At 44.9% G+C, this 71,622-nt stretch overlaps 2 protein-coding genes across 8 annotated transcripts; both read left to right on the forward strand.

Moving 5' to 3' along the window:
* The first annotated feature begins 819 nt into the window (after nucleotides 1–819).
* LOC118654128 (zinc finger protein 449-like) lies at nucleotides 820–18,204 on the forward strand. The gene is made up of 6 exons (XM_036305394.1): nucleotides 820–931; nucleotides 7,930–8,377; nucleotides 8,479–8,535; nucleotides 10,567–10,762; nucleotides 16,102–16,200; nucleotides 16,469–18,204. Exons 2-6 carry the CDS (start codon nucleotides 8,024–8,026, stop codon nucleotides 17,182–17,184), a joined length of 1,422 nt encoding a protein of 473 aa, XP_036161287.1. The 5' UTR covers nucleotides 820–931; nucleotides 7,930–8,023; the 3' UTR covers nucleotides 17,185–18,204.
* A 10,011-nt stretch (nucleotides 18,205–28,215) lies between these two features.
* On the forward strand, nucleotides 28,216–51,322 carry ZNF75D (zinc finger protein 75D). 7 transcript variants are annotated; one of them, XM_036305387.1, is made up of 6 exons: nucleotides 28,216–28,492; nucleotides 30,241–30,767; nucleotides 31,987–32,179; nucleotides 32,877–32,968; nucleotides 33,287–33,413; nucleotides 49,399–51,322. In XM_036305387.1, exons 2-6 carry the CDS (start codon nucleotides 30,321–30,323, stop codon nucleotides 50,106–50,108), a joined length of 1,569 nt encoding a protein of 522 aa, XP_036161280.1. In that variant the 5' UTR covers nucleotides 28,216–28,492; nucleotides 30,241–30,320; the 3' UTR covers nucleotides 50,109–51,322. The 7 variants fall into 7 exon arrangements, with proteins under 7 accessions (XP_036161280.1, XP_036161281.1, XP_036161282.1 ...); XM_036305388.1 differs by lacking the exon at nucleotides 31,987–32,179 and having other exon boundaries at nucleotides 32,822–32,968; XM_036305389.1 differs by lacking the exons at nucleotides 31,987–32,179; nucleotides 32,877–32,968.
* The last annotated feature ends 20,300 nt before the right edge of the window (nucleotides 51,323–71,622 follow it).

Consider the following 71,622-nt stretch of genomic DNA (forward strand, 5'->3'; position numbering starts at 1 on the left):
GATCAAACCAAGAACCTTCATTTCTCGGGTTGACGCTCTAACCTCTGAGCCAAACAAACTAGGGCTCTGGTTGGCTCTTATTAATAAAGTTGACATGCATATTTGTGGACGCTTGCTTGCGTGGGCATACTTTGAGCTGTCTTGGATATATATGTACTAGGGAGTGAAATTGCTGATTCACGTGGTCCCTACATTTTTAGAGACATTTAAACATCTAATAATTTAATAATTCTACCTGGTTCATTATTTCTTTCAAGTCTGAGGGCTCTCGTGTTTCATAAACTCCAAAAGGGTCAAAAGGCAAATTTTAGAGCAACAACGGGCGAGTCAAATCGCAGGAACACTTATTAAAATGCTCTTAATGCGAGTGTCAGGAGCTCAGGGTTTGGGGGTGCAGGTGAGAAATCTGAGTTTGTTCGTTTGTTTTTAAATATTTTTATTGATTTCAGAGAGGAAGGGAGAGGGAGAGAGAGACAGAAACATCAGTGATGAGAGAGAACCACTGATTGGCTGCCTCCTGCACGCCCCCTACTGGGTGGGGGTCGAGCCTGCAACTGAGGCCTGTGCCCTTGACCGGAATCGAACCCGGGACCCTTCGGTACTCGGGCCGACACTCTATGGACGGAGCGAAACCGGCCAGGACCGAAGCCTGCGTTCTGAACCAGCTCTCCAGGAGTCTCCTGCCACCGAGGGCACAGCCGGGGCCTCCGGACACCCAAGCGTTCCCACCCCCACCCGCTCCTGTCGCCTCGCACGCAGCCCGCCACTCACAGCTCTAAGACCCTGTTGGCCCCGCCCCCAGAGCCACTCGGAGGAAAACGCCGGTCTGCCCGCGGGTGGCACGCAGTCGGCCTGGCGGAGCCTAGGCTGACGGACGCCTAGGGCCCGGGACCGCAGCACCAGGACCAGCCCGCGAGCCCGCGGTCAGGAAGTGAGTCCCTAGGGACGGCGGTGGGGGGGAGGGGGGCTCCGGTGGGTGCGCGGAGCGGACTCCGGGACGCTCCTTCCGACGGCTCGCCCGCCGGGGCACCGTCCTGGCCCCGGGCCTGGGAGCGGGCGCGGCGCGGGCGGCTGCTCCTCACCGTGCGTGGGAATGTAAGTGGGGGCGCGTCCCGTCCCAACACGGGCGCGGGGATGGAAGGCGCGGAGGCGCCCGGTGCCGGTGCGGTCCCTCCACCGAAGGCCAGGAACGGCGGGGCCGGGCAGCGAGCAAATGGGCTTTGGTCCCTTTCACAGTCGGGGGCGTGTGGCGACAGTGGGGGCCACCCCACCCCCAACCGGGAGCAGGACGTGAAGGACGGTGGCGGCCAGGCTGAATAACCGTCCCTTCGCGGGCGGGGGGTGTGGAAAGAGGCGCGGCACATGTCCCGGACCCCAATCGGGGGCTGGAAATGAAGGGAGGGGTCCGGGGCACGGGGTTCCGGTCCGTTCACGGCGGGGGGAGTAGAAAGAGACGGCGACACGTCCCGGACCCTAAACGGGAGCTGGAAATGAAGGGGTTGGGGTCCGGGGCACGGGGCTCCGGTCTGTTCACGGCGGGGGGCGGGGGAAGAGGGGCGGCACACGACCAGGACTCTTAATGGGAGCTGGAAATGATGGGGGGCGCGTCCGGGGCACTGGGCTCTGGTCCCTTCATGGTCGGGGGTGTGGGTACAGTGGCGGGCCCACGCCCACGCCCACCCCCGACCCCAAACAGAAGAAGGACATGAAGGGGGCGCCATCGCTTCCTAGGCGGGGGATTTGGCCACTGTGGCGGGCAACCCCTCCCCACCCCAACCGGGAGCCAGACGGGAAGGAGGGTGGGCAGCGAGGCCGAGTTACCATCCCTTTGCGGACGGGGGTGGGAGGGGCGGCTGGGGAAGAGACGGGCACACCCCCCAGACCACACCCAGGAGCCTTTCAGGAAGGATGGGCGAGCACCAGACCCCTTGCGGCCCACCAAAGAGAAAATGGCAGGGGGGCAGGCCCAGGCCCCAGACCTAAACTGGAGCGCGACGGGGTCGGAGGCACCGGGCTCAGGTCCCTTCCCGGGCAGGCGCGGGGATGGGGAGACAGTGGCGGACACCCCTCCCCTCCCAGCTTAACCCGGAGCGGGAAGTGGGGCACCAGGCCCCCTTCCTGCCGATCAGAGACAAAATGGAAGAAGCGCGCTTCCTTCGCACCCAGAAGCCCATGTGGTACTAGGGCGGCAAGTCCTGAAACTGCCCCAACCAGCGGGGCTGGGGGCGCCCTCTTGGAAGCGAGGTGTCTTCGCTGCGAGAGCACTGCGTCTGGGCGCTCGCCACAGGCGTCCGACTTTGTTATTTTATTTTAAAAACACCTTTATTAATGTTTAGAGGGAGGAAGGGAGGGGGATAGAGAGAGATCAATGTGAGAGCTCGCCATGGATCCATCGATCAATCGATCGGCTGCCTCCCGCACGCCCCCTACTGGGGAATTGAGCCCGCAAAGGGCCAGAACGAAACCGGCAGCCATTTGGTCAAGGAAGGTCACCCAAGCAACTGAGCTTCACCGCCAGCAGCTGGCCTCGGATTTTAAACCGGCTTTCAGAATGTTTGGGTTTCGTCCCCCTATCCTTTCCCCTCGGGTCCTCTTTTCGCGACTCCCAGTGCCTCTTTCCGCACACGTCCCTAACCACTGAACGGTGAGCAAGAGTTCATTCTAGAGGGTTTGGAGAGAAGGTATCAGGCCTGTAGGGAAGAAGTTTTCATCCAGAAGGGCCAACAGAGGGAAATCCGGAGGGTCAATTCCGTGGGAGAGGTGGGATAAGGTTTGGGTCAGTAAAGAAGAGCTTCCCAGCTGTGAGGCTGGAGTACATGAAATGTGGGTCCCCAGACTGAACAGTTAGGGCTCCTGAATGCCTTCCAGAGACCCTTAGGTGCCTAGACGGGGGTGTAGGATGGGGGGGGGGCGTAATAATACAGAGCTTTTTCTGTGCCAGGCATACTGCTGTTCACTTAACATGCAATTGGATCACCCCCCCCCCCCCAAAGGCCATTATAAAAGCAGATGTTACAGAGAGGCACTGGGTGTCATTTAAGAATCTAGCCCAAGGATGAGTTGAGAACAGGGTAAAGTTTTCCTTTTAAACTTTATTATTGAAAATATTACAAACTAGAGGCCCGGTGCATGAATTTGTGCATGGGTGGGGTCCTTTGACCTGGCCAGCGACCAAGGCCTATTGGGGGACCTGCTGGCCGGTGGGAGGGATCCCGGGAGGTTGGCCAGCCTGTCCCCGATAGGGGCCTATCGGGGGGATGATAAGCAGGGGGTAGGGACTGCGGGAGGTAGGCCTGCTGGGGGGAGAGACCATGGGAGGTTGGCCGGCCAGCCAGGGGGAGGGGCTATGGGAGTTTGGCTGGCCAGCCGCCCCCAATTGGGGCCAATGGGGGGGCGGGCAGGTGGGGAGGGGAGCAGGACCACAGGAAGTTGGCTGTTGGAGCATATTGACCACCAGGGGGCAGCTCCTACATTGAATGTCTGCCCCCTGGTGGTCAGTGCATGTCATAGCGACTGGTCAACCAGTCATTCTGGTCGTTCCAGTCGTTTGGTCATAACGATTGCTTAGGCTTTTATATATAGAAATCCCTCCTTTTTTACCCATTAATTCCTTCTACTCCTCTTCTGCCCCATCCCCAGGCTTCCCTGCAACGTTGATTGTCCATAGGCTATGAATATCCTATCTAATAAAAGAGTAATATGCAAATTAACCATCACTCCAACACAAAGATGGCAGCACCCATAGCCACAAGATGGCAGCACCCAGTCCTCTCAGCCCTGCTGGAGTCCTCCAGTCCTGGGGGGTGACCACTGAGAGCAGGGCCTTCTTGGCTGTCCCGCGGGAGCGGCCAAGCAGGCCCCACAGACAGTAGAGAACCACAGGGAACAGGCCTAAGCCATCAGTAGGACATCCCCTGAGGGCTCCTGGATTGGAGAGGGTGCAGGAAGGGCTGAGGGACCCCCTCCCCTGCCCCCCGTGTATGAATTTCATGCACCAGGCCTCTAGTCTATAATAATAAAAATGTAATATGCTAATTAGGTTAGATGTCCTTCTGGACGTCCTCCCGGGCGACCTTCTGGATGAAGCTAGGGCTGCAAGGGCCCGGGTGCCTGTTGGCGGCTGGAGGGAAGCCCAGGTCCTGGGTGCCAGAGGGAAGCTTGTGCTGGGAGCTGGGGGAAGGAAGGCCTACTCTTGCATGAATTTTGTGCATCAGGCCTCTAGTCTATATAATAAAAGCGTAAGTAACCATTACGGTGGAATGACCAGAACCACCAGTTGCTATGATGTGCACTGAACAGCAGGGGGCAGACGCTCAATGCAGGAGCTGCCCTCTGGTGGTCAGTGTGCTCCCACAGGGGAAGCACGGCTCAGCCAGAAGCCGGGCTCACAGCTGGAGAGCACAGCAGCAGAGGTGGGAGCTTCTCCTGCCTCCCCAGCAGCGCTAAGGAGCAGTGAGCAGGTGGGTGGTAAGGAGTGAGGGGTCCTGGACTGCTAGAGGGTGCAGGCTGGGCTGAGGAACCCCCTGTGCATGAATTTCATGCACTGGGCCTCTAGTATACATATAAATTCTTTGTTTAATCTCTTCCCATCTCCCCTTCTGAAATACGTTAGTCTGTTGCATGTTTCAATGTCTCTGAATCTGTTTTGTTCATCATTTTATTTTCTTCATTAGATTCCACATATAAGTGAAATCATGTGATACTTGTCTTTCTCTAACTTGTCTTTCTCTTTCACTTAGCATAATGCTCTCCAGGTCCCTCCATGCTGTCTCAAAGGGTAAGAGTGAAGTTTTTAGATTATTGGACAGGAAGATAGTCCTGAGTACTTTTTTTCTTGATCCTGAGTTGAGTGGGCAAATGCAGAGAGAGAGGACCCATAGCACATGAGCATTTACATTTTTAACATACCTTAATTTTCCTTTTTACAGTTTACATTCAACATAGTTTTGTATTACTTTCCATTGCAGAGCATAGTAATTAGACAATCATATACTTTAGAAAATGTCCCTCCCCCAAATTTCCAGTACCCACTTAGCACCATACATAATTATTGCAATATTACTGACTATATTTCTTATGCTGTAGTTCACATCTCTGTGATTATTTTGTAACTACCACCTGTACTTCTCAATCCCTTCACATTTTTTACCCAGCCCCACAAACTGCCTCCTGTCTGGAAAACATGAGTTTATTGTCTGTTTCTATGAGTTTGTATTTTGTTTGTTTATACTGTTCTTTTGATGTCACCTTTAAGTGAAATCATATGGAATTTGTCTTTCTCTTACTCACTTATTTCACTTAGCATAAGAGCCTCTAGGTCTTATGGCGAACCTTTTGAGCTCGGCATGTCAGCATTTGAAAAACCCTAACAACTCTGGTGCCGTGTCACATATAGAAATTTTTTGATATTTGCAACCATAGTAAAACAAAGGTTTATATTTTTGATATTTATTTTATATATTTAAATGCCATTTAACAAAGAAAAATCAACCAAAAAAATGAGTTCGCGTGTCACCTCTGACACGCGTGTCATAGGTTTGCCATCACTGCTCTAGGTCCATCCATGTTGTGGAAAATGGTAACATTCCCTTATTTTTTATGGCTGAATAATATTCCATTACATATGTACCAGCACTTTTTAAAAAAGAATAGTTCATTGATTTTTTTAAAAATGAATTTTATTGATTTTTCACAGAGAGGAAGGGAGAGGGATAGAGAGTTAGAAACATCGATGAGAGAGAAACATTGATCAGCCGCCTCCTGCACACTCCCCACTGGGGATGTGCCCGCAACAAGGTACATGCCCTTGACCAGAATCGAACCTGGGACCCTTGAGTCCACAGGCCGATGCTCTATCCACTGAGCCAAACTGGCCAGGGCTTGATTTTTTTTTGAGAGAGAGAGAGAGAAAGAGAGAGAGAGGAAGGGAAAAGATAGGAACATGGATGTGAGCGTCCAACATTGATCAGCTGCCCTCTTCACTCCCACTAACTAGGATCAAGCCCACATCCCTGGCATGTGCCCTCATGTGGAATTGAACAAGCAACCTTTTGGTACACAGAATGACGCCCTACCAACTGAGCAACACCAGCCAGGGTGAACCACCAATTTCGGTATCCATGATGTGCACTTGGGTGCCTTCCATATCTTGACAATTCCAAATAATGCTGCAATGAACATAGGGGTGCATACAGTCTTTCAAATGAGCGTTTTGGATTTCTTCGGATATCTATAATAATAAAAGCATAATATGCTAATTAGACTGGACATCCTTCTGGACAACCTTCCGGATGAAACCAGGGCTCTGAGGGAAGCCCGGGTCCCAGGTACCTGCCAGTGGCCAGAGGGAAGTCTGGGTCCCACTGAGTATGATGTTGGCTGTGGGTTTGTCATATAAGGCTTTTATTATGTTGAGGTATGATCCTTCTATTCCTACCTTGCTGAGAGTTTTTATCAAGAAATGGTGCTGGATTTTGTCAAATGCTTTTTCTGCATCAAGTGCTATGACTATGTAATTTTTATCTCTCAATTTTTTTATGTGACGTATCACATTTATTGATTTGTGGATATTGTACCATCCTAGCATTCCCAGGATAAATCCTACTTGGTCATGGTGTATGATCTTTCTGATATGATGCTGGATCCAATTTGCTAGAATTTTGTTGAGGATTTTGGCATCTATGTTCATGAGGGATATTGCCCTGTAATTCTCTTTCATTGTGTTGTCTTTATCTGGTTTTGGTATTAGGGTGATGCTGGCTTCATAGAATGAGCTTGGAAGTATTCCTTCCTCTTGACTTTTTTGGAATAGTCTGAGGAGGATAGGTTTTAGTTCTTCCTTAAATGTTTGGTAAAACTCCTTTGTGAAGCCCTCTGGACCGGGCTTTTTTTTTTTGCTGGGAGCTTTTTGATGACTGCTTCAATTTTTTCCATAGTTATTGGCCTATTGAGATTTTTGAATCTTCCTGATTGATTTTTGGAAGGTTCTATTTTTCTAGGAATATGTCCATTTCCTCCAGGTTGTCTAGTTTGTTAGAATAGAGTTGTCCATAGTATTTTTTTTTAACAATCCTTTGTATTTCTGTGGGGTCTGTTGTTATTTCACCTCTTTCAGGGGTGTTAGTGAGGGACTACCAAAGAACTGAACAAGTAGGCTGTGTGGGGCAACCAGGCCGGTGGGGGGGCCATGAAGGGCGACCATGTGGGGGGAGCAGTTAGGGGCAACCAGGCCGGCATAGGTGGGCAGTTGGGTGACCAGGTCAGCAAGGGGGGCAGTAAGGGGTGACCAGGTCGGTGGGGGGAGGGCAGTTAGGAGAGACCAGGCCAGCAGGGGGGGGCAGTTTGGGCTGACCTGGATGGCAGCAGGGGGAAGTTAGGGGTGACCAGCAGGGGGGCAGTTAGGGGTGATCAGGCCAGCATGCAGAGGCAGTGAGGGGTGATCAGGCTGGCAGGGTGGGGCAGTTAGGGGCGACCAGGCAGGCAGGCAGGTGAGCGATTAGGAGCCAGTGGTCCAGGATTGTGAGAGGGATGTCCGAGGGGTCCCAGATTGGAGAGGATACAGGCTGGGTTGAGGGGACCCCCCACATGCACGAATTTTGTGCAATGGGCCTCTACTGTGTGTGTGTGTGTGTGTGTGTGTGTGTGTGTGTGTGTGTGTATCCTATGTCTTCTGGTTGGAGCATTGAAGCCATTTACATTTAAAGTGATTATTGACAGGTATGCATTTATTGCTGTTTTAATCTTTATAACTGTTTTACACTTTTTTTCTTCTTCTTCTTAAAGAACACACTTTAACATTTTTATCAGATTATAAAAATTCCCCTAAAGATTATCTGCTACATTAGAACTTTGCTGAAAAGCAAGCAGTTAAGGGACATTAGAATTCCCTCTGGTAACCACTGCTGTTTCTCTCATTTGCCCTTTCCTCAGCAGTAGGTGTCTCCCCCCAGGAAATACACAAAGAAACACATTGGAACCTGAGACTTCAGACACCAGATAAAGTATACACTGCTGGAAGGGATCAATGGCTACCACCCTGGGTTCTGTAACCCAGGCCTCCTTGAATCTGGGCACAGTGTTTCAAGAGTATGATAAAGACACTGAATTCTTCCGTCAGCGCTTCAGGCAGTACCGGTCCAATGAAGCAGCCAGGCCTCGTGATGTTTTCAACAAGCTCCTGGAGCTTTGCTCTGAATGGCTGAAGCCAAAGATGCGTTCTAAGGAACAAATGGTGAAGCTTCTAACTTTGGAACAATACCTAACAATTATGCCCCAGGAGCTAGAGACCTGGGTGACAGAACAATGCCCGGAGAGTAGAGAAAGAATTCTGTCACTCTTAGAAGAAATACAGATGAAACCTGAGACAACAGAGACAAAGGTGAGAAAAGAGTTTGGGATCTGGGGAACTAGACCAAAAGGGTATCAGAGGCAGGTGGGATTGGATCTGACATTTGTCTCTGTGTCATTCTCATTCTTCAGCCCGAAATTTCTGCACAGTCCTTTTCACATTTCTCTTCTACTGGAGAAAACATATGGGTGAGTGGTTTCCAACCTCATCTTAGCCAATTCTCCTCTGTAACAAATATATTCTAATGTCCCAGTAAATATACTTAAATACAATTCATAGATAACATAATCTACCTACAGTCATTCATCAAAAAACACTGGTATTATCTGGCCAGTGTGCTTCAGTGGTTGAGCATTGACCTATGAACCAGGAAGTCAAAGTTTGATTCCAGATGAGGGCACATGCCCTGGTTGCAGGCTTGATCCCTAGTATGGGGCGAACAAGAGGCAGTGGATCAATGATTCTTTTTCATTGTTGATGTTTCTATCTCCCTCTCCCTCTCCTTCACTCTCTGAAATCAATAAAAATAAAAATTTTAAAAAGCACCTGTATTATGCATTAGGGTCTGCAGGCCAGATCCATTGACAGCTGTTTTGTATACCTCTCAGCTAATAATGGATTTGACCTGTTAAAGCATTGTTCAAAAGAAGAGGAAGAAGGAGAATAAATGACAGACAGAATGTGGCACACTGAGCCTAAAATATTTATTATATGACTTTTTGCAAACAAAGCTGGCCAAGTCTGAGTCAAGTGGTTTCCAGAAGAAATATAAAGGAATAAGAAGGTAGTTTATTATGAACTAAAAAACCTTTCAGTGTGCACATGTCTGGGCTTGAGTGCACCAGAAGATATCATGAAGTTGTCGGATGCTTGCCTCTGTGCACAGATTCACTGTGAAAGTGACAGGCAGTAATTCAGAATGATACAGCTCAAACACTATGAACAGCGTTGCTGCTGATCATGTGATTTTCTAAACAGGCAAACAACTCTTGATAAATCTGACTAATTTGTAGTATAGTCTTTCTTTAAAGACATTTTCAATTTTTTCTTTTTTTTAAATAAAATTTATTATGTGAGACTGGTCAACAGGGTCATATAGGTTTCAAGTGTACATTTCTATAATACGTGCATAATCTGTATATTGCATTGTTCAAATCTTACATTCAATATTATCTTGTATTAATTTTAGTATATGTGTACAGCATAGTGGTTAGATAATCATGTACTTTACAAGGTATTCCCCCTGATATTTCCAGTACCTACATAGCACCGTACAGTTATTACAATATTATTGACCACATTTCCTTTGCTGTACTTTACATCACCATGACACTGATTTCCAAAGGAGTGCTTTCCCAGAAAATTCAAGTCATGCTAACATTTGCAAAAATATTTTGTGATTATATGACCAGCAGTGTGAGGTTCTTGACAGATTCTTTTTACCTACATGAATATTTGAAGGTAGGTGGGGCACAGGAGCAATTCTGCACTGTGCATTATCTATACTTGTGTCTCTGCCCACTAATTCTGATAGCCACCACCTGCCATCATTTCCAAAACACGCCCTGGGAACGGTGACCCTGTCCTCTGAACAGAACCACCCAGTAAAACGTTTTTGGGACATATGATAGCTGAGCACAGGGCAGCATTTTGGAGATGGGAGGGAGTACTTCTTGTTGGGCATTAGGGGCAAAGGAGTCTTGGGTATAGATGGGGCTCTGCAGTTAGCCTGTATGAAGGATTCTTCCAAAGTTTCCTGCCTCCAGGCTGGAATGCATTTATGGTTTCCCTTCCTTTCTGTGTCTCCTTGTTTGGCTTTCTACAAGAGACTATTTTCTTCCTGTGGTCTAATCCTGCATTATTAGTATGGTAGGCACCAGCCAAAGATGGGTCTTGAGTACTAGAAGTGTGGCGAGTCCAAATTGGGATATTGTATAAGTATAAAATACACACCCCATTCAGAAGACTTAGGGTGAACAATAAAGTAGGTAAAATACCTCATTAATAATTCTTTATACTGATTACATTATGAAATTATGATATTTTAGATATACTGGTTTAAATAATGCATATTAATAAGATTGACTTTATCTATTTACTTTATTTTTCATATGACCACAGGAAAATTTTTAATGATTTGGGTGGCTTGCATTATATTGCTACTGGGCACTGCTGGTCTAGATAGATTTTAGAGTGATGGGTTCTGGAATTTCCTCCAGATTGATAGCCAGGAAAAGCTCTTGGAAGATCCAGCAGTAGTCGGAATAGCAGACATGATACCAAATATCCACCTGGAGTTACCCCCATTCCAAGCAATGGGAACTGTCCCCAAGGCCCAACCGGAAGATGTGTGGATCCCACAGGAGCCATGCTATGGTGCTGCTTGGGAAGACCTGTCCTTTCTGGAAACTCCTGGTAAGGCAAAGATTTTACTTCTTTTCCTTGATTTCTCTTCTGAGAGTTCAGGAGCTCTCCAGGGGTGGGGTTGGTTAGAAACACTGAATAATGGATGAAAATGGATAGCTTTTATAAATAGGGGGAGGAAACATCCCTTGGGGAATAGCTGCCCACGAAGCCCATTATTAGATCGAACAGGATTCAAAATCTCTTAAGATAATGAGCCTACTCAGCAAGGAGTCTTTGACCAAGAATATTATAAAGGAAAATTGAGGGGAGTATGTGTAATATGAATAAAGATTAGTTTTCCCAGCCAATTTTTATCAGTGGAATCTGTGGTGTTGTGGGTCCCACGGGCCTTGGTTGTTCTTATGGCAGAAGAGTCACGTTCAAACATGACACTTTATTAATATACTCACTTCAGATCCTTTAAGAGTGTTTAATTGCTTGCTGCAGTAAATGAATATGTATCCTATCTAATAATAGACAAACATGGTAATTGACCATATGCCTCCCATAGGCTAATCAGTGTGATATGCAAATTAACCGCCAACAAAGATGTCGGTTAATTTGCATACCTAGGCTCCAATTGGTGGAGCGAGGCCTGACGTTTCTGGGCCAGCAGAGCAGCAAGGCCTCATGGCTCCAGGGCTGGTGGAGCAGCGAAGCCTGACATTTCTGGGGCAGGCTCCAGCCAGAACTCAGCCAGAGCGAAGGCCTGGGCCCCCGGGTGCTGGAGACAAACCGGTGCCAGCAGCCAGGGGAAAGGAAGGCCTATTGCACGAATCTCTTCATGCAACAGGCCTCTAGTCTTACCCATAAAAACCTAGACCAGTGTTTCTCCAGGAAAGGTAAGTGGATTCTCCATATCTGGATCACCTGCGGTGCATTTTTAACAGGATCTCCAGGTGAGTGCTGTACATACTACCTTTTGAGAACCACTGCTCCAGACAATACAGGAGTTAGTTCAGGGTGAGAAAGTCCAGGGGAAGAAAGGCTCATAGAAGTTCATGGATATCTCGAGGGTGGTCGAGAACTTTCCAAGGTTTTACAGAGTGATAAAGCACAAGGTTCTCTGGGCAGACCTTGAGAGATACCATATTAGAAAAGATCGCTATGTATGAATTCGAAAAACTGTTAAATTTTTGGGTATCTTGCCTGGGTTCCTTGCTTTCCCATATCCTAAGTACATGAGAATGGATATCCTTGACACTTGGACCCATTTTCTCTTGAAGGCAATAGAAATTCTAGCTGTGGTGTTTATCAATGGTTTTCTCTCTTGTGATTTCCATTCCAAGTGCCATCTCTCTTCTCTGAGTGTCTGGCAGACAATGGGGAAGGGTACATGTGAGACTCCACCCTGTCCTTGGAAAGGATGGCTTGGTCCATTCCAGGCCTAAGAGTAGAACCATATGTGATGTGTGCATTGCCACCACCAGCATAGAATTCAAGTTATAACATCACAGTGTGGTTGTTTGGTCATGAATTTGTCTCATTTTCTGCACCTATTCAATTTGTCCAGGTTCCAAATTTTGTAGCTTGTTCTAGTAAGTGCTGGTGATGTAGAGACATGGAATCTGTCTTGTTTTCCATAGAGGTGACCAGGAGGAAAAAACCCAAAGGACATATGTATATCCATTAAGGTTAAAGCCAAACTATATAAAGTATTGTCAATTATATTCCAGTCTTAACCTTACCTACATCTCTGATATGTTGACAAGTTTTAAAACATCTGTATTTCTGTGTGTATGCCTGCAAGAAGTGGCAGGGCCTAGCAAGTGGTGTTGAATTATACATCTTTCTGCATATGAGTTACCAGTACATGTGTGAATTCTCTTCTCTTAGCAACAGTGCCAGATACGGAGATCACATATGATACTGAGCAGCACTATTGCTCTTTATTTGAATACTTCAGTCTCTAAAGTACAGGAAATTCCAGTATATCAAACAAGGGAGAGAGAAAATGATATAACAAGTAAAATATAACCATTAGGAAGAAAGGAAAGTACCCTTTCTCATCACTGTTTAAAGTGATAGAATATGCTTTGTCCTATGGACTGGGAGGTCTCCATTTCTACTTCCTGGTCACCAAAGTCTCATCCTCAACCCTTATACAGGGTCCAAGGGATCTGGGAGCTGATTTAGGAAGATGATATGACCAGGAGGTGGCAGTAGCACACACAAGCTTTGTTGGGCAACTCTGTCAAGTGTTCTTGTGATGGAAGTCAGGGGCCAGAGGAGAGGAAAACAAGGTAACTCCCCAGGGAGTAAGGGCTCAGAGGGCTGGCTTACCTGTCTTGGTGAGGTCATAGCCCAGAAGCACCCTGGGAGTTTATAGGTCAGAGAATTCCAAAGGGCAGCAGCAGTTGGGGGTCCCATAACCATAAGGCTCCCATCTTTGCAGTGGCTAGCAATTCTGGGGTGATATTTTCTGAGCTGTGCATAGGAGGCTGGCTCTAAGTGGCTAAAAATCTGTTTATGGGGGCTAATTTTAAAATAATTGAATGTATGAGAATTTTAGTTTGACACCTGCACGCTTTTGAGTACCTAGTCCCAGGTGGGAGTGAAGAAATGAACAACCTAGGGCCCAAAGCATATAGTGCTTGTTCATGCCCTTTGTCTCATTTCCAGCACAACTTCTGGGGTGGTTTCTGTGGCCTTTGAGGGTAGAGAAGAGCCATGCCAGCAGAAGTAGGCATCAAGGCATGACTTCTGACTGATTTTCACTCTTGACCAAAATGCCCTGGGGACAAGCTCTAAAGCACACATCATCTTTCCATGGCCATGTGTCAGCAGAACAAATATCTAGATTACGAATGATTGATTAGGAGGCATATCCATCTAAAACTTTAATAGACATAGTCGAATGTCCTCCAAAGTTATTATACCAATTTACCCTCCGACCACAGCATAGGAATAGTAATGTCTGCTTGCCTTCACTCACAAGCTTGCTTTGTGATGAGCACCGTGGCTGTTTCCTTATGTTGGCATACAGAAGGAGGGCTGATATCCGTGAAAGTCTTTTGAATCAGTGTCTCATTCATTCAGCATTTGTGACAGTATTTTATTGAATGTATGAGTAAAGATGGGAACTGAGGTCGGAAGGGTGTGAGATGTGTGAAAGGGGGATGGTTAGTGCCCTTAGCTGGCATGGGCTGTGAGCATAGGTTGGGGAATGTAAACTAGTGATAGTGTTGGGAGCAGGGCTTTGAGAGTCCAGACAGTGGAGGTTGAGGGCACCTGGTCCTCAAAGATGTGAGTGTTAGAGAGGAGGGATGTGGGTGGGGTGAGGTTGGCAGACAGTGAAAAAGTGCATGAGGTTAACAACTACCAAGGAGCTCAATTTGGGCCAGCCTCTTTGAAAACTGTCTCCTGGGAGTACTATACTGGGGAGAGGAAGTAAGGTAGCAGCTCTCAGTCCTTTTTGGTTGGGTGCTGCACAGAAAGGGGCAGCAGGACTAATGGTAAGTCCATGAGACACAGCTGCCTGGTGATATAATACTCCTGGCCTTGTTCTCATGGGTGCTAGAGTCTGCCTCCAGGGCTGCTTTAGCCCTTGACTAGTCTCGTCTTTGACTGCCTTTCACCTGAGGGACAGGTGTCTGAGTTGGTTTCATGGTCACCTGTGATGAAATCTATAGCCTCAAGAGTATCAACTCTATGCTCTATGTACAGGATGGGAACCACCATGTGAACACATCCTGCCATCCTGAACTGGTTTTCAAGTCTCTCTTACTGGGTATATTCTGGGCCAACAAGTTTCTGGCACCCTAGGCTCTGCTTCTGTCCACCCCCCACTTTTGAGATCCCTCACACTTTCACTTGACAGCAGTTCTCCTCTGATACACGACCTCCAGTTTTATTTGACCTGTGCTCCTACCCCCTCATCCCAACATTATCTTTGAGACACAGCATAAACAAAATAAAGAGTTGTATTTTAAATTATCTTTGTTTGAAATATATGGCCTTTTCATTGTGGAAGTAGAAATAAGGTATTTTAGTCGATGTCCTGAAAGTTAAATTTTCCTTCACATTGACATCAGCCAAACTAACTTGCTCATGTCGTGTTACAAACCCTAATATTGAAATACTAGAGGCCCTGTACATGAAATTTTTGCACTCGGTGGGAGAGGGGTTACTCAGCCCAGCCTGTGCCCACTCACAGTCTGGGAGCCCTCAGGGGATGTCCGATTGTCAGCTTAGGCCCGCTGCCCTATATGCACCCCTATGTTCATTGCAGCATTATTTGTAGTTGTCACTGAGAACAGGCCTAAGGGAGCAGTCACTAAGGAGGCGGGAGAGGCTCCCACCACTGCTGCTGCACTCCCCAGCCTTGAGCCCAGCTCAGGGTTTCTGGCTGAGCGACGCTGCCCCTGTGGGAGCACACTGACCACGAGGGGTCAGACTCTGTGTTGAGCGTCTGCCACCTGGTGGTCAGTGTGCGCCATAGTGACAGGTTGTTCCTCTGTTTGGTCAATTTGTATATTAGCCTTTTGTTATATAGCATTTCCTTGTATTTCAATCTGAAATGAACCATTTCCAACCCACACTTTACTACAGATCAGTAAACTTGAACAGAGCTGAGGAAGGTGTGTGGAAAGAGGCAGGAGCAACAGCGACTCTCACTGAGGGGGCAGTGGTAAGACCTAGGAGGAGAGTGAGTGTAGAAACAACTTCTGGTTGTCCTTAGATTGACAGTGAGAACCACTTTTTCATGATTATTTTTGTTAGTTTCCAGAGAATCAACTTCTAGACTTCTGCTGAAGCAGACATATACAGATTATTATTGCTGTTGCTGACCTACCTCAGTTGCTATCTTAATTTGAATATCTCTTACTAAACTTATTCCAGTAACCATTCCTAACCCCCATACTTTGGCACCTCTCTCTCTCTCTCTCTCTCTCTCTCTCTCTCTCTCTCTCTCACTGCTTGGCAGTCAATGAGACAATGTTTGTCAGTTTTAATAGGGTAACACTTTAGGAAGATTGAATTCATGTTCTGGCCCTCACCTACATAATTCCATTCTCAAAACAGATGTGGAACTCATTCAGTGCATTGACTTCACACCAGAATTGATTCACTTCCCTTCCGTAGACTGGAGGAAAATATCTTTGAACTGAGCAGAGTAGAAGATCTCGCCCCCAACACACCTACCCCCACCCCGCCATTTGGGTCTTGTTCTTATCCTAAAAAACAAACAAGCACAACACAAAGGGCTTGTCAGAGGCTCCTGGTGAAGCAATGCTGAGAAGGTAGTAGGGTGATCTTGAGAGGCCATGTGTCCAAGAAGAGACCTGGACTCTGGAAAAACCTGTGTTGACTCAAACTATCCTTCCTCCCATCTCTCCTATGGCCAGAATACCCATCACCAAAGCTTGCAGCTGAAGAGCCTTGCGGGCAGGAATTACAGAAATGCAAGGAACTAGAAGAACTGGACTTTTTTGACTTCAACCTAGGTAAGTGAGGGTTCATGGAATGCTTGGGAAGATAGGAGAGAAAATTAATCTTTACTCCCAGGGTAACAAGGTTTGGGATGGCACTTGGAAGAAGTTTGTATCTTCCCAGTAGCATTGAGTATAACTCTTCTGTCACTAGCTCTCCATTCCTCTTGGAACATGGTGACATCTGTAATTTCTGTTCCCAGTCTTCATTTTGCTATTGGGAGAGAAAATGTGTCAAAGCAGAAAAAACTGGAGAGTATGTATCTATTTTCTGTTTCTTTAGATGAAAATGTACTTCTTGATACCAATTTTAAAGATGACTTCGAAGAGCTAAGCTACCTATTGGGAAAGTCCGCAGAGCAGCTACTCAGAGACCACACACTGCCACTCTATGATCAGAATCCTTCTTCAGGAGAAAGCGCTGAGAGCTTCAACCAGGAAGAACCTCTCAACCCCATGGGCTATGCACAAAACAGTGCCCCAAAGAAGCTACACCAATGTATTCAGTGTGGGAAAGATTTTCTTTCCATAAAGGTCTTTAAGGGGCACCTGAAAATTCATTCAGGAAAGCTCCCTCATGGGTGCCCTGAGTGTGGGAAAAGATTCCTTCGTAGGTCAAACCTGCAAAGGCATCTTCGAGTTCACACAAGGGAGGCACCCTATAAATGCAGCGTGTGTGAGAAGCGATTCACTCAGTTGTCACACCTCACAGAACACCAGAAAACCTCTTCTAGTCAAGGAGTGTCCACTTGCCCTGAGTGTAAGTCGCGATTTTGTAATAGAAAACAATTTATGCAACACCTAAAAATCCACACAGGTGGAAGACCCCACAAATGCCAGAGTTGTGAAAAAACATTTAGACGCCAAAGAGACCTTAATTTGCACTATGCATCACACACTGCACAGAGACCATTTACATGTGAGTATTGTGGGAAAAGCTATAGGCAGAGATCCAGCCTTGTTTTTCATTCAAGAAACCATTCAGTGGAGAAGCCATAGAACTATATCAACTGTTCTACAAGTGTCCTTAAGAAAGCCCACTTTAATATGCACTTTAGAGAAGAACTCTTTGAAAATTTGTTGAGGGAAAATGTTTCTAAACAAAGTGACAATAAGCTACCAAAGCTTTAACTTGCACTAGGCTGTCTTGGAAAAACAGTTTTGTTTGAGCTTATGCATTAGAACAGCTTTGTATTTTGCTGTGTTTAAAACTTATCTTCCAAGGCACATAAATTCTAGATTATTCACTGATTCTTGCCACTGTTCTAGACATGATTTTTTTCAGTTTACGCAAGTCTTTTTTAATCTTTACGATGAAATGTCTTTGTGCTAAGCCAACCACAATATCGGTATGAGTAGGGAACATGTAAATGCTGGCATTCCTTTTCGATCTAGGGTCAGTATTCCAATAGATGGGTATGTGCCCAATTGACCTGTATCTGTGCAATAGTTTAGTCATGTGGAAATGGCTATGCTGTTTCTTTATGATTGCCACTGACTAGTACTTGGAGCACCATGCGGATGCTTCCCTGACAGTGCCAACAAGCACTTCCCTTGACTCCCACTTACACCACATGTCAGAATCTCCTGTGCACCCACTGCTATGTTTATGCATCATTTGAGCCTTGAACACAGTCCATTTCTGAAATATGGAGCACTTTCAAAGGATAGGGGAAGGAAAGATGTCCAACTCATACAGTACTGGGAAGGGCAGAGAACCGTACCCACCACACAAGTACTAGGAATATTGAGCGGCTTATAGAAGGGTGGAGACCCTACCTGGAACGAACTACCTGTAAATTCTGTGTTTTCTTTCTTTGCTCTTTGGAATGATGAGAGCATTGAATGCTACAAACTTTAAGCCTAGCTAGGATCACATGCCACAAAACTTGTTTAATGTTCTGTTTGTGATTTTACAATTATTTGTTATTACAGTTTTCATTTTATTTCCTTTCTGTCCCAAGAGTTAAACATTGTTAATTTCCTGTGAATTTTTGGTTACAATGCAAGTTATTAATAAACGTGGTTCATTCTACTTCTGTTTTAAAGTTTATTAGGTTTTCTTGAAGATGCGTGTCTTATGACTGCAGAGATTAAGGGCTCCATTTGTAGGGTACTTCCTAGGAGAGGAATGGTTGTGCCATCGGTTTATAGCTATTCACCTTCTCTAAATACTGCCAAAATGTACGACACATATCCCTTCCCACTCCTTGGCTTCTGGTTTCACTCACCTACTGGTGTCCCTTGATGAAGACACTAGCCCAAGTGTTACATAGTTCAACTTAATGTTTTGCCCCTTTATTATTAGTGCTGTTTGAATTCTGGTGAAGAAACCTTTTGTCTACCCCAAGATCAGGAACCTATTTCTACATTTTCATTTTGAAGTTGTATTTGTTTACCTTACACATTGAGATTGCATTTTACCTGGAGTTAGTTTCTTTTACAAATGTTGTGAGGTAAGGTTCAAGATAACTTCAGAATGGAAGGTCCTTACCACTTGAGATTTTGTCCTCGGCCTTTGGGCCTTAGCAAAAATTGAGATGCTAAGAGAATGCTTTTACCAGCCTGTACATGGATTTGAGCAAGTGTGTTATGAACAGCATTCCAGGTGAAGGGATGTCTCATACAAAGACCTGACGAGAAGAGCACAGAGTGGCTGGAGGGAAAGCTAGAGTGTTAGGCAGAGGCCAGGTAATGGAGGGTCTAGTAATCTACCTGATGCATTTGGAACCTCATCAGGCAGTCCAGAAAAAATCATGGACTCCAGTTGAGAAGTACTGGTAACATGCGCATTTTAGAAAGCTCACTCTGGCTCCTGGATGGGGAGTAGGAGAGACAAGATAGGAGACAGAAAGACTAGTGAGGAGGCTACTGCAGATGAGAAAGTGGGCTGAGCTGAGGGCAGTGGTGTGCAGATGAAACAGAAGGTAAGAATTCCGGAGGAATTAAGAGGCTGAATCCACAGTCTCTGATGATTGACGGTATATGGGGTGGGGAGGTGCGTGACAGCCAGCTCTGTGTCCTGAATATCTGGAGTTGGGAGACTGGAGGAACAGCTCAGGAAAAGGGAATGAGGGCCCTCTTAGCCTATAAGCCCAAGGGCACCCATTTAAACTCATAGACGCTTCAATCCTGTCACCCTGTTTGCTCTCTTGGAGACTGTCTCCTGCCCACCGTGTTTCATTCCTTTAACAGTCTTTGGGTGCCCATTATGTTCTAGATAACATCATAGGTACTGAGGATGGCAGGGTATCAGGCTTCAGGAAAGTCACAGGTTAGGAAGACAAGACTAAAAGTTAAGCAGAAAATTCTTCATCAAGGTAGTAAGTCCAGTGATAAACTAATATGTATAAGTTAATATTGGAAGAAGGTACAAATGTCCAGTTGTAAGATAGCTAAGTACTAGGGAGGTAATGTACTACATGATGGCCATAGTTAACACTGTTGTGTGATGTATAGGAAAGTTGTTGAAAGAGTATATCCTCAGAGTTGTCATCGCAACAATAACCTTTTTCTTTTCCTTATCTTCTTTCTTTTTATTGTATCTAATAGTGACCTGGTGCATGAAATTCGTGTACATTAAAAGGGAATTAGTTAGAGGAAATATTTTAAAATTGCTATTTGCCTTTTCTCTATAATAGAAGTGTCAGAGATGAAAGAAAATTAATAACATGTACATGAAAATCTTCCTCCTGTCAGAGTCTGGGGTGCACCCTGGGAACCATAGTCAAGTCCCCGCCACCCACATACACCTCAAAATCGCATGAGACCCAGACCTGGCTGGCCCCACTCCTAATGGGCTAGATCCAGACCCGGCCAGCCCCACCCCCATCAAGCCCACAGGAGCATGGCTTCCAGTTGCCTGGCCCAGCACCAGGGTGGGGGGCACGCCTTGAGGTCCCCTCACCTGGGCTGGGGGCATGGCCTGAGGTTCCCCATCCATCCCCATCAGGAGGGGGCCCAGCATCAGTACCCCGGCCTGGCACTGGGGTTGGGGGCATGGCCTAAAGTCCCCAGCCCAGGCTGGGCGGGGGGCATGCCTTGAGGTCCCCCTTCAAGCCCTGTGGGCAGTGGGCTCAGCCTAAGGTACCCCAGCCTGGCACCGTGGTGGGGGTGCACCCTGAGGTCTCCCATCAAGCCCCGTTGGGTGGAGGGCATGGCCTGAGGTCCCCTGTCAAGCCCCGCTGGACAGGGGGTGGTGTGGCCTCAGGTCCCACGACTCGGTGCCAGGGTGTGTGGCTCGGTATCAGGTCCCCTGGTCCAGTGCCAGGACAGGGGGCATGGCCTGAGGGTCCTTTCCTGGTGCTGGGGCAGGGGTTGTGGCCTGAGGTCCCCCATCCAGCCCTACGTCGCGGGGTGTGCAGCCTGAGGTCCTCCGTCAAGCTCTGTTGGGTGGAGGACACGGCCTGGGCTCCCCCATCAAGTCCTGCTGGGCTGGGGGGCATGGCCTGAGGTCTCCTGTCAAGCTCTGCTGGGCAGGGGATGTGGCCTGAGGTCCTCCGTCAAGTCCTGCTGGGCTGGGGGGCATAGACTGAGGTCCCCCTGCCTGGCGCCAGGGAGGGGGATGTGGCCTGAGGTCCCCTGTCAAGGCTCACCGGGCGGGAGGCACAGCCTCAGGGCCCCTGCCCTGGCCCAGCGCCACACAGCCTCAGGTCTCTGTTGATTGCTCCTTAGGCTTGTTATGGGAACTTGGCCTCCACTGTGGGCGCAACTACCTTGTGTAATGGAATCCCTGCCTTTGCTGTGGGTGCAGCCATCTTGTTATGGTGTGATGGTCAATTTGCATATTCCATCTTTATTAGCTAGGATATGAGAGAATGGATGTTAGCTGAACCTATTTTGATAATCATTTCACAAAATATGTAAATTATCATGCTGTACACCTTAAACTTAGTGACGTATGTCAATTATTTCTCAATAAAACTGGAAAATAGAAAGCAAGAGAAACTTTAAATGTTTTAAATTACTCATTGCCCTGTGATACAGGAATCCCCCCTCTAACTAGTTATCCAGAAGAATTGAAATCAGCATCTCCTCCAGATATTAGCACCACAATGTTCATAGCAGCATGATTCGCAAGAAGCGAGATGTGGAAACCACCAGTTGAGAAGTACTGGTGAGATGTGCATTTTAGAAAGCTCAACGATGAATGAATAAAGAAAACGCAGGGTGTTCTTTCAATGGGATAGTATTCAGCCTTAAAAGACAAGGAAATTCAGCAAATGCAGCAGCATAAATGAACCTTGAAGGCATAATACTAAGTGAAATATGTCAGTCACAGAAGGACAAATACTGCATCTTTCCACTTATATGAGGAATCAAAAATAGTCACACTGTTTAGAATCAGGGTAGAATGGTGGTTACTAAGGGAAGGGGAAATGGGAACTTGCTACTCTGTGGGATTAAAGTTTCAATTATACAAGTACAATAAGTTCTGGAGATCTGCTCTACACACTGGGCCCTATCTGAACAATACTGCATGCTGCACTTAAAATTTTTAGGAGGGTAGCCCTAGCCAGTTTGGCTCAGTGGATAGAGTGTTGGCCTACGAATTGAAGGGTCCCAGGATCGATTCTGGTCAAGGGCACATGCCTGGGTGGTGGGCATGACCCCAAGTAGGGGGCATGCAAGAGGTAGCCAATCAATGATTCTCTCTCACCATTGATATTTCTATCAGTCTCTCCCTCTCCCTTCCTCTCTGAAATCAATAGAAATATATTTATAAAATTTTTAGGAGGGTAGATCATGTTCAGTGTTCCAACCATAATATCATAACTTTTTGTTAATCTTCACCTGAGATTATTATTTCCATTGATTTTAGGGAGAGTGAAATGGAGAGAGAGGGACATTTGTATGAGAGAGAAACATTGATTGGTTGCCTCTGCACGTGTCCATACTGGTGTGGGGGATCAAACCTGCAACACAGGCCTATCCCCTTGACCTGGAATCGAACCTTCTGTGAGCAACAGCAGCCAGGGCAATCATACTTTTTAAAAAATAGAAAAGATAAACTCCCTTTGCCTTTTTTTTTTTTTTTTTTTTGTCTGCAAAGCTCCTGATTTCCCCTTCAATTTTGACTGATAGTTTTACTGGACAGAGTATTCTTGGATTCAGTCCTTTGCTTTGCATCACTTTGTATACCTCCAGCACAACCAACAGACACAAGAGACTGGGGGCGGGGGGACGAGAGCAAGTGCTTGGGCGTAGGGGAGGCCGGGGGGAGGTCAGTGGGAAAAAACAAAAGAGATATATGTACTACTATTTGTAATACCGTAAACAATAAATTTTTTTAAAAAAATAAATAAATAGAAAAGAAAATTACCAAGACTCACATTTACTGAAATAAAATGACATCAAACACACAATCATACTATAAAATAACATGTCAAACTGTGTTTAAGGAGGGTGGTCGATTGGTTTTTTAAATTTTTTCATTCTTAATGTGTAATTTTTAAGAATGTCATTCTTCATGGGTAATCAGAACTTCAATTAACCTTAAGGCACCCAAGAAAGGTTGCTGTTATTCTGAACACAAGCTACAGTAAAAAGTGTCTTGTCAGATCACTGAGGAGAAAGCAGTCTGCTATATGCCAGACGCTATGTCAGGTGGGTGAAAGAGATGTTACATAGATGCGTGAGAGGTATTCCCTTCCCTCTGGCTGGCTGCAGGGGACATGAAGGGCTGTGGCAAGACTTGATGGGTGGGAACAGGTTTTATCCTTCTGGAGCCTCGAGACATGGAGTCTAAGGCCCATCCTGACATCAAGATCGCCACACTGCTATAACAACTGGCACGGAAGTCTGTCTTGCTCTCTACACTTGAAGATCAAACCCTGGCGCAGGGCCTGACATATATGGACATATGTTAAATTGTGTGGCCAATGAAAATACATTGAATAATCACACTCAATAATCACACTCTGTTTCTGTAACACACAAACTTTCCCACAATTTGAGACTATCTCTCAAAATTATGACTATAACAGTTAATGTTTTAATTACACAGATTTGTGTATCCATTAATTCAAAAATTAATAGGAAACACTGACAAGCAGGCCAGGCCTCTTATTTCTCTGGGAAAATAAACACCACTGGACAGGAGCTCCAGTGAACCCCCTGGCACCTGTCCTGGCTTTCCCTGCCTTTCCTCCTAAAACAATAGAGGGACATCCAAGCCCTCAGCCAAGGCACACACCTCTGCTGGGCACATGGTACCATTCCCATGAGGACTTTGCTCCTACAGTATTGTTCCTCTTCCTCCTACATCAACAATTTATTTCTTTCTTTCTCTCTCTCTCTCTCTCTCTCTCTCTCTCTCTCTCTCTCTCCAAAAACAAGCACACACCCTGACCTCCCATCTTCTGAAAAAACAACTAGATTAATAAATCACCCTTGACCTAACTCCCCTTTTTTCTCATTTCTTTGATACCACAACAGGAAAAAATATTGAAAGAATAACCTACATTCACTTTCTTTATTTTTTTTAAGTATATTTTATTGATTTTTTACAGAGAGGAAGGAAAAGAGATAGAGAGCTAGAAACATCGATGAGAGAGAAACATCGATCAGCTGCCTCTTGCACATCTCCTACTGGGGATGTGCCCGCAACCCAGGTACATGCCCTTGACTGGAATCGAACCCGGGACCCTTCAGTCCGCAGGCCGACGCTCTATCCACTGAGCCAAACCGGTTTTGGCAACATTCACTTTCTTATCTGTCATTCTATCCTCAACCTTCTCTGCTCAGGCTTTTAACCACAACATCCTCCCGAAATGGCTTTCAGGATTACTCTTAACCACCAGGTCACCAGATACACTGGGCAATTGTCTATGCTCTCGCCACCCAACCTCTTAGCACTCGACCCACTTTAATTGCTCCATGTTTCTTGACATACTTCCTTGCTTGTCCTCTGTGTTGCCATGTTCTCCTGGAAAGGCTCCTCAGCCTGCTGTGCCAGAGATTCCCCATTGGCTACACACCAGAGTGCTCCCTGGCTCAGTCCCTAAACTTCTTCTCTACTGACACATCAGTCCTGAGTCTGTACAATTCATATAAATGCTAATGACTCCCATTTTGATAAATAGAATGAGCTACACACAAGGATGTCCCATAGGTATCCCGAGCCTAACATTTCTAAAATTTAACATGTCCTGAATTTTCTGCAAACATCTGCTCACTCCCCCAATCTTCTCCATCTCAGGAAATTGCAACTTTGTTCATCCGATGGCTCAACACAAAACCCCTGTCAGAATGCTTAACTCCCTAATTTTCTACCACATCTTTCATCCAGTCCTTCAGAAAATCTTATCAGTACCTTCAAAACACCCCTGCAATCCCATCATGTCTCACTATCTCCAGTCCCACCACTGCAGCCCAAACCACTTTCATTTAATACCTTCAATATTACAAAAGTGGTGTAGCTCGCCTGGTTCCTTCCCTCTTTGCTCACCAGCATCCATTCTCCAAATAGCAGTCATTTTTTAAAGTACATGCCATTTGTCTCTCTCTTGCTTAAAACCTAACGTTTTTTTCTCGGCACCTCAGAGAGATCCAAACGCCTTGCCCTAGTCTACAAGGCTATTAAACAAAATGTCTTCCTCTGTGCCTTCATCATCTGCTACTCTTCTTGTGTCTCTCCAAGCTCCCACATCTCAGATTTCTTTGTCCCTCAAACACACATTCTCCTTGAGACATCCTAAAATCTAACTCTGATGTCAAAACTACACCCTACCTGGATCCAAGAGCACTTCCTACCGTGAGACACTCAGACACAGGGAAGACACCATCCATAAGCACTGAGAAGCAGCAGACCTCTGGGTAGGCAGCTGCAGTGGGATAAACACAGGGAAAGCCTGGGGTAAATTTTCACATTTCTTTTTGTTGCTGTTTGTCAATCCTCTTGGGAGGATATTGTTTGCCTCGATATTTAAAGAGAGTGGAAGGGCTGGAGGGAGGGAGAGAGAGAGAAACATTTATGTGAGAGGGACACATCCATAGGTTTCCTCCCACTTGGTCCACAACTGGGACCGGGGTTTGAACCTGGAACCCAGGTACATGCCCTTGACCAGGACTGGAACCCTTGATACTTTGTTATGCAGTCCAATGTCCTAACCACTGAAAAAAACCAAACAGGACAACATTCAGTTAAAAAAATCTTTATTGTTGAAATTATTACATATTTCCCTTTCCCTGTATATTGCCCTCACCAACCCCCTTTACCCCCCAAACCTTCACCACCCTATTGTCTGTGTCTATGGGTTATGCATATATGCATATGAGTTCATTGGTTGATCTCTCTTCCTCCCCTCAACCCTCCCCTGCATTCCCTCTGAGGTCTGATGGCCTGTTCGATGTTTCTCTGTCTCTGGATCTATTTTAGTTCATCAGTTTATGTTTTTCATTATATTCCACAAATGAGTGAGATAATGTGAAATTTATCTTTCTCTGACTGGCTTATTTCGCTTAGCATAATGCTCTCCAGGTCCATCTATGCTGTTGCAAGCGGTAAAAGTTCCTTCTTTTTTATAGTGTAGTATTCCATTGTGTTGATGTACTACAGTTTTTTAATCCACTCATCTGCTGATGGGCACTTAGGCTGTTTCCAAATCTTAGCTATTGTAAATTGTGCTGCTATAATCTTTGTCTTTTTAAGCAATATTATCCTCTATGCTTTTGGCTTGTGAAATTCCCACAGCAAATTTGTGCTAAATAAATTGCTGGGGTTTTAGAAGAATTTTTAGGTTATTGAGAGTTGCTGCCCAAACTGAAATTCTCGAATAGTCCTCACACACTCTCACTATTTACAATTTAAATGTCCCATTTCTATAGTCACTTCTCCACATGTTCTTACTGATGATCCCCCAGCAGGGCCTCTCAGCTGCTGGGCTGCTGACTGCTTCTCAGTGATATCCAACATTACTTACTTCATGCTTTAGGAAAGCAGCTTTCTTTCTTTGTCTTAAACAAGTAGATTTAAACTAGTTCAAGTCATAAACAAGTGAGTTAGAAATCATACTAAACCTATACACAACAATATGAACAATTTTTGACCAAATGGCTCAACACTAGGTAAACACTGATAATTTGGAGACACTGACAACTGGAGGTACTCAAATTCTTAGAAAGATAACTTATCCAGAGGATTATGCTAAACATTACAGGAAATATAAGATGAAAGAAGGGCCTTGTCCTCCAGGGAAGCATAATGTAATAGAAACACAGCACAGGATATGACATCAGGAGACCTAAATTCCTGTCTAAAACCTGCTACTAGTACCCTAGCCAGTTTGACTCAGTAGATAAAGCATTGGCCCGAGGACTGAAGGGTCTTGACTTTGATTCCGGTCAAGGCAACATACCTTGGTTACAGGCTCCTGGGGCATGTACAGGAGGCGACACATCAATGTTTCTCTCTCTGTCTCTCTCCTTTCCTTCCACTCTATCTAAAATTCAATGGAAACATATCCTTGGGTGAGAATTAACAACAACAACAACATTTGCCACTGGTAATCTATGTGACCCTCAGGAAGTCACGTCTTACATCTCATACATATTCTTTACATGCCAAAGAGAAATATAAATGGAACTTATATCATGAGGTTAAAACCTACCTAACAATAATAAAAGTAATAATAGTTGAGAAGAACGTGCCAGTGAACCAGAAAAGGTTTTTAAAAACATAATGGACAAAAAACAAACAAACAAAAAACCCCATAAAGGACTGTGGTTCCTAATCTAGGGAGGAGCCTGACCAGAACCAAACTGCCTCTTACTAAAGGAGGCTCTGGACAAGCCTAGTGACAATTTTTGGGGTGGTGGCCCTCACTGGGGGAGGTTCCCTGTAGAAAGGGCAGCCAGCAGCTGGAAAGCAATGTAGGAATAATCTGGACTAGCAACACTTCACTCAAGTCATGGAGAGATTGAGCCCTGGACAGTAGTTAAAGCATTAGCCTGTGCACTGGGTCTCAGGTTCATTCCCGGGAAAGGGCATGTACCTGGGTTGCAGGTTGATCCAGGCCCCAGACCAGGGCTGCATTTGGGAGGCAACCAATTGATGTCCCCCCCCCTCTCCCCCTCCCTCTCGCTCCCCCATCCTCCCTTCAACTCTTTTTATAATCAATGGACTAGTGCAGCCATTATGGAAAACAGTATGGAGTTTCTTCACAAAATTAAATATGACCCAGTGATCCCACTCCTAGGAATATATCCTAAGAAACCCAAAACACCAATCAGAAAGAATGTATGCACCCCTATGTTCATAGCAATACAAGTTACAACAGCTAAGATCTGGAAACAGCCCAAGTGCCCATCAGTAGATGAGTGGATTAAAAAACTGTGGTACATTTATACCATGGTATACTATGCAGCAGTAAAAAAGGAACTCTCACCCTTTGAGACAGCATGGAGGGACCTGGAGAGTATTATGTTAAGTGAAATAAGCCAGGAAGAGAAAGACAAATACCATATGATCTCACTCATATGTGGAATCTAATGAACAAAATAAACTGATGAACAAAACAGATCCAGAGACATGGAAGCATGGAACAGACTGTTGAATCTCAGAGGGAAGGCAGGGGGGTGGGGTGAGAAGAGATCAACCAAAGAACTTGTATGCATATATACATAACCTATGGACACAGACAATAGGGTGGTGGTGGGGGGTGTTGCGGGCTAAAAGGGGTCAATGGGGGGGGGGGGGAAAGGACATATGTAATACTTTCAACAATAAAAATTTAAAATAAAATAAAATGCATTAAAAATGAAAAAAATATTCTTGGGAGGGGGAGAGAGAGAGAGAGGGGGAGATATTGCGGCACCCTTTGTCAGCTGGTCTGGAGACTCGATGGCATTAACTTGTTTTTGCATCAGGGGCTGAACGGGAACAGAAAGGCCATCCCTCAAGGTTGGAGGTTGGAAAGGATCCCAGGGATTGTTCCTAGCAGGCTGGGTTGAGATTGCACAGGTGAAGGAAGGAAGATAGATGGCTGGGCGTGGTTGTCACAAAGCCACCGGAAACGAGTCTTCCTTTTCCGGTTGGGGCCCGGTCCACATACCGCGATCTTAAAATGGCGAGTCGGGGTACAGTCTCCGGGAGATAGAGGCATCGGATGGGAGACTGATCTTCCAAGTTCCCTGCGCTTCTGAGTCTTGGCGCTCCTCTCGCCAGGCGGCACACGCTCCCGACCCGGCCTCTGCAGTGGCGCAGGCGCGGAGAGCTTTCTTCCCAGAGTAGCCCGGAGGCGTGGCGACTTCTGAGTCTAGTGAGGAAGAGGGAAGTGGCGTCCGCGGAGGCCAGAGCCGCGTGAAGGTAATCGAGAAGCCCGATTTTCCCTTTGTATTTGGTCTAGACAGCTCGAGAGATAAGGGCCGCACGTGCCAGTTGCAGCCTGCATGGTGGTGAGGGGGTGGGGGGTGCGGAGTGGTGAGGTGGGGGATGGGGGATGTAGCCGTCCCCAGTTCGTGGTGGCATCTTTGCCAAGCGGCGATCAGCCTGAGTTCAGGCGGGACCTTTTCTCTGTGAAGCCGATATTCAGGCTCCTATTTCCACATCTAACCTCCGGAAGCGATCTCTTTGTACTTTATGTGCAAATATCACCCCGGGGTGCTGCTGGAGCACACGCGGAGGCTGCCCACGTGCACAGGGCTTATTGTCACCCTAGTGGTCAACGCGGAAGGTGTAGTGAATTAGTGGTGGGGGATGGGGCAGTGATGTCTACCACTGCATCCAGCGAAACTTTCAGGTTTCTGCTGGCTTATGGTCATATCCCTGGAGGAAGGGTCATTACAGCTTCTGCTGCTAAAAAATATAGGAGGTTGCCAGAAGGGGGAAGGGGGGGGCGGGAGAGGGGTCCTATTATAAGGTGACAGGAGATTTGACTTTGGGTGGTGGGCACATGGTCCTATATACAGATTTTGTAACTTAGTAATTGACACATGAAACCTATATGTTCATGTTGACTAATGTCACCCCAATAAAATTTAATACATACATACATAAATGTAAAAACAAACCCAAAAAATCCACAAACAAATGAAATATATAGGAGGTGTCCCTGTACCTCCTCAGCCTGTATAGGCAGCAAAGACCCAACCATTTCTTTGAATACCAGTGGTATCCTTGAAATAAATTTGTTGCTCTTTTTGCTGGATCACGTCAGGGAAAATCAGACTTTCCAGGCTATCCTCAGCCTTTTTTTAAAGATCTGTAATGACCCTAAGGAAATGGAAAGTCAGGAGAAGGGGTACCGTTACTAGACCCTTCCTGTCTCAAGAAATTTAACCATCACCATTTCTTTCCTTCTTTAACATCTGCCATTTAGATATCTTATAAACAAATGGAAGTTTTTCCAGTAAGTAAACAAGATATTGAATGCACAGGTACACAATTTGCACAGAGTCCTTTATAAGTTTTCCCCAAAAGTACCCACAAAAAATGTTGTGGGCATCTGGTTGCTTAGTCGGGGGATATTTGCTGAGAGGAATAAGGTTACTTTTTTCCTGAATACTTTCTTATCTTCCTGTCTCAGTTCTCCTGCCAGTGTTAATGTAATGGAAAGAAGACTATCAAATGTTTCATGAAGTAAAGGTTTCAGTGTTCATAAGAGAATGAAGGGGCATAGAAGTTATTTTCCCCCTGACTAAAGACAAAAGATTGGAATGGTCTGTTAAAATTTAGAAAAACTCAAATATGCCCTATTTGTGAAGATGGTATAGGAAGCACACATATTAAATATCCAATAGTCTTAAAGCTCCTTTTAGCAAGTGGGTGCCAGTTTTATTCACCTACCAATTTGTTCCTTTGAGCAAAAGGTTTTCAATTGACATCTGTATCCTCTGAGCTGTTCTTTGTTTCAAAGTTGAGTAACAGAAAAGGACAGAAACATGTTACTCTGAAGTAATCTGCCATCATGAGTGTCCTCATTCTTGGCAGTTGATTTTAAGGAGGAAGCAGGACAGAACTTTTCTGTTCATTCTTCTCAGATAATTATAAATAGCAAATAAATATATATCATGTGGCTTTTATCTTGACTTCCACTTTTTCCTCTCCTCCCTCAGTGTCCTTGGGGAGAAGATCCATTCATTGGTTTTGTACCAAACCTGACAAGGCCTCAGTTGTCAAAGGTGGCACCAGGAGGATGTCACAAATAGGAGAAAAACTGTTCCAAGAGCAAATGATGATGAGACATCTGAAGGTGAACGCACGCTCATACCCACACATGGAGTCTTTGTGGGAGACTAAGGAGTCTGTGAAAGAGAGCTCCAGTCAGAGTAAGAAATTCAGTCCACACATGGACAGTCTTGGTCTTGAGAGTGCTCGCCAGCAATTCCGGAGTTTCTGTTACCATAAAGCACCTGGACCCCTCGAGGCTGTCAACCAACTTCAGGAATTATGCCATCAGTGGCTAAAGCCAGAGATCCACTCAAAAGAACAGATCTTGGAACTACTGGTGCTAGAGCAGTTCCTAATCATTCTGCCCAGGGATATTCAGAACTGGGTACAGAAGTATCATCCACAGAGCATCAAAGAGGCTGTGGCCCTAGTGGAACGCTTTCAGAGAGAACCTGGTGGAATAAGTAATGAGGTGAGAAAAAAGATTCCTCACACATACAATGAAATAGGATAAGAGTGGGTATGTTTATGGGTTGGGAGATTAATGGGGGAATGATTTTGGTTAGGTCACTCTTCCGTTGTTCCTTTAGCACAATTAGGTGAGATCTGAAATCACATATATGCAGCAATAGTCTACAGGTTTCAGAGCTCCTGGCAGTCTTTGCTGGCCTTAGCAAAAAGAAATGCATTTTGCCCTATTTAGGGCCAGTGCAAATTGAGTGTGGTGAGCCTAGTCTGGCATGGCGAAGGAGATAGGACTTGATTTCCTAGAAACAGAAATAAAAGGCAAGAACAAATTGGGAAAGGGGAGAAAATCGGGGGGCGGGGGAGGAGCAGACAGAACTTACAGATCAAAGGAGAGCGAGGGTAGCAAACAGAAGTATAAATCAAACAACTCTAGGGAGACTGCAGAGGAGGAGAAAAAAGTAGAATAAATGGGAAGCAAGGACATGGAAAGAAGAAAAATGCCAAAAGAGGAATGGAGAGAATCAAGATGCTGAGGGGTAGGCCCTCTGTAGTGGGAATACACATCTCTGGGCTAGGAAAAGAGCCTCCGGTACCCTGCCTTAGTGATCTAGCCTTGGCTTTGCTGGTGAGTGGAGGACCAAGGTATGCCCTGGGGAGATGGCAGCACACTTCCTTTCCTCAGGAGCCCACCTTGAGGAACACAGGGCAGGATATATTATTGTGTCTTACCACAACTGAATCCTGAAGAGGGAGGTTAGAGTTGAACTTTCCCCAGTTTCCCCCCCATTCCATCCCCTTTCTCCACGAAATCCTTTCCTAGCCATGAGGGGATTCGAAAATCTGACAAAGAGGAAAACCTTTTTTATTTAATGCCTTAGATAAGACTAAAATATAGAAATCCACTCAGGCAAGGGTTTAAGTCTAGGAAACAAGCCAGTGAAGGCAGCATGAGAACAGGCAGCCTGCATCCAGTCTGCTAGTAGCCTGAGCTGTGGCTGTATGTGGAGGGGTGGAGGTTAGCAGCAGTCACAGCTTTTTTTATTTCCCAGGTGATATATATAGTTCTTTGTGAGAAAAGGGTAACACAACCCCTTTACAGTTTTTTAGTACGTCCTTTAATGTCACACACTCCCTAAATCTGGGCTCTATTCTTGTTCATCCCTCCACCACACCCTAAAACTGCAAGTAAGTTCTGTGCTAATGAGGATGGGGATTATTTCTAGGTCACAGTCCATGACCTGGGAAAGGAGGCAGTGCTCTTGGGAGGAACAGCAGAGGTCCCAGGCTTTAAGTGGAAGCCAGCAGAGCCCCAAGCAATGGGTGTGTTCCAGAAAGAATGTTGGAATGCATACCAGGTACTACAAGAACAGCTGGGCTCGAAAACTCCCACAGAAACACAGCCTGTATATGAAAGAGGTGAGGAGCTTCATAAAAATTCTCTTCTGGGAGCTGTGATAGTAATCGATTCAGCTAGAATATCATGGGAATTTTCCAGATGCCCAGCCATGCTAGCAGTTAGGATGTCTCTCATATGGGACTATAATAGGTCAATGGTGGGTGAAGGTGAGGAGCAGTCTGAGGTACAGTAATATCCAAACCATGGAACCCTGGTATTCATATCATGGGCCTTGTTCCTGAGAAATTTGAGAGAATATGGAATAGGGATCGGTGGGGTCATCTGACCCTTGTTAAATTAGAGGAGAAATTAGATCAGAAATGAGCAAAAGAGGAAGAGAATTGTGCACGAGGAAAAAATACTAATAGACAAAAACATTTCACATTTCCTGCCATACACTGGAGGACTTGAGTCCTTCATTTTCAAACACCTCTAATTCTTGCCCGGCCCAATGAACAAACTATTTTATGACAGGAAAAAATAGTGAATTTCCTTTAATAATTTGTCTCGTGAAATCTGGGGAACCGGTTCTATGGAGTGGTGGATATTTGTTTCTTATTTACCATGAAAAGGCCACTTTTGGCATGACACACACACTCATACACATGAAGGTGAACTATCTTTACTGAAGGTGTCCTGATATTCTATATTTTACAAATCAGCTCAGGATATTCATAAACAGAAAAGAGAAATTTTCTGGCTCCTTTCCACCCACAGCCGTGCCTGCTCAACAGATTCTAGCCTTTTCTGAGCAGAAAAGCACCCCAAACTGGAAGATGGCAACTGAGCTCGTCTTGTCTGAATCCCAGGTGAGCTGTACATTCCAGATTTTTCAGGCAGCCTGAATGTGACCTTATCTATGCTTTTCTCTGTTGCCCAAGACCCACAGTGCCCAGCAGGTACCCTGAGCCTAGTTAGCCTCAGATGTCCTTTACACAGCTAGGCTTGGGACAGTGGGAATTGGGCACCTCCCAAGCTTGTTTACTGATCTCTTTTCTTTCTTTTCTGCCACTCACTTTTCCTCCCTAAATTTTATACACTTAATTTCAGTGACTGAATTCAGAAATAAGTGAGAGTACAACTTCTGTAGTTGCAAATACTGAACTAAAACCCATTCTCTTCTTTAGAGTTTGTTGACATTTGAAGATGTGGCTGTGCATTTTTCTGAAGAAGAATGGAAATTACTGGCCCCTACTCAGAAGGCCCTCTACAATGAAGTAATGCAGGAAAATTATGAGACTGTCATCTCTCTAGGTAAAAATTCTTCCTTTCCTTTGTATAGAAGTTGAATAATCTGTTATGTCCTCAGTTTATGGAAAATGCATTCCTATGAGAGAGTCCCTGTGTTCCAATAGATGGTTGGTTCTCAATTTGGTGATGTGGGGAAAAAGAAAGGCATATCCAAATCACCTAGAGCAGCAGTTTTCAATCTTTTTCATCTCATGGCACACATAAACTAATTAATTACTAAAATTCTTCGGTACACCAAAAATATCTATTATATTTTTTGCCAATCTGACCAAAAAAAATAGGTTTAAGTTTGATTCACTCACACCGGACAGCTATTGTTGTGTTGGCTGTTGTATTTTTTTTTTTTTATTTGAAAATCTAAGGGAAAAGAGGTCAGTGCTCCTGACTACATAGTCAGGTACTGAATGTTTTAAAAAATTTTTGTGGCATACTAGTATGCCTCCTGTGGCACACCTGTTGAATATCGCTGACCTAGAGAACTTTTTACAAATACAGATCCCACTTCTTTATTCTAAATAGAAATCTTAACCCATCATATCATACTTCCGCCCCACTCTGCAAATCTGTTACTCTCATATCTTTTCCATGTCAGGAAAGGGCATCATATATTTGACCCCCTTTACCTTTTACTACCCACCCCACCCTCTTCCCTCTGGTAACCTGTTGTCTGTGAGTTTCAGTTTTATATCAACATATGAGTGAAATCATATGGTTCTTAGCTTTCTCTGACTTACATATTTCACTTAGTATGATATTCTCAACCCTATTCCACTCTTATCATCCTAGTGTAAGCCACCATCATCTCTAACCAAGTCTACTTCAATAGCACTGAGTTCTCATTCCCCATATTGTTTTGATCGAACCTCCTTAGGTTTAGTTCTTAGCTTCCTCATTGCATATTCATCCTTAACCACAGTAGAGTATAAAGAAGATATTGAATTTAAGATTCTGCCCATTTAAACATCTGGAGTACATGAAAGTATAAAAGAATCCTTCACTCTTCCTGACAGTAATCTAGAATTAGGATGGTAGTTCGTGTTCTCAAGGTTTTATTTTCAGAACATTATTGCATTCTAAATTTAAAGTGACCTGTTAGAACAAGTGGAAGAACCATAGATCTAAGGTCCCCATAGTTCAAGGACAGTTTTCTACAGATAACTATATACATGGGAAAAGGAGAAATGTTCCTTGATAGGAGCCTTTACAGGGATTTTTAAGATTATGCTCCTGTATTTTTTATTGAACTTTTTACTGAGATTATTATAGATTCACATGCAGATTTAGAATGTAATACAGAGGATATCCATATACACTTTTCCCAGTTTCCCTCAGTGATACCTTTTGCAAAAGTATCATATCACAACTAGAATATTGATGCTGATATAATTCACTGACCTTATTCATATTTCCTGTTTTACTTGTATTTGTTTATGTGTGTGTATATTTAGTTCTTCAGAGGTTTATTATATGTGTAGGTTTGTGTATTTACTACCACAGTCAAGATACTAAACAGTTGTATTAACACAAGGATTCCTCCTGTTACCCCTTTATAACCACACACACGTCCCTCCCACACCCCACCCCATCACCAACCCACGGCAACCACTAACCTGTTCTACATTTCTAAAATTTTGCAATTTCAATAATATATGAATGGAATGCAAACTATGTAAACTTTTGGGATTCACTTTTTCATTCAGAATTATTCTATTCAGAATTATTTTCTGGAAGTTCATCAAGTTGTTGCATGTTTCAACAGTTTACTACTTTTTACTGCTGAGTTATATTCCATAACATTGATATACTAGTCAGTGGTCGGCAAACTCATTAGTCAACAGAGCCAAATATCAACAGTACAACAATTGAAATTTCTTTTGAGAGCCAAATTTTTTTAACTTAAACTATATAGGTAGGTACACTGTTATTAACTTAATTAGGGTACTCCTAAGGCTTAGGAAGAGCCATACTCAAGGGGCCAAAGAGCCGCATGTGGCTCGCGAGCCACAGTTTGCCGACCATAGTACTAGGTGAATGCTTTGTTTAACCATTCACCTACTGAAAGATATCTTTGCTGTCTTCAGTTTTTGGCTATTGGAAATAAAGCTGCCATGAACATTTATGTATGTGATTTTATGTAGAGATAAATTTTCTTTTCTCTGGGATAAATGCCCTAAGAGTGCATTTGCTGGTTCATTTGGTAATTGCATGTTTAATTTTATAAGAACTTACCAAATTGTTTTTCATAGTGGCTGTAAAATTTTACCTTCTCACCAGCAATGGGTGAGTGATTCAGCTTCCCCACATCCTTGCCAGTGTTTAGTATTGACATCTTTTTAATTTATTTTTTGCCATTCTGTTAGGCATGTAGTGTTATCTCCTTGTGGTTTGGATTTGCATTTCCCTAATGGCTAATGATGTTTTATCTTTTTCATGTGCTGATTTGCCATCTCTATATTTTCTTTAGTGAAATGTCTTTTGCCCATATTTTAACTTAATTGTTTTCAACTGTTGAGTTTTGAGAGTTCTTTATATGTTATAGATTCTAGTGCTTTGTCAGATAATATGGTTGGTAAATGGTTTCTTCACGTCTCTATATTGTCTTCATCCTCTTCCCATGGGCTTCCACAGAGTGAAACTTTTTAATTTTGATGAGAACCAATTGTTTTTCATTTTCATTTGTTTAAGGTAGCCATGGTCTTTAATAGAAGCCAGGTAAAGGGACAGAGATGCTGGGGTCGTGCAGGGGGCAATGTGTGGTCCAGACTTGCATCACTGGCGGCTAGCATAGGAAGTTCTTGTGGGATACAGCTGGAAGAGCTTGGCCTCCTGCGTGGGCTCGAAGCTGTGCTTCTCCAGACACTTGGTATTGTCCCTAAAGTCCTTCTCGTGGTGGCCACCACCTCATGAAAGAGCTGCTCTGCCAGCTGTCAGGGGCCTGTGAGTGCCCAGTGCCCACTGGGGTGAGGTAGTTCACATAGGGCTTGAGCTTGAAGCTGGCCAGCTCGGGCACTTTCTCCTTGACCAGCTGGTGCTCTTTGCACGTGGCTCTTGTAGAAGGTGTGCAGGGCCCCACTTGCTAGTCCACTTTTTAAAAAAATATATATTTTATTGATTTTTTTACAGAGAGGAAGAGATAGGGATAGAGAGCCAGAAACATCGATGAGAGAGAAACATTGATCAGCTGCCTCCTGCACACCCCCTACTGGGTATGTGCCTGCAACCAAGGTACATGCCCTTGACTGGAATCAAACTTGGGACCCTTTTGTCCGCAGGCCGACGCTCTATCCACTGAGCCAAACCAGTTAGGGCACTAGTTCACTTGTTCATCGGGTTGGCACCGTGGACCACGCAGCACACTCCATAACTAGGAGCCCCATGTTGCCGCTGCCAGACCTCATGCGGGGCCCGGGCCCTGGGCCCTCTGCAGCCTGCTCCCATTTTTCCTTTAATACAGTGGTTCTCAACCTTCCTAATGCCGTGACCCTTTAATACAGTTCCTCATGTTGTGGTGACCCCCAATTTCATTGCTACAAATTGAACATAATTAAAGCATAGTGATTAATCACAAAAACAATATGTAATTATATATGTGTTTTCCAATGGTCCTAGGCGACCCCTGTGAAAGGGTCGTTTGACCCACAAAGGGGTTGCGACCCACAGGTTGAGAACCGCTACTTTAATAGATTGTGTTTTTGGTATCAAGGCTAGAACTCTGAATAACCCTAGATCCCTAAAATTTTCTCTTATGTTTTCTCTTAAAAGTTTTATGATTTTTAGACTCAAGACCATGATCCATTTTTAGTTACTATATAAAGTGTGACTTTTAGGTCAAGGCTCATTTTTTTTCCTTTGGTGGTCTAATTGATGCAGCCCCATTTGTTGAAAAGGCTATCCTTTACCATTGAATTGATTTTGTACTTTTGGCAAAGATCAGTTGGGCTTATTTTTATGCATCTGTTCTGTTCCATTGAGCTATGTGAATTTTCATGCACTGGGCCTCTAGGAGCTATCCTATCTAATAATAGAGAAACATGGTAATTAACCATAACTTCGCTACCCTTCCCATTGGCTAATCAGCGAGATATGCAAATTAACTGCCGGCCAAGATGGCGGCCGGCAGCCAGGCAGCTGAAGCGAACATGACCATGAGGCTTGCTTACTCCAGTGATGGAGGAAGCCAACGTTCCCCGCCTGCCGCAGCTCAGCTCTAAGCTCCGGATGAAACAATGTTGCAATTATAGAACCTAAACAAACCCCAGAAACCTGCTTTCAGCCAGCAAGGCCTCAGAGCTTAGAGGGGCCAGTAATGGCAACAGAGTTTCAATTATAGAATCTAAACAAACCCAGGTACCTGCTTTCAGCCGGCAACGGCCTCAGAGCTGGAGCGGACTCTCAGCTCCAGTGACAGCTATAGAAGGTAAATAAATCCCAGAATAAAAAAGAAAAAAGAAAAAAGGAGAGGCTGGGAGCTTCAGTCGCCCACCAGCCTGAAAACAGCCCTCAGCCCCTCACCCAGACTGGCCAGGCACCCCAGTGGGGACCCCCACCCTGAAGGGGGTGTGACCAGCTGCAAACAGCCATCATCCCCTCATCCAGGCTGGCCAGGCACCCAAGCGGTACCCTCACCCTGGTCCGGGACACCCTTCAGGGCAAACCAGCTGGCCCCCACACATGCACCAGGCCTCTATCCTATATAGTAAACGGGTAATATGGAAACTGACCCTAACAGCAGAAGGACTGGGAATGACTGATCACTATGACACACACTGACCACCAGGGGGCAGACGCTCAATGCAGAAGCTGCCCTCTGGTGGTCTGGGCGCTCTCACATGGGAGGAGCTCTGCTCAGCCACAAGCCAGGCTGATGGCTGCCAGTACAGCAGTGGTGGTGGGAGCCTCTCCTGCCTCCTCAGCAGTGCTAAGGATGTCCGACTGCAGTTTAGGCCTGCTCCCTGCTGGCAAGTGGACATCCCCCGAGGGCTGCCGGGCTGCCAGAGGGATGTCTGATTGCCATCTTAGGCCCAATCCCCTGGGGAGCAGGCCTAAGCCAGCAGGTGGTCATCCCCTGAGGGGTCCCAGACTGCAAGAGGGCACAGGCTGGGCTGAGGGACCCCCCATTCCCCCTGAGTGCACAAATTTTTTGCACCGGGCCTCTAGTATACTATATAAGTCTTAATATCTATCAAGTATAAGTGATTCTTCCCACTTTATACTTTATTGTCAAGATAAAATTTTATTTTAGATATTCTAGGACCTGTGCCTTTCCACATAAATTTTGGAGTAAGCTTATCTACACTAATAAAAGACAAACATGCAAATTTACTGTACCTTCGCTATGCCTTAAGCCACGCCCCCAGCCAATCAGAGCGACTATATGCAAATTAACCCAACCAAGATGGCAGCTGTCAGCCATGGTGCTGGAGCAAGCAGGAGGCTTGGTTGCCCCAATGATGGAGGAAGCCAAGCTTCCTGCTTGCCGCGGCCCGGCTCTGAGCTTCACTCAAAGCAACAAAGTTTCAATTATAGAAGATAAATAAATCCCAGATACCTACTTTCAGCCGGCCATGGCCATGGAGCTGGAGCAAGCAGGAGGTTTCCCTCCCGCCCGCCCTGGCCTGCTCTGAGCTCCTCTCAAATCTACAAAGTTTCAATTATAGAAGGTAAATAAATCCCAGAATTAAAAAAAAAAAGAAGAAGGAGAGGCTGGGAGCTTTCATCACAGGGCTTGGCCAGCCTGAAAACGGCCCTCAGCCCCTCACCCAGACTGACCAGGCACCTCAGTGGGGACACCCCACCCTAAAGGGCGTGTGACCAGCCTGAAAACAGCCATCAGCCAGTCACCCAGGCTGGCCAAACCTCCATGGAGTGAGGGTCCCCACAGGGGGGGCTTGACCACCCTGCAAATAGCCATCAGCCCCTCACCCAGGCTGGCCAGGCACCCTAGTGGAGACCCCCACCCTGAAGGTGGTATGACCAGCCTGCAAACAGCCATCAGCCCCTCACTCAGGCTGGCCAGGCACCCCGGTGGGGACCCCCACCCTGATCCGGGACACCCTTCAGGGCAAACCAGCCGGCCCCCACCATGCACCAGGTCTCTATCCTATATAATAAAAGGGTAATATGAAAACTGACCCTAACAGCAGAACAACTGGGAATGACTGGTCATTATGACACACACTGACCACCAGGGGGCAGACGCTCAATGCAGGAGCTGCCCCCTGGTGGTCAGTGTGCTTCCACAGGGGGAGCTCTGCTCAGCCACAAGCCAGGCTGATGGCTGCCAGTACAGCGGTGGTGGCGGGAGCTTCTCCCGCCTCCTCAGCAGCGCTAAGGATGTCCAACTGCAGCTTAGGCCTGCTCCCCACTGACAAGTGGACATCCCCCGAGGGCTTCCAGGCTGCCAAAGGAATGTCTGACTGCCGGCATGGGCCCGATCCCCTAGGGAGTGGGCCTAAGCCAGCAGGTGGACATCCTCCGAGGGGTCCCAGACTGCAAGAAGGCATGGGCCGGGCTGAGGGATCCCCCCCCCCCCAATGCACAAATTTTTGTGCACCGGGCCTCTAGTTTATATATATATATAAAAGGCTAATATGCAAATTGTCCCCTTGGGAGTTCGATCACTTGCTATGATGTGCGCTAACCACCAGGGGGGGTGGCACAGAATGAAGGAAGGCTCTGGCCAGGCCTGGGGACCCTACCAATGCATGAATTTTGTGCACTGAGGCTCTATGTCTATAAGAAACTATGTTGAGATTTTGCTAGAAATCACATTAAACTTATATATTACTTTGAAGAAGATAGATATCTTTACTATGGTGATCTTTCCAGTCAGCCAACAAAGTATGTCTTTCTGTATAGGCCTTCTGTGATTTCTTTCAACTTTTGTAATTTTCAGTATAAATATCCTCTACATGTTTTGTTAAGTATATGTGAAAGCATTTCATTTTCATTGGAACAATTATAAATGGTAATACTTTTAATTTTGGCTTCAACATGTTCAATGTTTTTATATAATAATGCCATTGATTTTGTTTTGGTCATGTATCCTGTGACCCTACTGAAATCACTTACTAGTTCTAGGAGGGGTTTGTTTGTTTTTCTTGATTCCTTGAGATTTTTCCATGTAGACAATCACATAATATGCAATTCCTTTTATTACTTTCTTGTCTTTTCCATTTTTTGATAATTTTTATTTTTCAATTACAGTTGACATACATTGTTATATTAGTTTCAGGTATACTCCTCAGGGATTGGACATTACATAACTAACTAAGTGATCATCCCAATAAATATAGTACCAATCTGTTACCATGCATTTTTATTAGAATACTAGAGGCCCGGTGCACAAAATTCAGGCATGGGGGGTGGGGTGGCGGTGCGGGGCTCCCCTTAGCCCAGCCTGTACCCTCTCCAATCCAGGACCCCTCGGGGGATGTCCAACGGCCAATTTTGGCCCGATCCCAGATCGGGACTAAACCAGCAGTCAGAGATCCCTTTCACAATCTGGGACCGCTGGTTCCTAACTGCTCGCCTGCCTGATCGCCCCTAACTGCACTCCCATGCCAACCTAGTCGCCCCCAACTGCCCCCCCCTGCTTGCCTAGTTGCCCCATGCAGCCTGCTGTTCAGTCATTTGGTTGTCCCTCCCTAACCCCCCTGCCGGCCAGGTCACCCCAAGCAGCCTGCTGTTCGGTCATTACTGTTACTGTGACAGCATCCCGGACAATTTCCATATTCCTCTATTATTAATATAGACTAGAGGCCCGGTGCACAAAAATTTGTGCACTGGCAGGGGAGGGGGGGAGGGGGGTGTCCCTCAGCCCCACTTGTGCCCTCTCACAGTCTTGGGCCCCTCGGGAGATAACCACCTGCTGGCTTAGGCCCACTCCCCGGGTGGCAGATGGCAGGCCAGATCTCTCGGTGTCTGCCCCGCCTCCCCGGGTCACGCACACGGCAGGGCCGATCCGGGGATTGGGGCGCCGGCCCAGGTTGGGTTGCACACGGGACGCCCGGGTGGGCCAGCGGATCACTGCTGCCCCACCCGGCTGCCCTGGGTTGGGTCACACACAGACGCCCGCCACCCCGGGTCGCAGATAGCAGGCCCGGATGGTAGCAGGGCAGGCGGGATGGCGCTGCCCCGCCTGCCTGCAGTATGTAAATTAGCCGCCATCTTTGTTGGCAGTTAATTTGCATATCATGCTGATTAGCCAATGGGAGGCGTAGTGAAGGTATGGTCAATTACCATGTTTGTCTACTATTAGATAGGACTAGAGGCCTGGTGCACAACATTTGTGAAAGTGGGGAGGCTCCCCTTAGCCAAGCCTGCACCCTCTCCAGTCAGGCACCCCTCAGGGATTGTCCAACTGCTGGTTTAGGCCCAATCCCGGGGATTGGGCCTAAACTGGCAGTGAGATAACCCTCTCACAATCTGAGACCACTGGCTTCTAACTGCTCGCCTGCCTGCCTGATTGCCCCTAACTGCCCCCCCTGCCAGCCTGATCACCCCTAACTGCCTCTGCTTGATGTCCTGATTGCCCTTAACTGCCCTCTCTGCTGGCCTTGTCACCCCTAACTGCCCCCCCCGGTGGCCTGGTCTCCCCCAACTGCCCCCCCCGCCAGCCTGGTCGCCAACTGCCCCCCCCCCAGCCTGTTTGCCCCTTACTGTCCCCCTGCTGGCCTGGTTGCCCCCAACTGCACCCCCTGCCGGCCTAGTTGTCCCTTACTGACCCCCCTGCCAGGCTGTTCACCCCCAACTGCCCCCATCTGCTAGCCTTGTTGCCCCTAACTGCCCCCTCTGCAGGCCTGGTTGCCCCCAACTGCCATCCTGATCATCCCTAACTGCCCCCTCTGCTGGCCTAGTTGCCCCTTACTGCCCCCCCCTCCGCTGACCTGGTCACCCCCAACTTCCCCCCACTACCAGAGCCTGGTTGTCCCTCACTGTCCCCTCCCTGCCGGCCTGGTCACCCCTCCCTGTCCCCCCTGCTGACCTGGTTGCCCCCAACTGCCCCCCCTCGACAGCCTGGTTGCCCCCAACTGGGTTCCCCTGCCAGGCTGGTCGCCCCCAACTACCCTCCTCCCTGCCCCCGCACTGGCCTGGTCGCCCCACACAGCCTGCTGTTCAGTCATTTGGTTGTCCTTCACTAATTCCCCTGCCAGCCTGGTTGCCCCATTCAACCTGCCGTTCAGTTGTTTGGTCGTCCCTCACTAACCCCCCTGCTGGCCTTGTTGCCCCAGGCAACTTGATGGTCGTTACTGTTACTGTGATGGTGTCCCGGACAGTTTGCATATTCCTCTATTATTAGTATAGATTATTGACTATATTCCCTGTGCTGTACTTTACATCTCCATGACTATTCCATAACAACCAATTTGTACTACTTTATTTTTTAAATATATTTTTACTAGAGGCCCGGTGCACAAACATTTGTGCACTTGGGGGGGGTGGTACCTCAGCCCAGCCTGTGCCCTTTCGCAGTCTGGGACCCTTCGGGAGATAACAACCTGCTGGCTTAGGCCTGCTCCCGGGTGGCAGAGGGCAGGCCCAATCCCTAGGTGCAGCCCCTGGTCGGGCTCAGAGCAGGGCTGATTGGGGAGTTGGGGCACCGCCCCCTGTCATGCACAGAGCAGGGCGGATCGGGAGGTTGCGATGCCACCCCCAGTCACGCTCAGGGTAGGGCCGATTGGGGGGTTAGGGCACCGCCCCCTGTCACATTCAAGGCAGGGTTGATAGGGAGGCTGCGGCGCCACCCACTGTCACGCACAGAGCAGGGCCAATCAGGGGGTGGGGGCGCTGCCCCCTGTACTCACAGAGCAGGGCCCATCAGGGGGGTTGGGGCTCTGTACCCTGTCACGCACAGAGCAGGGCCAATCGGGGTTGGGGCACTGCCGCCTGTCACGCACAGAGCAGGGCCCATCAAGGGGTTGGGGAGCTCCCCCCGTCACACACAGAGCAGGGCGGATCAGGGGGTTGGGGCACTGCCACTGTCACACTCAGGGTAGGGCCAATGGGGAGGTTATGGCTCTACCCCATCACACACAGAGCAGGGCCTGTGGAGGGGGGGTTGGGATGCCGCCCTCTATCACCCACAGAGCAGGGCCGATCAGGGGGTTGGGGCTCCGCCACTCTCACACTCAGGGCAGGGCCGATGGGGAGGTTATGGCTCTACCCCGTCACACACAGAGCAGGGCCCGTGGGGGGGGGGGGCTAATATGCAAATTGACCAAACAGTGGAATGACCAGTCGCTATGATGCACATTCACCACCAGGGGGCGGACGCTCAATGCAGGAGTTGCCCCCTCGTGGTCAGTGAACTCCCACAGCAGGAGCACCGCTTAGCCAGAAGCCGGGCTCATAGCTGGTGAGCGCAGCAGCCTCTCTTGCCTCCGTGGCAGCACTAAGGACCCTTGGGAGATGTCTGACTGCCAGCTTAGGCCTGTTCTGTGGTGAGTGTGGTGAGCCGACAGTCAGACATCCCCCAAGGGGTCCCAGACTGCAAGACGGCACAGGCCAGGCTGAGGGACTACCCCCTTCCCCAGTGCATGAATGTCATGCCCAGGCCTCTAGTGTGTGTGTGTGTGTGTGTGTGTGTGTGTGTGTGTGTGTGTGTGTGTGTATGGGTAATATGCAAAGTGTCCCCTCGGGAGTTTAACTGTGTGACCAGGAGTTTGATCATTCACTATGTGCTGACCACCAGGGGGCAGCAGCGGGGCACTGGAGGAGTGAAGGAAGGAGGAGGCGGAGAGGTGGGGGGAATTGCCCAGTTGCGGCGTGCGGGTGGCGAGGGAAGGAGGCAGGGAGGCGAGGGAACCATGTGGTGGCGACGTGTGGGTGGTAAGGGAAGGAGGAATTGGGGAACCTGATCAACCCTGATCACTGGCCAGGCCTACAGACCCTACCTGTGCACCAATTTCGTGCACCAGGCCTCTAATTTCATATAATGCTTGTTTGGTGGTGATGAATGATGGTTGTTCTGTAGTTTAGTTGTATCTTTTATGTGTTTGTGTGATGAGGCAAGTACTGCATTTACCTAAAGGCCATCTTGCCCAGAAGTCACCTTTTATTCTTATTGTAGTAGTCCCAACTTCCAATACTATGCTGAATAAGAGTGATAAGAGTACACATCCTTGCCTTGTTTCTAATCTCCATGAAAACATTGTCTTTCACCATTATCTTTGAAGTTAGCACATTGTATGCGGGAAACGTATTTATACGTTTTACTTATACGTTTTAGGTTGACTGGTAGTAGAGTGCGGAACACGTATTAATATGTTTTTTATAGACTAGCGGTAGAATGCGGGTAACGTATACATACGTAAAATAAAGTTATTGTAATTTTACTGAACGTTGCCATTTGTGCAAAAAATTAGCAAAAATGGCCCGCGCCACCTGTTAGCACGAGATAAAAACTACCCACAAACAATGTGTTAGTATAGGGATATTTGGTGATAGTCTTTATCAAGTCTATACCAGTATAACTTCTATGTTTCTTACTATTTTATAATAAACTAGAGGCCCGGTGCATGAAATTCATGCACTGGGGTGGTATCCCTCAGCCCAGCCTGCACCCCCTCCACTCTGGGACCTCTCAGGGGATGTCCAACTGCCGGCAGTCAGACATCCCTCTCACAGTCCGGGACTGCTGGCTCCCAACCGCTCACCTGCCTGACTGCCCCTAAGTGCTTCTGCCTGCCAGCCTGATCGATGCCTAACTGCTCCTCTGCTGACCTGATCGCCCCCAACTGCCCTCCCCTACAGACCTGGTCCCCCCCAAATGCCCTCCCTTGCTGGTCTGGTTGCCCCCAACTTCCCTCCCCTGCTGGCCTGGTCACCCCTAACTGCCCTCCCCTGCCGTCCTGGATGCCCCCAAATGCCCTCCCTTGCTGGTCTGGTCCCCCCAACTACCCTCCCCTGCCAGCCCAGTCGCCCCCAACTGCCCTCCCGTGCCGGCCTGGTTGCCCCTAATTGCCCTCCCCTGCAGGCCTGGTCCCCCCCCCCCCTGCAGGCCTGGTTGCCTCCAACTGTCCTCCCCTGCCAGCCATCTTGTGGTGGCCATCTTGTGCCCACATGGTGTGGCCATCTTGTGTGGGGGTGTGAATTTGCATATTACCTCTTTATTATATAGAATGGATGTGGAATTTATCAAATACTTTTCTGTGTAAGTTGATAGGGTTATGATCTTTCAAAGCTCATTGATTTGGTGAGTTGTATTGATCAATTTCATATATTGAACCAGCTTAGCATAGCTGCAGTAAATCTGGCTTGATTATGGTATATAATGCTTAAATATTGTTATATTCAGTCTACCAATATTTTGGTCCTCACCAAATATTGCATTTAAGTTCATGGGAGATTTAGTTAGTCTATAGTCTTTTTTTAGTGTACTGTTCTTGTATGATTTTTCTATCAGGGTAATACTGGCCTTATTTTTATTTTTTAAAATTTATTATATGTATTTTATTTTGATCTGTCATTGATGATTGTGAATTTGGTTGACACTTCTATTATAGAGAATGAGCAAATAGCAATATTAAAATATTTCTTCTAATTAATTTCCTTTCAATGTGCACAAATTCTTGCACCAGGCCAGTAGTGTTTTCATATGTCTCTTGCCCTTCTGTAGGTCCTCTTTCAGAAAGTGTGTATTGCCGGTTTGGCTCAGTGGATAGAACGTCGGCCTGCGGATTGAAGGGTCCCAGGTTCGATTCTGGTCAAGGGCATGTACCTTGGTTGCGGGCACATCCCCCGTGGGGGGCGTGCAGGAGGCAGCTGATTGATGTTTCTCTCTCATCGATGTTTCTAACTCTCTATCCCTCTCCCTTCTTCTCTGTAAAAAATCAATAAAATATATATATTTTTAAAAAAAAAGTGTGTATTGAGTTCCTGTGCTCATGTTTTGATTGGATTGTTTACCTTACTTTTGTTAAGTTGTATGAGTTCCCTGTAAATTTTAGAGATTAAACCCTTATTGGAGATATCATTGGCAAATAGGTTCTCCCATGCAGTGGGCTTTCTTGTTGTTTTGTTGATGGTTTCTTTTGCTGTGCAGAAGCTTTTTATTTTGATGTAGTCCCATTTGTCTATTTTCTCCTTAGTTTAGTTTCCATTGCCTTAGGCGAGTGGTCGGCAAACTCATTAGTCAGCAGAGCCAAATATCAACAGTACAACGATTGAAATTTCTTTTGAGAGCCAAATTTTTTAAACTTAAACTATATAGGTAGGTACATTGTTATTAACTTAATTAGGGTACTCCTAAGCTGGCCTTTGCTAAAATAATAATAAAGCCACCAACACAAAAGAATTACAATTCTTAAATTGATGACAAAAATACCTGTAGGATTTGCAGCTGGTTGGAAAAATACAGGTAACTTTATGCTTCGAGTAGATACTTTTGTCACCCGCACGCGATTTGCGGACGCGACCAGCACTAACCACTGCACAATGAGGCTGCTAACTGACTGGCTCACTCAACTCATGCATGAATTGCGTTCACCTCCCCCGCGCTGCGTATCCTGTGGCCCGCCTGCGCCAGGTCTCCTGTCGCCCGACCAACCGACACCCCCCACTTCTTCTAACACCACTTCTTCAAAATAGACGCACCCAGGCCAAAAACCGACTTCTGTGCATGGGCCATGAAGTTTCAATTGCACTGTACGTGCGCGCCCGCATGTGGTATTTTGTGGAAGAGCCACACTCAATGGGCCAAAGAGCCGCATGTGGCTCACGAGCCGCAGTTTGCCGACCACTGCCTTAGGCGTTGTATCAGTATAGATATTGCTTCTTCTAAGATTTTTATGGTTTCCCATCTTATGTTTAAGTCCTTTATCCATATTGAGTTTATTTTTGTGTATGGTGTAAGTCGGTGGTCTAGTTTCATTTTTTTTGCATTTATCTGTCCAATTTTCCCAACACCATTTATTTGAGACTATCTTGACTCCATTGTATACTCTTGCCTCCTTTGTCAAATATTAATTGAGCATATTGGCCTGGGTCAATTTCTGAGTTCTGTTCTGTTCCATTGGTCTATATGTCTGTTCTTATGCCAGTACCAGGCAATTTTGAAGACAGTGGCTTTGTAATATAGCTTGCTTTCTGGTATTGTGATCCCTCCAATTTTGTTATTCTTTTTCAAGATTGCTGCAGCTATTCGGGGTCTTTTTTTTATTCCAGATGAATGTTTGGAGTGTTTGTTCTTGGTCTGTGAAATATTCCATTGGTATCTTAATGGGGATTGCATTAAATCTATAGATTGCTTTGAGTAGTATGGGCATTTTAATGATGAAAGAACTTTGTTTTATTGTGATTTCTGCTCTGATATTTATTATTTGCTTTCTTCAACTTGATTTGGGTTTATTTTGATTTTTTTTCTAGTTTCTTGGGGAAGAAAATTAGATTATTGATTTGAGACCTTTTCCCTTTTCTATTGTAAGCATTTCGGCTGTACATTTTCCTCCAAGCACTTCTTTAGCTTCATTCCACATATTTTGATAAGTTGTAATTTCATTTTCATTCAACTATGTATTTTTTTTATTCCTCACCCAAGTATATTTTTTCTATTGATTTTCTAGAGAGAGTGGAATGGGGGGGGGGGGCAGAGAGAGAGGGAGAGGGAGAAAGAGAGAGAGAAAAAGAAAGAGAACATTGATGTGAGAGAGAGACATAGATTGGCTGCCTTCTGCACGAGGCCAGGGATAGAACCTGCAACCCAGGTACATACCCTTGACCAGGAATCGAACCTGAGATCCTTCAGTGTGTGGACCAATGCTCCAACCACTAAACCATACTGGCCAGGGCTCAAATATGTATTTTTACATTTCTTTTGAGACTTTCTCTTTATACTATGGACTATTTAGGAGTATTGTTTCATTTCATTTATTTTTTAGATTTGTGGTCTTAGATTTTGTTTTTATCAGATTGCCTTTTCTTAAGTTATGAATTTTTTTGTTCTCAGTCTGATGGGTGATTTTTATTGTGTCCTCATTTTATCTATTATGTTAGGTGAGTCTGGGTCCTATTTAAATAATTTAATGGCAGTCACCATGTTTTAGTTTATCACATAGGTTCTTTCCTACTTTTATGGAATATGCTCCAGTGACGATTTTAATTTTCAGGGACTGTTTGTCATTTCCTTGGTTTATGTGGCACTGATAGGGCTCCCATGTGTCCCTCCTGGTGCTCCCTGAGGGTAAGGAAGGTATTTACCTAGGCCAGAGTATCTCTCATTGGGAATTGGGAGTCTCAGATCCACAGGGATGAATAAGCTTCCTGGGCCAGGCCACTTGTGCCTAGGCATCTTGCTAGTTCTGCCTGCCCATTTGATGTTTTGTAATGGATTCTTATGTTGTCAGAAGGTTTTCCATTAAGACTGGGGAAGGAAGAAGCCTGTTCAGGAAGCCTTCTGTTTGTAGGTTGAGAGTTAAAAAACATTAGATCTGGGTTTCCTTCTTCTGTTGGGTGTGGGCATGTAAGAAACCTTGCTATGTTTTTCTCCTAGTCCTGGGGTCCCAAAGTATTTTCCCTTCTTTTTACCACTTTTTAAAATTCTCTGTTGGTCCCTGGCTGGCATGGCTCAGTTGTTTGGGTGTCATCCCATGCACTAAATGTTGCCAGTTTGATTCCTGGTCAGGGCACATGCCCTGGTTACACGCTCAATCCAAGTAGGGGGCATGCAGGCGGCAGCCAGTTGATGTTCAGCTCTCACATCGATGTTTCTCTCTCCTTCTCCCTTCTTGTCTCTCAAAATCAATTTTTTAAAATCTTTTTTAAATGTTATTAAAATTCTCTGTTGGTTGTGTCTTAGATTCTTTAATTGGTTTGTTGTTGGGCCTAGCAGGGAGGATCAGGGAGAAATAGGTCTATGCAGTATTGTCTGGATTGGACTAAAAACCACTTGTTCCTGTATTTTTTTTAAATCGTTGATTTTATTTAAGCTCCATTCCTGGTTTTGTTGTTCTGGGACACAGATGGCTGATTCTTCTGTTTATTCCAACAGGGTTAAAGCTCAAAGATGACACTGGAAATGACCCACCTATATCTACTTCTACATTAGAAATACAAACATCAGGATGCAAAGTATTAAGAAAGGCCAGAATGAAAGTTGCCCAGAAAACAACAGACAAAGAAAATCATGGTGGTACACATAAGGTACGGAAACGGCCTCGAGCTTTTCTGGTGAAGAAGAGAAAGAAACTTTCAACTTGTAAACAAGAGCTTCCAAAACATATGGATCTTCACGGGAAAGGCCATGCAGGAGAGAAACCTTTTAAATGTCAGGAATGTGGGAAAGGCTTCAGAGTCAGCTCTGACCTAATTAAGCATCAGAGAATTCACACTGAAGAGAAACCCTATAAATGTCAACAGTGTGATAAGAGGTTTAGATGGAGTTCAGATTTAAATAAGCACTTAATGGCACACCAAGGAATAAAACCATATAGATGCTCATGGTGTGGGAAAAGCTTTAGCCATAACACAAATCTACACACACACCTAAGAATTCACACAGGAGAGAAGCCCTTTAAATGTCATGAATGTGGAAAGAGATTCATTCAGAACTCACACCTTATTAAACACCAAAGAACCCACACAGGTGAGCAGCCTTATTCCTGTAGCATATGTAGGAGAAACTTCAGCAGGCGGTCAAGCCTTCTTAGACACCAAAAGCTCCATGGGAGAAGGGAATCATGTCCAGAATCTCCAGTCTGAAGAAAGTCACCATATGGAGCTTGACTCTAGAGGCAATAAAAGATTACAAAGTCATGAGGCACCTAGGATTCTATCATTAACAGAAAATTTGGGAGGGGTACATGTCATGCTTCACATAAAGGAATCTAAGTTGTCTCTCTTATTCAGCATTGTGTCTTTAGTGCCTAGCACAAGACTGATAACATAATGGGTACTTTTTAAATAAAAGAATGAAAATATAGCAATCATATGTCTCTAGTTATCTATCTATCTATCTATCTATCTATCTATCTATCTATCACCTTCCCAACCCTATGTGATTTAAATTCTTCAGGTAGGTATCAGGTCCTCAGCTAATGTATCATTCTCAGGAGAGGTGGAAAGTAAGAATATTCAGGTTCTCTGAAGGGAGCTCAGAGAGTATTACTACGTTAGACTTCCTAGGGCTATTATTCTTTGTGGATGAACAACCAAGCCCATGGCTCAGGGAACTTTATTCTGGAACAGTAAGAGAGGATTCACTGTTTGCCCTGGGAGAAGTACACCCATTCTAGTTGCTTCTCCCATGAACACTACTGCAATGTTTTCTGTCAAGGAATGTCAAGTCATATGTGAAGGCCTGATATCAACACAGAACTTGGGACCTTGTAAGCACTTGATATATCTCCTCCTGCTGATCCTTTCAACACTGAGGTATATAGTGTAATGGTGAAGGAGGCAGTCTGGGCCTTCATTCAGTTATCTTCGAAAGCACAAAGCAGTGGTTAATGGTCTTTATTTACTTTAACTTTGTGGACTGGAGGCTTTCAAATTGGTGCCACACTGCTCCAGGGCCTAAAGGGAGGCCCATTATTATAGCTGTTCAACACAACCCCATACACTTGGGTGCTCTGATGAAAATCTTGAGATTTTGTAAACTGTGAAATGCAAGGAGAGCCCTGTGACCTAACCTCAATGCACATATCAGGAGGAAACATCCAGAAGTGTCAGAGCAAAGTAAGGCCTGTGGCTTAGAATGATGGCCTCAGTGAGAGCTTGGTCAGATGGAAACTGGTTTTTGACATTGGCGGTTTCTCTTCCTTCCCAATGGCCTCAGTGATTATCTTCTGAAAAGTAATGTGATGTCAAGGGAAGTTGGAAGACATGGATTTATATCTTCGTCCAGTCCTTGTTTAAGATGTTGACCAAGGCTTCTATGTATTGATTCATAAAATTGTACCTTTTTATGAAAGTGGCATGTTGTTTCATATTAAATTTGAATTAAACAAAACATTGTTACCAAATTATGTAGAGATGGCCAATGTTCACTTTTTTGAAATACATATATATTTTTTTCATCAAGATATTTGATATTTGATGTAAATATCTTTTCACCAGATTTTTTTTTCCATCAAAAAACTTCTTTAAGCTTATTTTCAGTTTTGTAAAATGGAGATAATCCCTTCTTCTCAGGGCTGCTGTGGGGATTAAATGAGACATGTGAACATGCCTAACACTGATGGGCCACATAACTGTTCCATAAATATTTGGAGCATTCATCTTTCACCTAGTTGTTTTTTAATTTTTAAAAATTTTATTTGATTTTTTTCAGTTACAGTTTACATTCTACATTATTTTGTATCAGTTTCAGTTGTTTTATTCCTCACCTGAGTATATGGTTTTTTAATTGATTTTTTTTTTTTTATAGAGAGGAAGGGAATGAGAGAAAGAGAAAGAAACATCCATGCGGGGATCAAGCCCAAAGTCTAAATATGTGCCCTGACTAGGAATAGAACATGCAACCTTTTGGTATATGAAACAGTGCTCTAACCAACTGAGCCACCCAGCCAGGACACTAGTTATTTTTTTTAATATATTTTATTGATTTTTTACAGAAAGGAAGGGAGAGGGAGAGTTAGAAACATCTAATCAGCTGCTTCCTGCACACCCCCCACTGGGGATGTGCCCACAACCAAGGCACATGCCTGTGATCGGAACCAAACCCGGGACCCCCCAGCCCGCAGGCAGACGCTCTATCCACTGAGCCAAACCAGTCAGGGCAGTTATTTTTTTTTAAATCAACTTTAGTTCAGATTTTAAGCATCCCTAATTAATGGGATGTTTAAGCCTGTTCGTGATGGTCTGAATGATAGCCTTCTGGTATAACATTTTCTGAGGTGCTTCTCTCTAGGCTTTTAAACAATTAGCTAATGTCCCTATTCAGCTATTTACACTTTAAATGAGGGACAGAACCAAAATATACTAGATGCCTGGAAAAGGAAGGGGGAGGTGATGGCTGGATTGGAATTTTTGTGGATAGTATTTACACCGTTAGGTGCATCCTCAAACTAATGAAAGAAGGAAAAGGTGAGTGTACAATGGTAACTAAAAAGAATGAAAGTGCTAAGCCCAGAGGAAGAAGTTGCCTGGAAGGAAAAGATCCCACTATATTTCTAAAACTTGGAGGCTGACTGCCCCGCCCCCCCATCCTTTCCAGAATTTAATGAGATTGTGTCCTTGGAACTAAGGGGACATTAAACTTCTTGCAGAGTGTACTCTCTGCATGAATCCATGTTTAGTAGCACCCTGGATAGCTGCTATCATTATCACTTCGTATAACATTTAGAACAGTGACTCAAAAATGGAAGGAAGTACTGCATCAATGGAGCCAGCAGTTACTATCTACTCGAGAGATTCAGCAAAGTTCCTAACAGGTGAGCAAAAGGGCACTCCATTTTCACATAACTGCCAATCCCTGATACAACACCTGTTAGCTTGAAAACTCATTTTGCAGATTCTCATCTAGCATTCCCAGGAGAGGTAAAAAACAACAGGGAATATGGGTCCTGTTATAGAAATCAGTTATTTAAGGTAAGTGTCAGGAAGGCCTTTAGATATGAATGGGCAGAAACAGGAAGGGAAGTGAGGATTCTTGATTCCAAGTTCAAACTGCATTGCTCTTTGACTACAATGGCTACAGGATAAAAGGACAGTCTTGTTCTCATGGTGTGGAACGCTAGAAGTTGGGAGTTCTTCGCTGGCACATCAGTACCTATTCTGTCATCCCTCTGACACAGCCTTGTAGGGCCCCATTTCCCATGCATCCTGACCATTTGTATCAACACTCACCATAAAAAAGAAGACACGAGCACTAAGAAAAGTGGCAGAATGGAATAAAGGGGAGAGCTGTCACTGCTTTTTACTTGCCCATTACCTCCACAATATATGGCTAAGAGATGTGAACTCCACTGCCTTTCTAAAGACATGGAAGACAGCATATGAAAACTCGGGGACTGGAGAAGCAGGCCAGTTAGTTTTTCAGGGAACTGAAGTGGCAGAGTATTCCAACTTCAGATCCAACAGGAGACAAAAGCTTGACCTGAGCCAGGTGTGAGTTTACATCCCAGTCTCTGAGCTCCTGTCTTCAGAAAGTGAACAACATCAGGGAAAAGATCAGCTGGACAAAGAGCATGAGAACGGAGCTGGGATAGCAGAGGACAGCAGTCCTTTCCCACTCAGGTCTGCATTTGTAAGGCCTGTGGTAGGAAGTCATGGGCTCAGCAAGCAGAAATCTGCTGCTTGCTGTGGTTGAGGCACAAGAGCATGCCATTGACACCAGGCCATTTCATGCAGGACCCATGTCTTTACATTCTGCCCCCAAGCAAATGACATGGCTTCTAACCCAAATCCTGTTCAGGTCCCTTTTCACTGACTTACTCCCCTTACCACAGGTCAGCTCTGCTCCCTGACACTACCTATTCCTTTCCCACAGCACAGGAAAGGTGCCCAGGGACATGAGCCCATGATGGTAATTGTGTTCCTCTGTTCCAAGAGGAATGGACACAATAACTAAGAATGGCTGAGGGTGGGGAGAGTTTTTAATTTAAAGGAGGGTATTCTCTTAAAAAGTCCTGTTCCTGGCTGGACAGCTGTACACAGTTGCTGCTAAGCCCTTCCATTTTTATTCTTGTCTTTGCTTTCTCTCTGTTGCCTGTTCTTTACTACTCTGTGGATTTAGGCAAGGGACACAGCTATGGAAGAAGGGTCAAGGAGTCAGGGAAATTCCCACAGACCAGCAAGCATGAACGTTTGAGGGAGAGGGCAGTGGCCATGGTTGAGTGGAGCATGGTGAGTTCCATATAATCTCAGCTTTTCTGGACAAACCAGCGAAGGGAGGGAGGAAAGGAGGCCAGGCTACCTTTGGGAAGCAGTTCTGCTCTAGGGCTAGGATTTAGTGATGAAGTAGAAAGGAAGAGCTAGGAAACACCAAGAAAGATTTCCCATGCACCTTCTCAGGCTCGATTTGTCTAAGCAAGACTTGGAGTGGCAAGAAGGAACTGACTCCCAACACAAGGGCTGCAGACACCTCAGAAGAACTCAGATTTGGTAGCACAAGATCTCATGTCTGAGGGAGTTATCTCTTCAGGTAGTGTGAAGCTACTCAGAAGCACAGCTAGAATCACCTCAATAGAACAAAAGACACTCTTATTACCCAGGAAATTCCAAGGGATTTAGGAACTCTGTTTCAAAAACTGGTCCCACCCTAGGTGGTTTGGCTCAGTGGATAGAGCGTAACCTGTGGACCGAAGAGTCCTGGATTCAATTCTGGTCAAGGGCTCATACCTTGGTTGCAGGCTCCTCCCCAGCTCACGCCCTGGTCAGGGTGTGTACAGGAGGCAACCAATCGATGTGTTTCTCTCACATCAATATTTCTGTCTTTCCCTCTTTCTTCCACTCTAAAAATCAGTGGAAAATATCCTCCTTGGATGAGGATTACAAACAAACAAACAAAAAAACTGGTGCCAAAGACCAACTATTACAACAAAAGATGCTTTTAGTGTTATCACTTAGGACATTACAAAGGTTTTAGGAGCTTTGTGCCAGGAACTGGGAGCAGAATTCAATATATATTTTTTCTATTATTTTACATTTACTCTCTTTTATATATTTGAAATTAATGACAACACAATCAATAAAATTCAAATGACTTCAAAACCCTGTGCTTATCCCCACTGAAACTAGGGTTGCATGTAGTTGAAATGATGATAGCCACATATTTTTGTTCTTGAAACTCATCTACCCATCCGACCTTTGTATCATCAGATTAATGCTTTGTTAAATAATTCTGATTTTCCTGCCTTTGAAACAGACAAAAGAGATTATAGATAGATAGAATACTACAAATCTGGCCAATAATTTTTCATGTAATAGTATAAAGCAAATATTAAATTGTATAAGTCTATACCACATTTTCTCTAAAATGTCATCAATCATAATACAAATCCCAATTTCAGATATGTTACATGAGTAAAGAAGAAGTCAATGCATATTAGCATGGTAATCTTTCATGGGGAAAAAAATACTCTATCTCCCCAAAGTCCACAGCAATGATAGGGGAGTTATATTTTATAAAGAAGTAACACAGATATATCCCCACCTAAAAGTGAGATAACTATATCCATGGATGAATAGAGGATCCAAATGACAGAGGAAAAAGGGAGGAGAAGCAACACACAGACTGTTAGGCTTCATGTCCAAAAGTAAGTTGCTAAGACCAGAAATGCAAATTCCAAGCTTGGGATGGGGACTGGAGATGGGTTTACTTTACAAGAGGTGAAGTGAGAGTGAGGCAGAAAACAACCATGTTTCTGTTCTTTCTGCTGCTGAAGACAGTGGAGGCAATTGGTTTCCTTTAATGTGGTTTTGATAATAGGGAAAGGCGTGTAATAAGAATAGAGCCACAGTTGTCTAATAATTATTCACCTTAATAATTATAGATAAGTTTTATTACAGAACCTGGGAAACTGGAGGATGAAACAAGGCTGTAAAAAGATAAGATGCCTTGATGGGTCCATTACTCAGAAAAGAAATACATTTTGAGAACAGATCAAGGACAAAACATGCCTTGATTTGGTTGCTGTGCCCAGACCATGACTCCCTCGGGAGTTTTTCTCAGGAACACTGACCATTCTCCGGTTCCAGGAATGGGCTGAGCTGTTTGTAACATCATAGAAGATTAGCCAACTTGTTATTAGACTTGAGCTCCTGGAGGCCGGACTGCAGACTTTATCTTCCCCTTTCCATGTTACCTGCAGTTCACAGCTGCACATAGCTATCTTCTCCCTCATGTGTATATAATCAGCCAACTGGCAAGGGGGGCGGGGTCAGAGCAGAATTTGGAGAAGTGTCTATTCAGGTCCTCTGTATATTTTTAAATTGGAATATTTGCTTTTTGTTGTTCAGTTAATGAGGTTTTTTTAAAATAGATTTTTGATATTAACCACTTATTGGATATATCATTGGGGAATATCTTCCATTCAGTAGGTAGTCTTTTTGTTTTGTTGATGGTTTTCTTTGCAAAAACTTCAATTTGATGATGTTAGAAGGGCTTTTCTTAAACTCAAGGTTGGTGTAGCCATGCTCTGTGCTGAAGAGCCTTGAGCATTTCACTTTAATTACCAGGGATTCCAGTAGCTAGATTGGTTCCAGACTGCATCCTAACTGGATACCACAGCTGCAGTCAGAGTGCGTTAGACTTTTCACTCAGGGCTAGTTTATGGCCCACAGCTGAAGAGCCCTAGGTCCTCTAGCATGCCTCACCTAACTTCCCCCACAGGCTCAATTCCCCCCCTCCCCGCCCCCGCAAACCACCCAACCAGCATGGCACAAGAATATCTTACACATGTTGTTGAAACTTTCAACTACTCTTTCATGAGTGCTTATGCCAGGCACTGTTTGCATGGTATCTGTTATCTCCCTAACACTTCTGTGGTTCCCTTGCAAGGAAAAGGTTATCATCCCCATATTGCAGTCAGACACCTGAGTAGAAAAATTGAGTCACTTGAGCGGAGCCAGAATTCAAACTCAGGTCAATCACGTTCCTGCGCCATTTTTCTGTTCACAAGTAATCCATATTTTCTCCCTGGAAAAGTAACATTATTTTATTAGTCAATAACTATGGATGTCATTTTTTCTGCTGATATATAAATCTCAAAATGGGCCATGCTGATTATTTAATTACCAGGGATTCTTACTGATCAGTTACAAAGTTCTGATGCCTGGATGGACACAAAGACCTGTGTGTGACTGGGCAGGAATCAAAGTTTTCTATGAGTTCCCGTTGGTTGAATTATCTACTGTTAACATAGCACAGGTATTTTATATTTCACTGAGGACACGATTTTTTTGTGTTTTTGTCATTTACTTCAATACCGAGTTCCTTGGATTGTATTAATACAATAACACCCAAGCCCGGTATATTCCCTCAAAATGGATCAGCCCCTAAGCATATTGATAGCACGAATAGCAGATATGTGAAGTTCTCAAGTTGAATCAGAAATTTTTTACTGGGCTCTCAGCAGACCAGCAGGCACTGTAAGGATCCTGAAGGCAGCTGCCTCACAGCCAACCTCTGGTGCCTGAGGCAAATGAAAATATGGAGCAAAGGACCATGTGATGAAAGTTACACACAGAAAACTGGACTCTTCAAGCTGCTGACTTCCTAATAACAGGCCAGGGAAGTCTTCTGAGCAGAATCTAAAGCACCTATAAATTAATCTGAGATGATCAGGAGGAAAGTGGAATTTTCCAGTCAAAGCAGGATATGTTGGCAATTGCATCAAAAAGAGTAAATTACTCAGGGATAAACTTAACCAAGAAGATGAAAGACCTGTACTCTAAAAACTATAGACATTGAAGAAAGAAATTCAAGAGGGCACAAGTAAGTAAAAGGATATGCTGTGCTCAGGGATTTGAAGGATTAATATTGTTGTAATGACCATACTACACAAAGTAATTTACAGGTTCAAAGCAATTCCTATAAAAATATGAATGCTATTCTTCTCAGATGTAGAACAAATAATCCTAAAATTTATCTGGAACTAAAAAAGAACCTGAATACCCAAAGCAATATTGACAAAGAACAAAGTTGGAAGTATCACACTCCCTGATCTCAAACTTTACTACAAAGTTATAATAATCAAAACACATAGATAAATGGAACAGAATAGAGATCCCAGAAATAAACCAACACCTATCTGGTCAAATAATCTATGACAAAGGAGATAAAAATGTACACTGGATTAACAACAGTCTCTCCCACAAGTGGTGTTGGAAAAACTGGATAGATATATACAAAAAAGAAAGAAGAAGAAAGAAAGAAAGAAAGAAAGAAAGAAAGAAAGAAAGAAATTTATTTATTATACTATATACCCAATTATTATACTATATACCAATTTATTATACTATATACCAAAACAAACTCAAAATGGGTTAAAGACAAATGTAAGGCCTGAAACCATTAAACTTCTAGAGGAAAATATAGGAAATAAACTCTTTGACATATGTCTGAGTAATAACATTTTTGGTAAGTTCCCTCGAATAAGGAAAACAAAAGCAAAAATAAACAAATGGGACTGCAAAAGAAACCTTCAATAAAAGAAAAAGACAACATGCTGAATATATTCACAAACGTTATATCCAACAAAGGGTTGAAATACAAAATACATAAGGAGCAAATATAACTCAATAACAAAAATAAACACTCCAATAAAAAAATGGTCAGAAGACACAAAAAGACATATTCCCAAAGAGGACATACAGATGGCTAACAGACATATGAAAAGATGCTCAGCATAACTCATCATCAAAAAAATGAAAATCAAACCACAATGAGATATCACCCCACACCAGTCAGAATGGCTATTATAAAAAAGTCAAAAAATGACATGTTCTGTCGAGGATATGAAGAAAAGGAAACTGTGCCGAGCCAGCATGGCCATGGGTGAACCTGAGCCGGGGGTGGGGGTGGGGGTGGGGGGGTGGCGGTGAAGGATTTTGAAAAGACAGACAAGAGAATAAAGCTGGGTCTAGGTAGGACACTGCACTCTCTGATGGAGAGACAGCTCCATGGCCTGTAAGCCGAGTCTTTATTTTATAGCCAGAGTCTATGAGGCAAAGTAAGGGCGTGGTTACAACGTTCTCACGGGTTTTGAATCTACTCAATTACATGCACATGATCAAGCTTTGTTTACTTGCTGCACCTCCCGCAGCCCATATTGCTCAGCCACGTGGGACCACAGGTTCAGACCATAAGGTCAAGCTTACTATAGCCTTTGGCTATAATTGTGCTGGGACTTGCATGTGGCTTTGCCACGAGAGGATCATGCCTTCTCATTAGTCCCAGGCTTGAACCTGTCCAAACACTGTAGCTGCTCGCCACAGGAAACCCTTGTGCACTGTTGTTGTGAGTGCAAACTTGTATAGCCTTTATGGAAAAACAGTATGAAGATTCTTCAAAAATCTAAAAATATATATACCATACAATCCAGCAATTCCTCCCCTTGATATTTCTATGTTCATTGCAGCATTATTTGCAATAGCTAAGGTATGGAAGCAGCCTAGGTGTCCATCAATAGATGTATGGATGAAGAAAATCTCTCTCTCTCTCTCTCTCTCTCTCTCTCTCTCTCACACACACACACACACACACACACACACACACTGGAATATTGTGCAGCAATAAAGAGAATGAAATATTGCCATTTGCAACATATGGATGGACCTAGAGCAGTGATGACAAACCTTTTGAGCTCGGTGTGTCAGCATTTTGAAAAACCCTAACTTAACTCTGGTGCCGTGTCACATATAGAAATTTTTTGATATTTGCAACCATAGTAAAACAAAGACTTATATTTTTTATACTTATTTTATACTAGTAGCCCAGTGCACAAGATTTGTGCACTGGGGGAGGGGGGTCCCTCAGTTATTAAACATTTATCCGCACAACACTCACTGATCACATTGGTGGCGGTGGTGGTGGTCTTGTATTATGCAGATGAAAATCTATTTAAACAGATTTGATGTAGATATTTTCAAAGATGGAAGAATTGTCCCTGTCAACTATTTTAGTTGATTCATATCTTCAGTAATTGTCATCATTGCAAAGTTTTCAGTCCCCATATGGATTGCTGGATATAATAGGTCATGCGCTGTCCCTGTCCTTTGTAGCCTTTGTTACCTTAAGGACTCTAGTTTTCCATTTATATGTTTAAGTACCAACCTTACCGGCTTAAAAATGTAAGCTTTTAACACTGCTCTCTCTGTTCCGTATCCTTCCGATGAAAAGTGGAGTTGGGTTGCAGCACAGGAGAGAAATTCAGAAGGGGAATATTGAAGTAATGACTGCAGTAGGAGAAGAGGGAACCTGTTTCCCTGGCCACAGGCGCTGGCGCCCTGGACCACAGGGCTGGCAACTTCTCCGGGTGGCTGCAGCCTGGGACCTTGGGCGGGTAGCTTGTCCATCTCCTGGGCTGCAGCAAGCCGCAGGCGCTGGCACCTGGACCAAAGGTCGGCGGCTTCTTCTTCTGGCCGCTTCTTCTTCTGTGCTTCCAGGGAGGGTAGTTAGTTATGTGTCATGCAAACATAGGCGTCACCCATCTCAGAAGCTGGGTGCGGGTCAGGGAAGCGCCGGCCAGGGACGCTGGCGGAGGCTGCTTCCCTGCCACCGCACTGGGCTTCTGCGGTCACCGATTGATCACCGCAGAAGCCGAGTGCAGGGGCAGGGAAGCGGCCGCCTCAGCCCAACTTGTGTGTTCTTGCAGTCGGGGGGGCCCCTTCCCCTGGCTGCTGACACCAGTTTTCCTCCAGCGGCAGGAACCCAGGCCTTTGCTCTTCGCCTGGTAGGGACCCTCGCAGCAGACTTCATTCTCCGCTCCCACCACCCTGCTCGGCCCCAGGGGGCAGAGCCAGCGCGCTGGCTTTGCTCTCCTCGCTCCGCTCCCCATGCCAGCCTTCGCTCGCTGCTCCTGCCCCAGGCCAGTGGCTCCCGGGGACGGAGCCCCGCGGTGGCGGCAGCGGCATGGAGGGCTGCTCCTACCCAGGGCCAACAGGCTTTGCTCCATCGCTTGGTGCTGACATATGCAAATTAGCCGCCATCTTGGCTGGCGATTAATTTGCATATTCCGCTGATTAGCCAATGGGAAGGGTAGTGAAGTTATGGCTAATTACCATGTTTCTCTATTATTAGATAGGATATTTAAATGCCATTTAACAAAGAAAAATCAACCAAAAAAATGAGTTCGTGTGTCACCTCTGATACGCGTGTCATAGGTTTGCCATCACTGACCTAGAGGGTACTATGCTAAGTGAAATAAGTCAGGAAACAAAACAAATAAAACAAAACAAAAGCAGACTCATAGAAACAAAGATGAAAAGAATGGTAACCAGAAGGAAGGAGGTATGGGGATAGGGGGAAATGGGTAGCAGAACATAGTAAACTAGTGGCCCAGTGCACAAAATTCATGCAGGGGGGTGTCCCTCAGTCCAGCCTGCACCCTCTCCAATCTGGGACCACTCAGGGAATGTCTGACTGACGGTTATTGCCCAATCCCTGTGGGACCGGGCCTAAACCAGCAGTCTGACATCCCTCTTGCAATCCAGAACTGCTTTCTCCTAACCACTCATCTGCCTAACTGCATGATTGTCCCTAACAACTCTGCCTGCCAGCCTGATCGCCCCTAACTGCCCCCCCCTTGTTGGCCTGATCGCCCCCACTGCCCCCTTGCCAGCCTGCTCGCCACCAACTGCCCCCCTCTGCCGGCCTTCTTGCCCACAACTGCCCCCCCGCCAGCCTGCTCACCCCCAACTGTCCCCGCTGCTGGCCTACCCGCACCTAACCGCCTCTGCCTCAGCCCTGCCACCATGGCTTTGTCCGGAAGGACGTACGGTCTCCCGGAAGTTCTCCAGTCTAATTAGCATACTACTCTTTTATTAGTATAGACTAGGGGCCTAGTGCACGAAATTCATGCATGGAGGGGGCATTCCCTCAGTCCAGCCTGCACCCACTCCAATCGGGGATCCCTCAGGGGATCGGGCCTAAATCGGCAGTTGGACACCCCTCTCACAATCTGGGACCGCTGACTCCTAACCACTCACTTTCCTGCCTGCCTGATCACCCCTAACCTCTCTGCCTGCCTGCCTGATTGCCCCTAACTGCCTCTATGGTTTCCCTTCCTTTCTGTGTCTCCTTGTTTGGCTTTCTACAAGAGACTATTTTCTTCCTGTGGTCTAATCCTGCATTATCAGTATGGTAGGCAACAGCCAAAGGTGGGTCTTGAGTACTAGAAGTGTGGCGAGTCCAAATTGGGATATGGTATAAGTATAAAATGCCCAGGGAGAAGAGTCCTGGGTCCTGGAGTGACCTGGTACAACATCACTATTCCCTTGCTTTTTTCACATTAAAGGTGGAAGAACTCTGACATGCAGCATGATCTCACCATCCCCAGTGTCTAAGAGCTGTTGCTTAGTATGAGAATGAATGGACTCCCCTTCAGTGTAAATCAAGAAAGCTGTATGGCATAAAAACACATCAAATTAAAAGGAGTGAAATGTAGTTTTATTTCAACAGCTGATCAAAGGAGGAGTCTGTTATTTGAAATCATTTTTTTCCTGCATTTTCAAAAATCACAGGTAGTCATAAGCAGGTAAGTCCCATGATGTTTTGACAAAGGACATCTCCACCCAGGTGTGGATCTTGTCAACATCCACAGCCACTTTGACAGATCCACATTATTTCTGGAACTGAACAGCCTTGGGCATAGTCAAACCAGCATTTGAACCTGAACATTCTGCCTCCATAATCCTGTGCATTTAAATACCAAGCTCTACTGTCAGTGTCATCTGTATCTCAAATCCAGACTATTGTATTTCTAGGTTCACATCCTTGTCTAGCATAGTGTCTACTTTTAGAGTTTTTATTTTTAGTGTGTGTTTGCTTTGAGGTTACTTAATATAAATTTTTGTTTAGCCATCTCATGGGTGACACTAAGTTGAAAATTGCAGGGACATGTGACAGGATGCTGTAATAATTATGGCTTGATTAATGAGTTAATCTATCAAGCAGTGATGTTTCGTCTGGCAATGTGCTTCTGAAAGTTGGACAAAAAGACACCATAGTTGCAGAAGAAGATAAAACATCACATAGATTAATATCAATCAAAGAGAGAGTTGCTTGAATTTGGGGACAGTTTCTATTCTTTGTGGGCTCGCTTTTTTTGTCTTCATTTTGTTTGTTGTGGCTTGTTTTTTTAATGTGATCTAGTGTAGTGAACATAGAGTGGTATTTGAAGTCCTATTTGCCTGATAGTATGGGCGCTTCTGTCCTTATTTTGTAGTCTTTTCCATTAATAAAACTATAAATTGTGAATCAGTTCTTCTATCATTTAAAAAATATGGCTAACAGTGATAATTACTGTATTCTATTATCCTGCAAAGTTCTTTTCTCACATAAGGAATTAAATTCTACAGACTGTATTCCCAGAAGTGGAATTGCTAGGTCAAAGCATGTGCCTTTTAAACACTTTTTAAAACAACTTTATTGAGGTATATGGGCATGTAACAAAATCCTCCCATTTTAAGAGTACTATTCAATGACTTTTTAAATAAGTCTACCGAGTCCTGCAACCATCACCACAGCCCAGAGGGATACCATTTTAATGGGTATCATCAAATTATTCTTTATTTATATTGTAGTAGTTGACACTCTGAGCAGCAGACTGTGGACTGACTGTTCACCAATATTTGCAAGGACTGGATTACTATCAATCTGAAATCTTTGCCAGCCTGAGAAGTGAAAAGCAGTCTCATAACTTTATTTTGCATTTCATTATTTTTTGTACTAAATACACCTTTTGTTTTGTTTTTATTGTTTTGTTTTTACACTCCCTAAACGTCCTTACATTATTTTGTATTTCTTTAAAAGTTACTGAAAATAAAGCAACTTTTCCTTTCTTAGAACTACTTCTATATAAGGGACATTATAACTATTTGGTAGATTAATTAAAATTTTATTAGGAAAATTATCATATAAAGGTTTTGTAAACATTTCCTCCAAGGCAGTTGCTTTATGGAGTGTGATTTTTATATAACTTTACATATGTTCACCTTGTCTATATGGCCTTTGGTTTTAATAATATTCCTTAGAGAGGCTTCTTTTCCTTTATAATTTTCACAAGTATTCATAGATTTTCCTCAGAAAGATATTTATTTATTTATGGCTGATTATTCGGCCTGCATGGAATTAACTTAGGTGAAAAGACTGAGAGAAGGATCCAGATCTTATCTTGCTAACAGCCATCTAGTAGTTTCCATACCATTAAATGAGTAATCAAGTTTTTCCCTAGTGAGTTAAAATGGTATCACCATGAGCATTTGAATCAAATGGGACTTCTGATTGTGTCCTATTGATTGTGTAGTTTTACCTTGGTGAGATGATCAAATGTTTGAATTACTGAAGCATGGAAGTTTATTTCAGTGTTTGGTAGCTTAGTTTTACTGTCAAAATTATTTATTTAGTTAGTTATTTAGTTAGTTATTGAATTTATTTTTGGAATGCAAGCATGTTGCTTTTTTTCTGGATTGATTTTAGAGTCACCATTAAGTCCTCTCCACCTTCTCAAAAACAGCAACAACAACAAAAACTGTTTCTATTGGGATGATGTTAGTTTTATAGATTTCCTTTAGGGAAAATTGATATGCTGATGGTAGTCTTTTCCCAAAGCATGTCTCTCCTTTTATGTGCTTCTGAACAGTTTCATAGTATACTTACAAGAGGTCCTGTGCACATTTTGCTAAGTTTGTATAAGAATTTTCCAGAATTTTATCTGTATTTTCAAGCAACTTTTTCTTCCAGTATAATAAAACTTCATTTTGTTTTATTAATTTAGTAGATAGCAAACCTACTGAACTCTACTTGCTGGATTTCTTAAATGGTTCAGATGTGCTTAATTAATATTATTTAGATATTAATGAACTGAAAATGAAATAGTTAATATCAACTTTCTTTACATTTAATGAGCTTTATATATATATATAAAATTATATGTAAATAATTCAAATTCTACAAGGATATAAAATAAAAAGTAAAATCTCCCTCATACCTTCTATGCCAATTTACATTCCTCAGTCATGTTTCTTTTCATGTTTTCTATTTCTAATTCTTCTCATAGACACCTGGATAACATGTATAATATACTTACACCTTCTTGACTTAGCAATATTAGCAAGTATTTCTTGATTTTGTCTCTCTCTTGCTTAAAACCTAACGTTTTTTTCTCGACACCTCAGAGAGATCCAAACGCCTTGCCCTAGTCTACAAGGCTATTAAACAAAATGTCTTCCTCTGTGCCTTCATCATCTGCTACTGAGAGTGTGTGAGGACTATTCGAGAATTTCAGTTTGGGCAGCAACTCTCAATAACCTAAAAATTCTTCTAAAACCCCAGCAATTTATTTAGCACAAATTTGCTGTGGGAATTTCACAAGCCAAAAGCATAGAGGATAATATTGCTTAAAAAGACAAAGATTAAAGCAGCACAATTTACAATAGCTAAGATTTGGAAACAGCCTAAGTGCCCATCAGCAGATGAGTGGATTAAAAAACTGTAGTACATCAACACAATGGAATACTACACTATAAAAAAGAAGGAACTTTTACCGCTTGCAACAGCATAGATGGACCTGGAGAGCATTATGCTAAGCGAAATAAGCCAGTCAGAGAAAGATAAATTTCACATTATCTCACTCATTTGTGGAATATAATGAAAAACATAAACTGATGAACTAAAATAGATCCAGAGACAGAGAAACATCGAACAGGCCATCAGACCTCAGAGGGAATGCAGGGGAGGGTTGAGGGGAGGAAGAGAGATCAACCAATGAACTCATATGCATATATGCATAACCCATAGACACAGACAATAGGGTGGTGAAGGTTTGGGGGGTAAAGGGGGTTGGTGAGGGCAATATACAGGGAAAGGGAAATATGTAATAATTTCAACAATAAAGATTTTTTTAACTGAATGTTGTCCTGTTTGGTTTTTTTCAGTGGTTAGGGCATTGGACTGCATAACAAAGTATCAAGGGTTCCAGTCCTGGTCAAGGGCATGTACCTGGGTTCCAGGTTCAAACCCCGGTCCCAGTTGTGGACCAAGTGGGAGGAAACCTATGGATGTGTCCCTCTCACATAAATGTTTCTCTCTCTCTCCCTCCCTCCAGCCCTTCCACTCTCTTTAAATATCGAGGCAAACAATATCCTCCCAAGAGGATTGACAAACAGCAACAAAAAGAAATGTGAAAATTTACCCCAGGCTTTCCCTGTGTTTATCCCACTGCAGCTGCCTACCCAGAGGTCTGCTGCTTCTCAGTGCTTATGGATGGTGTCTTCCCTGTGTCTGAGTGTCTCACGGTAGGAAGTGCTCTTGGATCCAGGCAGGGTGTAGTTTTGACATCAGAGTTAGATTTTAGGATGTCTCAAGGAGAATGTGTGTTTGAGGGACAAAGAAATCTGAGATGTGGGAGCTTGGAGAGACACAAGAAGAGTAGCAGATGATGAAGGCACAGAGGAAGACATTTTGTTTAATAGCCTTGTAGACTAGGGCAAGGCGTTTGGATCTCTCTGAGGTGCCGAGAAAAAAACGTTAGGTTTTAAGCAAGAGAGAGACAAATGGCATGTACTTTAAAAAATGACTGCTATTTGGAGAATGGATGCTGGTGAGCAAAGAGGGAAGGAACCAGGCGAGCTACACCACTTTTGTAATATTGAAGGTATTAAATGAAAGTGGTTTGGGCTGCAGTGGTGGGACTGGAGATAGTGAGACATGATGGGATTGCAGGGGTGTTTTGAAGGTACTGATAAGATTTTCTGAAGGACTGGATGAAAGATGTGGTAGAAAATTAGGGAGTTAAGCATTCTGACAGGGGTTTTGTGTTGAGCCATCGGATGAACAAAGTTGCAATTTCCTGAGATGGAGAAGATTGGGGGAGTGAGCAGATGTTTGCAGAAAATTCAGGACATGTTAAATTTTAGAAATGTTAGGCTCGGGATACCTATGGGACATCCTTGTGTGTAGCTCATTCTATTTATCAAAATGGGAGTCATTAGCATTTATATGAATTGTACAGACTCAGGACTGATGTGTCAGTAGAGAAGAAGTTTAGGGACTGAGCCAGGGAGCACTCTGGTGTGTAGCCAATGGGGAATCTCTGGCACAGCAGGCTGAGGAGCCTTTCCAGGAGAACATGGCAACACAGAGGACAAGCAAGGAAGTATGTCAAGAAACATGGAGCAATTAAAGTGGGTCGAGTGCTAAGAGGTTGGGTGGCGAGAGCATAGACAATTGCCCAGTGTATCTGGTGACCTGGTGGTTAAGAGTAATCCTGAAAGCCATTTCGGGAGGATGTTGTGGTTAAAAGCCTGAGCAGAGAAGGTTGAGGATAGAATGACAGATAAGAAAGTGAATGTTGCCAAAACCGGTTTGGCTCAGTGGATAGAGCGTCGGCCTGCGGACTGAAGGGTCCCGGGTTCGATTCCGGTCAAGGGCATGTACCTGGGTTGCGGGCACATCCCCAGTAGGAGATGTGCAAGAGGCAGCTGATCGATGTTTCTCTCTCATCGATGTTTCTAGCTCTCTATCTCTTTTCCTTCCTCTCTGTAAAAAATCAATAAAATATATTTAAAAAAAAATAAAGAAAGTGAATGTAGGTTATTCTTTCAATATTTTTTCCTGTTGTGGTATCAAAGAAATGAGAAAAAAGGGGAGTTAGGTCAAGGGTGATTTATTAATCTAGTTGTTTTTTCAGAATATGGGAGGTCAGGGTGTGTGCTTGTTTTTGGAGAGAGAGAGAGAGAGAGAGAGAGAGAGAGAGAGAGAGAGAGAGAGAGAAAGAAAGAAATAAATTGTTGATGTAGGAGGAAGAGGAACAATACTGTAGGAGCAAAGTCCTCATGGGAATGGTACCATGTGCCCAGCAGAGGTGTGTGCCTTGGCTGAGGGCTTGGATGTCCCTCTATTGTTTTAGGAGGAAAGGCAGGGAAAGCCAGGACAGGTGCCAGGGGGTTCACTGGAGCTCCTGTCCAGTGGTGTTTATTTTCCCAGAGAAATAAGAGGCCTGGCCTGCTTGTCAGTGTTTCCTATTAATTTTTGAATTAATGGATACACAAATCTGTGTAATTAAAACATTAACTGTTATAGTCATAATTTTGAGAGATAGTCTCAAATTGTGGGAAAGTTTGTGTGTTACAGAAACAGAGTGTGATTATTGAGTGTGATTATTCAATGTATTTTCATTGGCCACACAATTTAACATATGTCCATATATGTCAGGCCCTGCGCCAGGGTTTGATCTTCAAGTGTAGAGAGCAAGACAGACTTCCGTGCCAGTTGTTATAGCAGTGTGGCGATCTTGATGTCAGGATGGGCCTTAGACTCCATGTCTCGAGGCTCCAGAAGGATAAAACCTGTTCCCACCCATCAAGTCTTGCCACAGCCCTTCATGTCCCCTGCAGCCAGCCAGAGGGAAGGGAATACCTCTCACGCATCTATGTAACATCTCTTTCACCCACCTGACATAGCGTCTGGCATATAGCAGACTGCTTTCTCCTCAGTGATCTGACAAGACACTTTTTACTGTAGCTTGTGTTCAGAATAACAGCAACCTTTCTTGGGTGCCTTAAGGTTAATTGAAGTTCTGATTACCCATGAAGAATGACATTCTTAAAAATTACACATTAAGAATGAAAAAATTTAAAAAACCAATCGACCACCCTCCTTAAACACAGTTTGACATGTTATTTTATAGTATGATTGTGTGTTTGATGTCATTTTATTTCAGTAAATGTGAGTCTTGGTAATTTTCTTTTCTATTTATTTATTTTTTTAAAAAAATTTATTGTTGCCGAAACCGGTTTGGCTCAGTGGATGGAGCGTCAGCCTGCGGACTGAAGGGTCCCAGGTTCGATTCCGGTCAGGGGCATGTGCCTGGGTTGCGGGCACATCCCCGGTGGGAGATGTGCAGGAGGCAGCTGATCGATGTTTCTCTCTCATCGATGTTTCTAGCTCTCTATCTCTCTCCCTTCCTCTCTGTAAAAAATCAATAAAAAATATATTAAAAAAAAAAATTTATTGTTTACGGTATTACAAATAGTAGTACATATATCTCTTTTGTTTTTTCCCACTGACCTCCCCCCGGCCTCCCCTACGCCCAAGCACTTGCTCTCGTCCCCCCGCCCCCAGTCTCTTGTGTCTGTTGGTTGTGCTGGAGGTATACAAAGTGATGCAAAGCAAAGGACTGAATCCAAGAATACTCTGTCCAGTAAGACTATCAGTCAAAATTGAAGGGGAAATCAGGAGCTTTGCAGACAAAAAAAAAAAAAAAAAAAAAAAAAAAAAAAAAAAAACGCAAAGGGAGTTTATCTTTTCTATTTTTTAAAAGGTATGATTGCCCTGGCTGCTGTTGCTCACAGAAGGTTCGATTCCAGGTCAAGGGGATAGGCCTGTGTTGCAGGTTTGATCCCCCACACCAGTATGGACACGTGCAGAGGCAACCAATCAATGTTTCTCTCTCATACAAATGTCCCTCTCTCTCTATTTCACTCTCCCTAAAATCAATGGAAATAATAATCTCAGGTGAAGATTAACAAAAAGTTATGATATTATGGTTGGAACACTGAACATGATCTACCCTCCTAAAAATTTTATAAATATATTTCTATTGATTTCAGAGAGGAAGGGAGAGGGAGAGACTGATAGAAATATCAATGGTGAGAGAGAATCATTGATTGGCTGCCTCTTGCATGCCCCCTACTGGGGATCAAGCCCACAACCCAGGCATGTGCCCTTGACCAGAATCGATCCTGGGACCCTTCAATTCGTAGGCCAACACTCTATCCACTGAGCCAAACTGGCTAGGGCTACCCTCCTAAAAATTTTAAGTGCAGCATGCAGTATTGTTCAGATAGGGCCCAGTGTGTAGAGCAGATCTCCAGAACTTATTGTACTTGTATAATTGAAACTTTAATCCCACAGAGTAGCAAGTTCCCATTTCCCCTTCCCTTAGTAACCACCATTCTACCCTGATTCTAAACAGTGTGACTATTTTTGATTCCTCATATAAGTGGAAAGATGCAGTATTTGTCCTTCTGTGACTGACATATTTCACTTAGCATTATGCCTTCAAGGTTCATTCATGCTGCTGCATTTGCTGAATTTCCTTGTCTTTTAAGGCTGAATAATATCCCATTGAAAGAACACCCTGCGTTTTCTTTATTCATTCATCGTTGAGCTTTCTAAAATGCACATCTCACCAGTACTTCTCAACTGGTGGTTTCCACATCTCGCTTCTTGCGAATCATGCTGCTATGAACATTGTGGTGCTAATATCTGGAGGAGATGCTGATTTCAATTCTTCTGGATAACTAGTTAGAGGGGGGATTCCTGTATCACAGGGCAATGGGTAATTTAAAACATTTTAAGTTTCTCTTGATTTCTATTTTCCAGTTTTATTGAGAAATAATTGACATACGTCACTAAGTTTAAGGTGTACAGCATGATAATTTACATATTTTGTGAAATGATTATCAGAATAGGTTCAGCTAACATCCATTCTCTCATATCCTAGCTAATAAAGATGGAATATGCAAATTGACCATCACACCATAACAAGATGGCTGCACCCACAGCAAAGGCAGGGATTCCGTTACACAAGGTAGTTGCGCCCACAGTGGAGGCCAAGTTCCCGTAACAAGCCTAACGAGCAATCAACAGAGACCTGAGGCTGTGTGGCGCTGGGCCAGGGCAGGGGCCCTGAGGCTGTGCCTCCCTCCCGGTGGGCCTTGATAGGGGACCTCAGGCCACATCCCCCTCCCTGGCGCCAGGCCGGGGGACCTCAGGCTATGCCCCCCAGCCCAGCAGGACTTGGCGGAGGACCTCAGGCCACATCCCCTGCCCAGCAGAGCTTGACAGGAGACCTCAGGCCATGCCCCCCAGCCCAGCAGGACTTGATGGGGGACCTCAGGCCGTGTCCTCCACCCAACAGAGCTTGACGGGGGACCTCAGGCCACAACCCCTGCCCCAGCACCAGGAAAGGACCCTCAGGCCATGCCCCCTGTCCTGGCACTGGACCAGGGGACCTGAGACCAAGCCCCACACCCTGGCACCCAGTCGTGGGACCTGAGGCCACATCACCCCTTGTCCAGCGGGGCTTGACAGGGGACCTCAGGCCATGCCCTCCACCCAGCGGGGCTTGATGGGAGATCTCAGGGTGCACCCCCCACCACGGTGCCAGGCTGGAGTACCTTAGGCTGAGCCCACTGCCCACAGGGCTTGAAGGGGGACGTCAAGGCATGCCCCCCGCCCAGCCTGGGCTGCGGACTTTAGGCCATGCCCCCAACCCCAGTGCCAGGCCGGGGTACTGATGCTGGGCCCCCTCCTGATGGGGATTGATGGGGAACCTCAGGCCATGCCCCCAGCCCAGGTGAGGGGACCTCAAGGCGTGCCCCCCACCCTGGTGCTGGGCCAGGCAACTGGCAGCCATGCTCCTGCGGGCTTGATGGGGGTGGGGCCGGCCGGGTCTGGATCTAGCCCATTGGGAGTGGGGCCAGCCAGGTCTGGGTCTCATGCGATTTTGAGGTGTATGTGGGTGGCGGGGACTTGACTATGGTTCCCAGGGTGCACCCCAGACTCTGACAGGAGGAAGATTTTCATGTACATGTTATTAATTTT

This window comes from Myotis myotis, unplaced genomic scaffold, assembly GCF_014108235.1.
Source record: "Myotis myotis isolate mMyoMyo1 unplaced genomic scaffold, mMyoMyo1.p scaffold_m19_p_4, whole genome shotgun sequence".
Lineage (NCBI taxonomy): Eukaryota > Metazoa > Chordata > Mammalia > Chiroptera > Vespertilionidae > Myotis > Myotis myotis.

Bases quoted from the DNA above. Each gene is read 5' to 3' on its own strand.
- ZNF75D (XM_036305387.1), top strand. From the start codon at position 30,321: ATGTCACAAATAGGAGAAAAACTGTTCCAAGAGCAAATGATGATGAGA. The intron at 32,180-32,876 runs GTGAGGAGCTTC...TTCCACCCACAG, and splicing joins ACAGCCTGTATATGAAAGAG to CCGTGCCTGCTCAACAGATT. The intron at 33,414-49,398 runs GTAAAAATTCTT...TTATTCCAACAG, and splicing joins TGAGACTGTCATCTCTCTAG to GGTTAAAGCTCAAAGATGAC.
- LOC118654128 (XM_036305394.1), top strand. From the start codon at position 8,024: ATGGCTACCACCCTGGGTTCTGTAACCCAGGCCTCCTTGAATCTGGGC. The intron at 8,536-10,566 runs GTGAGTGGTTTC...AATTTCCTCCAG, and splicing joins CTACTGGAGAAAACATATGG to ATTGATAGCCAGGAAAAGCT. The intron at 16,201-16,468 runs GTAAGTGAGGGT...CTGTTTCTTTAG, and splicing joins CTTTTTTGACTTCAACCTAG to ATGAAAATGTACTTCTTGAT.